The sequence below is a fragment of the Arachis hypogaea genome, chromosome 13 (genome assembly GCF_003086295.3).
Source record: "Arachis hypogaea cultivar Tifrunner chromosome 13, arahy.Tifrunner.gnm2.J5K5, whole genome shotgun sequence".
NCBI classification, from domain to species: Eukaryota; Viridiplantae; Streptophyta; class Magnoliopsida; order Fabales; family Fabaceae; genus Arachis; species Arachis hypogaea.
The window spans coordinates 129,337,195-129,406,703 of NC_092048.1; the positions used below are offsets into that span (position 1 = coordinate 129,337,195).

The 69,509-nt window shown below is 35.6% G+C and overlaps 12 protein-coding genes across 16 annotated transcripts; 2 read left to right on the forward strand and 10 right to left on the reverse strand.

Annotated features, from left to right (window-relative positions):
* Window positions 1-2,055: 2,055 nt before the first annotated feature.
* On the reverse strand, window positions 2,056-2,748 carry LOC140177730 (uncharacterized). Its single transcript, XM_072210882.1, has one exon. It carries the CDS (start codon window positions 2,746-2,748, stop codon window positions 2,056-2,058), a length of 693 nt encoding a protein of 230 aa, XP_072066983.1.
* A 1,292-nt stretch (window positions 2,749-4,040) lies between these two features.
* Window positions 4,041-6,637, reverse strand: LOC112733390 (L-type lectin-domain containing receptor kinase IX.1). The gene is made up of 2 exons (XM_025782330.3): window positions 6,402-6,637; window positions 4,041-6,245 (listed from the first exon to the last, which is right to left on the reverse strand). The coding sequence occupies exons 1-2, from the start codon at window positions 6,470-6,472 to the stop codon at window positions 4,217-4,219; spliced, it is 2,100 nt and encodes a 699-aa protein (XP_025638115.1). The 5' UTR covers window positions 6,473-6,637; the 3' UTR covers window positions 4,041-4,216.
* A 233-nt stretch (window positions 6,638-6,870) lies between these two features.
* Window positions 6,871-9,510, reverse strand: LOC112733391 (probable cinnamyl alcohol dehydrogenase 1). Its single transcript, XM_025782331.3, has 7 exons — window positions 9,328-9,510; window positions 8,912-9,003; window positions 8,316-8,429; window positions 8,003-8,233; window positions 7,602-7,887; window positions 7,319-7,469; window positions 6,871-7,170 (listed from the first exon to the last, which is right to left on the reverse strand). Exons 2-7 carry the CDS (start codon window positions 8,998-9,000, stop codon window positions 6,974-6,976), a joined length of 1,068 nt encoding a protein of 355 aa, XP_025638116.1. The 5' UTR covers window positions 9,001-9,003; window positions 9,328-9,510; the 3' UTR covers window positions 6,871-6,973.
* A 551-nt stretch (window positions 9,511-10,061) lies between these two features.
* Window positions 10,062-13,173, forward strand: LOC112733393 (uncharacterized). Of its 5 annotated transcripts, none has more exons than XR_003168220.2 (5): window positions 10,062-11,049; window positions 11,266-11,350; window positions 11,593-11,711; window positions 11,938-12,109; window positions 12,344-13,173. XR_003168220.2 is itself a non-coding variant. In XM_072212500.1 (5 exons), exons 2-5 carry the CDS (start codon window positions 11,312-11,314, stop codon window positions 12,481-12,483), a joined length of 369 nt encoding a protein of 122 aa, XP_072068601.1. In that variant the 5' UTR covers window positions 10,062-11,049; window positions 11,278-11,311; the 3' UTR covers window positions 12,484-13,173. The 5 variants fall into 5 exon arrangements, 2 of the variants coding, with proteins under 2 accessions (XP_072068601.1, XP_072068602.1); XR_003168219.2 differs by having other exon boundaries at window positions 11,278-11,350; XR_011869964.1 differs by having other exon boundaries at window positions 11,278-11,350; window positions 11,938-12,085.
* A 12,308-nt stretch (window positions 13,174-25,481) lies between these two features.
* On the reverse strand, window positions 25,482-27,446 carry LOC112735408 (L-type lectin-domain containing receptor kinase IX.1-like). Its single transcript, XM_025784946.2, has one exon. The coding sequence runs from the start codon at window positions 27,444-27,446 to the stop codon at window positions 25,482-25,484; it is 1,965 nt and encodes a 654-aa protein (XP_025640731.1).
* Window positions 27,447-28,431: 985 nt separating this feature from the next.
* LOC112733397 (L-type lectin-domain containing receptor kinase IX.1-like) lies at window positions 28,432-30,560 on the reverse strand. Its single transcript, XM_025782340.3, has one exon. It carries the CDS (start codon window positions 30,542-30,544, stop codon window positions 28,667-28,669), a length of 1,878 nt encoding a protein of 625 aa, XP_025638125.2. The 5' UTR covers window positions 30,545-30,560; the 3' UTR covers window positions 28,432-28,666.
* Window positions 30,561-31,780: 1,220 nt separating this feature from the next.
* Window positions 31,781-33,849, reverse strand: LOC112736041 (L-type lectin-domain containing receptor kinase IX.1-like). The gene has a single exon (XM_025785403.3). The coding sequence runs from the start codon at window positions 33,788-33,790 to the stop codon at window positions 31,781-31,783; it is 2,010 nt and encodes a 669-aa protein (XP_025641188.1). The 5' UTR covers window positions 33,791-33,849.
* Window positions 33,850-35,011: 1,162 nt separating this feature from the next.
* LOC112733398 (oligopeptide transporter 4) lies at window positions 35,012-38,591 on the reverse strand. Its single transcript, XM_025782341.3, has 3 exons — window positions 38,009-38,591; window positions 35,799-36,801; window positions 35,012-35,729 (listed from the first exon to the last, which is right to left on the reverse strand). The coding sequence occupies exons 1-3, from the start codon at window positions 38,581-38,583 to the stop codon at window positions 35,115-35,117; spliced, it is 2,193 nt and encodes a 730-aa protein (XP_025638126.2). The 5' UTR covers window positions 38,584-38,591; the 3' UTR covers window positions 35,012-35,114.
* A 581-nt stretch (window positions 38,592-39,172) lies between these two features.
* On the reverse strand, window positions 39,173-40,009 carry LOC112735409 (acetyl-coenzyme A carboxylase carboxyl transferase subunit beta, chloroplastic). The gene has a single exon (XM_025784947.3). It carries the CDS (start codon window positions 39,986-39,988, stop codon window positions 39,173-39,175), a length of 816 nt encoding a protein of 271 aa, XP_025640732.2. The 5' UTR covers window positions 39,989-40,009.
* Window positions 40,010-47,666: 7,657 nt separating this feature from the next.
* LOC112735410 (uncharacterized) lies at window positions 47,667-48,323 on the forward strand. Its single transcript, XM_025784949.1, has one exon. It carries the CDS (start codon window positions 47,667-47,669, stop codon window positions 48,321-48,323), a length of 657 nt encoding a protein of 218 aa, XP_025640734.1.
* A 10,143-nt stretch (window positions 48,324-58,466) lies between these two features.
* LOC114925004 (uncharacterized) lies at window positions 58,467-59,258 on the reverse strand. The gene has a single exon (XM_029291262.1). It carries the CDS (start codon window positions 59,256-59,258, stop codon window positions 58,467-58,469), a length of 792 nt encoding a protein of 263 aa, XP_029147095.1.
* A 6,852-nt stretch (window positions 59,259-66,110) lies between these two features.
* On the reverse strand, window positions 66,111-67,919 carry LOC112733399 (uncharacterized). The gene has a single exon (XM_025782342.3). The coding sequence runs from the start codon at window positions 67,707-67,709 to the stop codon at window positions 66,231-66,233; it is 1,479 nt and encodes a 492-aa protein (XP_025638127.1). The 5' UTR covers window positions 67,710-67,919; the 3' UTR covers window positions 66,111-66,230.
* Between the last annotated feature and the right edge of the window lie 1,590 nt (window positions 67,920-69,509).

Sequence of the window (69,509 nt, forward strand, 5' to 3'; positions counted from 1 at the left end):
TTCTATGGTTTCCTCTGTGATATGACCGAATAGAGAAGAGGGATGAGAGAGAGGAGAGAGTAGAAAGAAAAGTAATTAAATGAGTTTGAACAAAAATAATTAAAAATGAGTTACTTTTGCTTCCCTCTTTGCTGAGTAGCGTGCCTTCATTAAGGCCAACCATCTAATCAATCATAATTTCTCTCTCATGGTTCCAAAGACTGCATTAACCCTACTTAATAAAATTTGAATTCCATCACATGATAAAGAAATGAGATCCGTTGGAAGCATGAAGCAAAGCATTTGTTTTTCTCTTAAGATTGGTTTCGGACCAAGCCTTAGGTTAAAATTTGAATTGGGCTAATACTAGTAATGATTGAATCTGGCCCAATAAAGAATAATAAATCAGCCACACTTTAAATAATTTTTGAACCAATGCTGAATGTAAAATTCATTTTGGGCTTGCAACAATTTTTCTTTTCTTTTTGGCTTTAGAGTACATATATCCTGCATAACAAAATTATCAATTAATACATATGAATTAAGAATCATATTGACAATTTTGTAATTTAATTAAGTTAATAATGTTTGTTCATCGTAAAATCAAATTAGAGTTTTCCAAACTCATCAATTTGTAGTACAAAATATTTGGATGTTGGAGTTGTATAAATTATAAAGTGACATTTTTATTTGGTAGGTTGATTTTTGCATTTGTTTTAGTTGATGGATTTAGTCTTCTTATGTGGCACTCGTCCTCATTTTTCTTTATTAGTTATTGTTAGAATTGTTGCTTTCTTCTTTCTGTCGAGATTCTTGTGAAGGCATGTTCTTCTATTATGTTGTTTGTTCCATCTTTGCATGTATATCTTTCTTCCGAAGATGTGTCTTGAATTTGTATGGTTCTCTTTCTTCTTAATCTCTTGATGTAGTTTTTCAATGACATCTACAATAAAGAGAACAAAAATGTGTAGATTTTTTTTAATAAGTTATTTTTAATAAGAATAATTGAAATAGTATAAAATAAAATTACCTGTTAGTATTTTTTTTTGACCCACTCTGTCAGATAATGTCTCAAGTGATGCAAATTCAAAACAGTATTAAAAAATGTTCAAAATTGGATCTTTAATTTCTTTCACAACAATTGTGAGTAAAAAATTTGCTTTTATTATACCTTTAATTAGCCTATACAAATTATTTGTATTTTTTATTTTTAAATTTTTTATAGTATAGACTTTCCCTTCCCTACTGTGTTAGTAAATCATAGTTCATAATTAGTTATAAAAGAATAATGAATAGCATATTAAAAGAGGTATAATTTTAACATATTAAAATACAATTATATATAAAGTATTATAAAATAATATAAAAAGTATAAAAAGCAAAAATAGTTAAAGTATTTTTTCGTAAATTCAATTTAAAAATATAATAAATATGTTTATTTTGTACATTTTCATCTAATATAATCATTTCTAAGCAAAGAGACTCTTCTTCATTTGTGGGTGTTAATGTTTCCCATAAATGAACCACGCGAGCTTTGATAAACAAATTGTCTTTTTGTTTGGTGATATTGTCCAAAAATAATGCTCCATTGAGTAAGTTTGAGATGTTGTGTAGTTCAGAAATAAATTTTTTGTGCTAAATTTGATGTCATTTGAAGAAATAGTGACAAGAAACTTATATAAGTAGTTCAAATAGTATAAAATTTGAATATTTATAACGTAAGATTTATTATGATTAATAATATTATTATTACATTTGTAATGTGAATATTTATTATATTTAATGAGTTATTTATAGGAATTAATAAATTAATTATTGGAGTTATAAATTTATTGTATTGTTTATAACGGTAAGATATAATAAATATATGGATATGGATTCAATGTCTTTGTAGGTTACAAATTTGATTACAAATTTTTGTATATTTTTTTTTTATTTGGAAATAATAGTTGATTTGACAAAAATTAAGTGGTTGATTCTAATATTTTGCCAAGTAAGCGATGTTGTTGACATAGTATTAATAAAAAAAATATTTTAAAAATAATATGAGTAAACTTATGTATCTACGTTTATATATTAAGAGTGCTTTCCTAACAAATTAGGACTGGTAAGAGCAAGGTTAGCTAAAGTATGTGGCACTCTATTTCTCTCTCTCTTTACATGCAAAAAACTCACTGATCTAAAGCTGCTAATCAAGCTGAAACAATCAGCTATACAAGAACCAAAATAATTGTCCCCCACCCTTGCATTCTTTCGAGCTAGAATCACTTCAGAGTTATCACATTCAAGCACAATATCCAAAAAACAGCAGTCTTTCTCTAATTGCATACCTAAAAAACAAGCTTGAGCTTCGACTTCATGAGGTTCCACACTCGAATCGATTCTCCAAGTTGCTGCAGCAAGAATGATACCATCCGAATCCCTGACCACAGCCCCTGCACCAGCCATCTTGTTTGCCACAAGTGCAGCATCTGTATTAATCTTCAGAGAATTTGGAGGAGCCAACCACGAGGAGTTTCCGCCCTTATTTTCTCTACTTGAGATTGTGGTTCCAAGAGTTGCAGCTGAAATAGCCAGGCCATAATCTACAAAATTCTTTTTTGCTAGCTCTACTAACTCGGCCAAATCAATGTGTTTATACTCAAAAACTAAGGCATTTCTAGCTTTCCAGATAGCATGCAAACACGTGCAAAAAAAACCTCTTGGGTCTCTATCTAGAACCTTTAGCATATCTTCAACCCATGCTTGAAGACTCACCTGGTTCCCCATCTCTGGCCTTAAAGAAAGGGATGTCAAAAACCAAAATCTTTGGGCGAAATCACAATCTCTAAACAAGTGCAAATCAGATTCCTCTCTCTGATAACATCTAGGACAAAGAGCTAGACAATTCATACCTCTCCTTTGAAGATTAAGCTTTGTTGGGAGGGAGTTCCTCATCAATCTCCACACAAAGTTCATGATCCTTGGATGAAGGTTGAGTTTCCAGAGGTAACTTGCCTTCACTGCTAGTTACAGTAACGGTACCAAAGTGTTGCGAATCTATCTGCACTAGTTGACAGATACTTTTCGTGATGACCAATATGTTTCCGCCAGATTCTCAGGTTCCATAGCAAAGTATTTTCCTTTACACACAATTCGCTAAAATATTACTCTAATTCCATCGAAATGAAACCATCTTACTATGATCTCATTAGAATTTCCAATTCTGAATTGGTCTTATATATCGTTATATTCTTAACAATTAGCTATATAAGCCGAGTGCAAAATATGTTCATTTCTGTCAACTTAATACTTTTGCAAGAAGATTCCACCCTCTATTCTTAGACTACATCATCCATGACGCGACTACAATAATGAAGGTTCAAATATTTATGCTTTGGATATATAGTTTTAGTACCTAACACCTAAGTATGATATAGTTTGCTCCGTGATTGTTTCCCTTCTCCAACCATTGTTGTGCCAAGAACTGCCAAAGTCTTAGGGATGAATAGACTCTTGCCGAATGCACTTAGATAGTTAGATTGAACAGTTCTTTCAGTATATATATCCTATCCCAAGAACTTTCTTCTTCATTGTTTATTCTACTAATCTGTTTAGATGAGGATAAAACTTGAAGGTGATGATAATATGTTATGAAGAAACATTTTTTTAAAACGTCCATATTCTATTCTACTGTTAATTTGGACATGATTTATTAACTTTCTGTGTCAATATTTAACTTTCATTTAATTAGTTAATTATGTTGAGTATATAATTTGTATATGACCTTTTGTTCTCATCCGTCTTTAATAAAGTTAGATTTTTTTTTTTTTTTTCGATTATTGTTAGGACTCTCGATCCAAAGGGGAGAATTGTTTAGACAAATTACAAACAACACATAATCTCAAGAAGACTATCCCTTAAACGCCTATTATACTTAATCACCTAAAGGGACATCCTCCTTCAATCAAACCACATAACCACTTAACCACCTATCCTTATCATTTACGTTTCAAGACTTAACAGTTAAGTGTCTCTGTATTATTTGTATTCGTAGAGTTTTAGTTGATTTCCTTAAAATATTCATATAACATTCTTTCATAAATTTCTGTATAGAAATTAAATCACAATTATTTCAAGTTACATGGTTCATAGGGCCTTAATTATTAGATGAGTATCATCACAAACCCAAAAAAAGAAAGCAAGTGAAAAATCCTCTATGCAAAGAAAGAAAGAAAAGACAGAAGAAACATTCACTTTACTTCATTAATGTATGTTGCCGCGAGTGTAGAAGTGACTTAGAGGGAGATACATCATCAGAAGTTGTGGTGACACCGGAGGAGGTTGTGTTTGAGTTTGAGGTGGAGCTCATGGTCTGGTATTGGACATCCCCTGAAGAATTGTCTATGCTGAATGGAGCTAAATTAGAAGACGAGTGAACATAGGTAGGGACAGGCAAACTCAATGGAAGAGTGGGTAATGGAGCTTCAAAGTTAAGCACTTGAATTGCTTGCCTCATTGAAGGCCTGCTTCTATGATCAGGGTGAGCACACCACAGCCCAACAACCATCAAGCATTTCATTTGTTCCTCCACAAAATCTCCATCTAGCCTTTCATCCGCTGCTTCAAGAATTCTTCCACTTCCATAGAGACCCCACACCCATTCTACAATATTGATTTCCCTTTCCGGAGCATTATATTTGATGGGTTTCCTTCCACACGCTATCTCCAATGCCACAACTCCAAAACTGTACACATCTGATTCTTTAGTAGCCCTGAATGTGGTATTGCATTCGGGAGCCATGTAGCCCAGAGTACCGGCTAGAGCCGTGGTTTGCGCGCCTTTTGCATGGTCAACAAGCCTTGCTAGCCCAAAATCCCCAAGTTTGGCATTGAACTCTGAATCCAGCATGATGTTGCTTGATTTGATGTCCCTATGCACAACACATTGTTCCCATTCTTCGTGCAAGTATAGCAGTGCGGCCGCCAAGCCTCGAGCTATGTTGTATCTAACTGTCCATCTCAGCAGATTCTGCTTGTTGAAAAGATGAACATCTAAGCTTCCATTAGGCATGTACTCATATACAAGCAAGAGCTTCTTCCTTTTCGGACACCAACCAATCAGTTGGACAAGATTTCGGTGCCTAAGCCGGCTAATGATCTTTACTTCCGACGCGAATTCCTTTATTCCTTGATGAGAATGTTCTGATATCCTCTTGATAGCAACGTACGAGTTGATATCTTTAAGGTACCCTCTATAGACACCTCCAAATCCACCCTGACCAAGCTCGTTCTCATCTTTGAAATTATCCGCTGCACGTGCTAATTCAGCATATGAATACCTCTTAGGCCCGGTTCCCCTTCCAAAATCGTCCCCCATATGCTCCTCAAAATCTTGATCATCTTCCTCTTCATCATCACTTCCTTTCTTCCACAATTTAAACGAAACCAAGCCCAAACCCAAAACCACAACCACCCCGCCCATAGCCAATCCCACTGCTAGTCCTGTGTTGTTGGCCCCTTTCTTCTTTTCGGTAACTACAGGTGGGTAGCTTGGAGTCATTGCTGGGGGATTTGCAATGACTTGTAGTTCTTGCAAAGTCGAGTTGAAATCCCATGAAAGAATTTGATGTATAGCAAATGAAGTTCCCGTGGCACCTGAGAACCCAAAGGTAACATATTCCGGAAGATAAGTTCTCAAGTCCACTATGGCAGATAGATGTTGCAGCAGTGTGGTGCCATTGCTAGAGCCAGTGAAGGTGACACTCAGATTGAGGGAAGTAGCATCGTAACTGATCCAAGCCTGATTGAGCTTCCCTTGCTTGATGCTATCCGCAGCGAACCATGTGACGTTAGCTGCAGACCTCATTGAGTTGATGTCAATGCCGACATGTTCTGCTGGTGGATCCCATTCAACATTTGAGAAGATATCAAACTCCACAGCCACAAAGGGGTTTTCAGTTGCGTTGAGTGTCTGGTTATTCGGTACGAGACCCAAGGTGCCTCCCCCCGCATTCGGGAGCTTCGAGCCGTTAGGGGCAAGAAAGAATGCGAAGCCATCTGCATAGTTAGTTCGATTCTGGGAATCAATGATGAAGGAGAAATGGGTTGTGAAGTGTGTGAGATTCCTTGAAGCTTTGTCCCACAGGTGCATGGGTTGGTAGTAAGTGGCACGACCAGTGCTGCTACCCTGGGTAGCGTCTTGCCGGTTTCTTGTGAGTTGGATTGATGGTGTCACTGGTGATGCAGATTGCTCATACACTATGTCCTTGTTGTTGGGATCAAAACTGGTGAAGTTGAATGATAAGGAGGATCCATAAGGGATTATCAATATCAACAAGATCGATAACAGCATCGTTAGCAAGTTTATGTAACGAGTTACTTAGATTCTGGAAACTCAACACACACATTACCCTTGGAGATTGCAAGCCACCCATTCTTACCTGTTAATAGCTATACGGCGTTGACGTTGACGAATAACGGTTGTAGTATTATTAATCAACGTGGATCCCATGCCAGCATATTTTTTGTCTTGGTGACCTAACCGGGCCTAGGCCCAAGAGAAAAGAAAATCTAAGGTTGAAGGGGTTACATCTTGGCTAGCTCTATTCTCTAGTGGTGGATTATCTAAGAAGGTGAACCCATACTCTGCTTGGGTAGCCAATCTGCACAAGCACAACTGTATACAGACGTATCAAATGAGACCGCCTTCAAATAATAATAATAATAATAATAAAAGTTGGCAGAAAATAGTTAGAATCTTTTACTTATGAGATATGATAATAAAACCACACGAATTATTTTTCTAGTTCTCAACATGTCCCAGACATTCAAAATTCGCAGTCCTCAACTTCAGTCCTTACTGATTTGAAACCATGTGAGGAGCGGAGAAATAGAAACTCAAAAGCCGACTAGAAAATATGATATGGGCAGTATTTTTATTATTTATCCAAATCTTCCAACATGTATATAAAAAGAGGTCGGTCCACAACCATGTATACTCATTTCTTTGGACCTATTTTAGGGAGTTTTGAATATCTATAACAAACCGATATTTCACATCCCTATTTATCATTCTCTCAAGAGCTTGATTTGCATACTCTATTGGAACCACTTCTATGCTTGGGTGAATTCCATTTGCGGCGCAGAAGTCAATCATCTCTTGTGTCTCTTTTGTGCCACCAGTAACACTCCCTGATATGGTTCTCATACCTGCCAACAAGATTATGCATTTACACCGGTTCCTAACACTGCTGTAAGCTACCAAGATAAGCTTATTTATTTAAGTGAGAGTATGCATAAACAAAATATTGCACCATTCTAACAAAGAATTTTCTATACTCTGAAAAGCTATACATACCAAGAATAAGGTTAGCAGGGCTGAATTTGACTTCACTAGGGAACCCAACCAGGACCATAGCACCAGATATCTTCAACAGTGCCATGTAAGGATCAAACGGATGATCACCGGAAGCCGCATCAATTATAAAGTCAAAAGACTTGGCCAGTGCCTGCATAGGAAATAATAATTCTCATCCGTGTTGATTTTTTACAGAAAAATGAAGCAGCAGAATTGATAACTCAATAGTGTCTTCATGATCTAAGGAAAAGGTTACTTGATACATGTTCGGTGAAATTCTTACCGCCATTTGCTCTTTATCAGTTGAAACAACAAATTTATCTGCACCGAGTAGGCTCAGGGCCTCTTCTTTCTTGGATACACTGGTGCTGATAACTGTTACATTCAACCCGAATGCCTTTCCAAATTTCACTGCCATATGACCAAGACCACCAAGACCAATCACTGCTAGAGACTTGCCAGGTTGATTCATTTTGTGGCGCATCATGGGACTGTAAACAGTAATTCCAGCACATAGCAGGGGAGCAGCTGAAGCCAATGGGTAATTCTTAGGTATCACATAACAGTACCTGTCGACAGAAGACCAAACATGTATACATCATTGAAAGAGATTTCAGGAAGCCAAAGACAAAATTCAATAATTCATAACAGATATAACAAGTAACTAGCATCTTCTAAATTCACCTTTCATGGACTACTATGTAACTTGAATATCCTCCTTTTGTAATTGTTCCATCAACATCAACGCCATTGAAGGTATAAACTGCTCCCTTCACACAATGAACTTCTTGTCTGTCATTACAATACTCACAATCCCTGCATGAGTTGACATAAGTCCCTACTCCAACATGGTCACCAACTTTGAAACGCTGGACACTAGAACCAACTTTTTCCACAACCCCGGCAATCTCATGTCTGACAAACAAAATATTGCAAAAAGATTAGTCTAAATAAATAGGCTATTCATTTCTACATACAGCAAAATCAGCCAACTTACCCAGGTACTACAGGATATTTGGAATCACCATGTTTATTCCTAGTCCAAACAACATCAGCATAACAAACCCCACAGTGGGTAATTTTTATGTGAACATCATCATTCCCAAGATCCCTGAGCAACCATCATTTGCCATGTGATCAAGAAATCAAGCAAATAATTAGTTGGTACTTCTTCAAACCAAAAGCAAACCTGATCAATCATCACCCCTAACCCACAATAAAAATGAAAATAAAGAGCCAAAAAAGAATAGAGTAAACCCTAAATCTCGTTCCTGACCAGAAAACAGAGAGGAAAAAAGAAAAAACTCCCCTCAAGATTTCAAAATAACAAATTTATGCTTATTATTTGAAAAAAATAAATAAAAGGTGAAAGATTAGTCGTTCCATACAAAATGCGTACATATATACGAAAGACTAATATACCCGCTAAAATCAAGAGGGAAGCTCTTGTCTACTGAGGAACAAATTCGTGTCTATCAAATCTTAAGGAACTATTTTGTCCCTCCATTTTTGGTTGAATTGGGGATATTAAATAATAAAGGGGGGAAAGGAGGAAATTGGACTTTGATTGAACAAAATATAAGATGAACATGCCTGCGACTGAATTTGTAAGGTGATAGGACTCCAGATGAATCTCTTGCAGCCCACGCTAGGCAATCTTTATTGGCTCCTTCAGCACTCATTATCTTTCAAATCCATCACATGCAATTAAACATCATCAATCTCAAACTAACATGAGGAAAAACTATACAAAAAATACAGGTCATTACGCTCTTCGAACAGTTGAGAACATAGAGTTCCATCATAGAAACGTGAAATGCTGGTAACGATTAAACAGCTAATTTTAAGTTAAAAAAACTAAACAGATATTCCAGAAGAGAAAAAAAGGAATAAGCTTGTTCTTTTGATTTCCCCTATTATTATCATCACGCATATTTAGATTATCAGGCGTAAGAAAATTAATTTTAATTAGAAGAAAAGAAGTGAGATAAGGGAAGAAGATGAGTGACCTGTGCTACGGGAGGTAGCGCTTGTTCTTGAACTCTCTGCGATGAAGATACCAACCACAATGAACAGTAACTCACGAACTATTTATAATAGAATCCATACAGTGATGCAATGAGATGTCGACTTTATGCATGCTATCATCATTGCCACGTCAGCAATTTTTATCCCTCTTCGTTTTTCTCTCCAACGTACCAACTACGGTAGAATGATAATAAAAATGTGGACAAATAACAAAACACTACATAAATTATATTATCTCCGTCAGCATTTAATTTTTATTTTTTTAAAATATATATCTTAACATTATTTTTATTAAAATACTCTCATAATTTAATAAAAATAAAAAATATTTTTTATATAAATATATGAAAAAGACTTAAATATCCTTTTTTTTATGTTAAATAAAAATTATCATTTTAAATTAATTAAATTTTAACATTCAACTAACTTTAATCTTATATTTTAAAATCTTAAATAATTTGAAGAAATATTGGTGTTTTTTTGGGAAATGGGAGTATTTGGTTTAATTACAGATGGGTGGATTTTGTAGGTGAAAAGTCAACACGTGGGGGCGTGTTGGACACGTGGCAGCGTATTGGCCAACACGTGGGGGGCGTAGTGCAACACGTGGGAGGCGTGTTGAATGAGTTCCACAATATTGTAATACACTTCAAATATCAATATTCAACCAAAACACCATCTCCATTTCTATATTTAAAATAATTTCTGACAAAAACACATGAAAAGAAAACAAAAAAATAAAAAAAGTTGTTCATCTAGCTGCTTCGTGTTCTTCGTCTCCTCCCTCCTCTTCCTTCTCTCTGCTAAAGGAGAAGAAGAAGAAGCCCTCTAACCCTAAACCTTTTTTCTCGAGCTTCAATCAGTACTGTTTCTGTTGGATCCACAGAGACGGCGACACCGGGATCTTCTGCTTCCTCTCTTTTGTCAGAGCTACTCACCATCTCCTCTAGTTGTGCGTGGTTCGAATCTGTTGCAGCTGCGAGAGACGAAGCCCGTCATGTACCACTGCTTACTGCTTGCCTGAAGCTTTTCTTTGCTCTGCTCTGCTCCGCTGCACTGAAGCGCAGCAAGTCCATCGCCGTACCAAGAAGATCCCGCTCTCTCCTCGACCCCGCTATCTCTTCTGACTCCATGATTGCAAATTAGTGGCAGGAAAGCAAATTGGGGCTGGGATTTTGTTAAATATTAGCATGCTTTAGCCTTGCTCATGCCATTATTAATTGGAATTTCTTCGAACGGAACATGATTTTAATCACATGATTGTCTGAATTTTAATAACTTTTTTTTGTCTGAATTTTAATCACTTTTTTTTTCTATTTGATTCAATCTCTTTATTTTGTTTTTTTGTTCTTGTCAATATAATGTATCAATGCCTCTGTTATTGGGATTTCTCTGTTTTGCCAAAAATCTGTAGTATGGTGAACTTTTTGGTTTCATGGATGCTTACCCTTTTTCATATTTTAATAAGTATTTATGTGCTTAGAAGAGCAATTGACTCTGGTTGCAAATTCGGATTGTTGGTGGAATGAATGCAAATTGGGACTGGTTTTCTAGTTGTTGGTGGACTAGCCTAGCTTGCTGAATTGATTAATTCATTAATAGAAGGGAGTGGTGTCATAATCTGCATTGACTCTGAAACAAGAAGTGATGTCTCGGTTCCTTCAGTTTCTCTGTGTCATCATAGCAGCTTCGCATGCTATTAGGTTTGCCACCAACTTCTCTATTCTTGTAGAACACCCTACACAACACCCAATCTTCCTGTATGGACAGAAAAAAGAGTTAATTAGATGCTATCATAGTTAATTTGAACCTATGACTATGCTTTAGAAAATGGCCGAGGTTTGTGAAAGCTTCAATTTTTACCATCATTCAATTGCTTCTTTTTCTTTTCTTTTTTGCTGCTTCATTGAACTTCAAAGTGTTTGGACTAGTTGATGGAGTACTCCCACTTGCTTGATAAAGCAGATGAGTGTGAGGATCTATACATGCGGCTTGTGTATGCATGTGAGTGTTTTCTCTCCTTTTAATCCTTCTATACAATAATTTTATTTTATTTGGAGATAGTGGAGGAATAGTTAAAGATTTAGGCGAATGAAATCAAGAACCTCTATGTAGCATTTTAACTAGTGTTGACATGTGATCAATCAACAATGTAAATCATTTGAGCTTAAACATTTTATTGATATGACTTATGCATGTGTTTTACGACTGTTTCTTTACCTTTTGTAATTCATTAATCATCACAGCATCATGGGCTGTATCTGTTCACTATGCATACCAAAGAACATGGAAGCCTTTTAATCCAATCCTTGGAGAGACCTATGAAATGGTTAACCATGGTGGAATCACTTTTCTTTCAGAACAGGTATCTTTTCTTCTAGTTGAGTAGGTTTTGTAATGCATATTTTACTTTAATTCCATATAGGCATTTGATTTGTTATAGTTGATGCCTTGATGCTATTAAGGTCAATGATTAATTCAGTTCTTAGCTATTGATTTTTCAAAAAGAAATTACCGGCCAAATTTCTTTGCCGAGCTATTGATTCAGTTCTTGGCTATTGATTTTTGTTGTTGGATCTCAACAACAAAAGATTCAATTCTGACATTGGCGTACATGGCCAAGCAAATTTTTCATCATTTGCGACTCATCATGATGTTCATCCACCACCACTACCTATGCATTTGTTTCAAGGTGTTCTTTCCAAGGGCAATATGCTAACTTACAATCAAGTCATGGAAGTAAGTTACAAGAAATTTCAGAAGGTCAATATTCTTAACTCTTTGGTTCCGTTTAGTAATTGTATCAATATTTTTGAGGAATGAAGCAAATAATTAAACAAATGCTCCTCTCATAAGATAAAATTTGTACATTTTTTATCTATCCAAAGATTTAGAACAATGAAGGACAATTTTTCTTAATTATAGTTTGTGTGTCTAACTATACATTTGGTTTTGAAACTTTATCGGATAGTACTGATGACTCAAACTATCGTTCAGGATCAAATGCATCAGACAATAAGCCTTTCTATAACTTCTTAGAAGTTAAGGATCCAGAGTTGGGGAGGGATGCACCTGGATCACATCACGGGCGGCACAAAGCAGGACGCTACGGCCTTGATCTTAGCTTGAAGCTTTGATTCTAGCAGGAAACTGTGAAGCAGTAACAATGGCTATGATGAGTATGCATTTATAATGGTTTGGTTTAATTACTCTGTTGGTCCCTATAGTTTCGTGAAATTTTCAATTAGGTCCCTATACTTTTTTCTTTATAATTGAGTTCCTGCACTAAATTTTTTTTTCAATTAAGTTCTTCTTAGTAGTAATTGGCTGAATTTTATAGGGACCTAACTAAAAAAAAAAGAATTGGTATAGGGACCTAAATAAAAGGAAAAAAAAGTGTATGGACCCAATTAAAAAAAAAAATTTGGTGCAAGGACTCAATTAAAAGGAAAAAAAGTATAGGGACCTAATTGAAAATTTTGCGAAACTATAGGGACTAACATAGTAATTAAACCTAATGGTTTTCTGCTTGAAATCCAACAATGTTAACAAGCTAAGAAAAAGTGAATAGTTTCCTAGTCTTGGTTGAGGCCAAGGTACTCGGAATTAAAAATAGAAGGGACTTGTTACATTGGAGACCATGCCTTTGGATTCAAGGAAACTGGAAATCAAAGATAAGAAGAAATCTTACATGGAGATTTCATTTGACCTATCTTAATTTCGATAGTTATGGTTTTATTTTATTTAAGACTTTTATTTTGGTTACATTACATGTAATTCTATAGTTGCGCTATAGTCTTAGTAATGAAATTTTAAATTCGATGACACTCCACAAGTCTTGGTTCCTACAAGGGGTTTTGTAGCGTGAAAATGCATGACTTTTATTTAAAATTTAAGAAGAATCTTATTTGGGACGAAATCATTTTAGAAATTTTGTTTACTCTTCAAAATTTTCACTAAATTTGTTATTTCCTCAAAATAGGGGGGGTAAGTACTCCTTTATCATTTTTTTCTTTTGCCCTTCTTCACATTTCACAGAGAATAATTAAAGTTACTTAAAATAAAATTAAATATGCCTCGTATTTGGTATAATGTTCTCAAAATATATAATTCCAATATGAAATGAAACTAAACGTATTCAAATTTAACTTTCTTTTCGTAATATAAATTAACTACTAGTGTGGTTTATAAAATTTGATTTGACAGTGTTTTCTTTTGAATATACGTGTAATGTATATGTGCAAAATGATTGAAATACAATCAGACTTTAATGTTGAAAAATATAAAATAATGTATGATGAAGAGTGAAACTTCATCTGAAGGAATCGAGACATCACTTCTTGTTTCAGAGTCAATGCAGATTATGACACCACTCCCTTCTATTAATGAATTAATCAATTCAGCAAGCTAGGCTAGTCCACCAACAACTAGAAAACCAGTCCCAATTTGCATTCATTCCACCAACAATCCGAATTTGTAACCAGAGTCAATTGCTCTTCTAAGCACATAAATACTTATTAAAATATGAAAAAAAGTAAGCATCCATGAAACCAAAAAGTTCACCATACTACAGATTTTTGGCAAAACAGAGAAATCCCAATAACAGAGGCATTGATACATTATATTGACAAGAACAAAGAAACAAAATAAAGAGATTGAATCAAATAGAAAAAAAAAGTGATTAAAATTCAGACAAAAAAGTTATTAAAATTCAGACAATCATGTGATTAAAATCATGTTCCGTTCAAAGAAATTCCAATTAATAATTGCATGAGCAAGGCTAAAGCATGCTAATATTTAACAAAATCCCAGCCCCAATTTGCTTCCCTGCCACCAATTTGCAATCATGGAGTCAGAAGAGATAGCGGGGTCGAGGAGAGAGCGGGATCTTCTTGGTACGGCGATGGACTTGTTGCGCTTCAGTGCAACGGAGCAGAGCAGAGCAGAGAAAAACTTCAGGCAAGCAGTAAGCAGTGGTACATGACGGGCTTCGTCTCTCGCAGCTGCAACAGATTCGAACCACGCACAACTAGAGGAGATGGTGAGCAGCTCTGACAAAAGAGAGGAAGCAGAAGACCCCGGTGTCGCCGTCTCTGTGGATCCAACAGAAACAGTACTAATTGAAGCTCGAGAAAAAATGTTTAGGGTTAGAGGGCTTCTTCTTCTTCTCCTTTAGCAGAGAGAAGGAAGAGGAGGGAGGAGACGAAGAACACGAAGCAGCTAGATGAACAACTTTTTTTTATTTTTTTGTTTTTTTTCATGTGTTTTTGTTTTATTTTTTTAAATTATTTAAGATTTTAAAATATAAGATTAAAGTTAGTTGAATATTAAAATTTAATTAATTTAAAATGATAATTTTTATTTAACATAAAAAAGGACATTTAAGTCTTTTTCATATATTTATATAAAAAATATTTTTTATTTTTATTAAATTATGAGGGCATTTTAGTAAAAATAATGTTAAGATATATATTTTAAACAAATAAAAATTAAATGCTGACGGAGATAATATAATTCACGTGGCATTTTGTTATTTATCCATGTTTTTATTATATCGGTACGTATAAATTTATTATTGTACCGTAACAAACACCTTTCAATATTTTGTGCCTCTTACACTTGGATGCTAAATGCTTCTAATATTTACGTTACAGAATTTTTTTTTTCTTGGACGATCCTTTTTATGTTTTACCTTAGATGCTGGCTAAAGCTAGTGCACTCCAGGTAAAATAGGGAGTGTAGCACTTTTTAAAAATTAATATATTATTAAAAGTTATCAGGTAAATTAAATTTATTTATTATTGTTATTATTTTTTTTGTTATGAGCTAAACAAACAAACATGCACTAACAAAAAAAATTAATTCCCTCATTTAACACATTACGACTTTTACACCACAAAAGTACTCAGGAAATTTTGATTGAATTCCTCAATTATTCTGTTATTGTCGATGTGATGTCTTCAAACATTTTTACTGTTTTTTTGCTGGCAGGTGCTTCCACTATTGTTCTGGCTAACCATAGATTTTAACGCTCTTGAACTCATCACATTCCATTTCTACCATAAATGACCTTTAAAATCCGAAAATTACTGTCATAGAAAAAGAAGACGTATATCTGTAGCCGCTGCTAGTTGTCTAACTCCAAAAGCAATTCTGTAGAAGAATTTCGGTCTCCATGAAGACGCCATGATTCTCAGATGACGACTCAGTCAAAAGCACAAAATATATGGTGGTTACAACAAGTCCATTATCTTTTATTTCAAATTATCCTCAACGTGTACGTAATAGAATAAAAAATTAAAATACAATTATATTTAAACAATTATTTGTATTATTTTTTTATTAATTTATTCAAAAAATAATTAAATTTTGAAACTAATTGGTATAAAATATTACAGATATAAAACTAAGAAAAAAAATTTTGTATAAAAATGAGCCTAATAAATAATTATTCTATTTAATATATAATTAAGAATATTTCTTTCTTTGCCAACGAGTTATAATTCAAATGACATAGTCTCTCTATATTCACCTAAGAGCTAGGAAGCACCATACGACACGCGATACGGACACGACACGACACGGATACGCCAACACGTTCTTTTTATAAAAAATTGGATACGACACGTTTAGGATACGTTGTGAATTAAAATTTAAATAATATATTAAATTAATAAAATATCATATTGTAAATATAAGAGGAAATATAGTTGCATAAAAAAGTCTAAAAATTATGTAATTATTAAAAAAAATAAAAAATTTTAATCTACTATTGCCATCTCGCTAACAGAAAATGTATCAATTTCTTCTCCTCCAAGTCCATCATCCGCAAATACCACAGCTTCTATGTTTGGTTCATCTAAAGATAAATACGAAATTTCACTTAGATCTGGACTGTTGTCATCAACTCTGAAGTCCCACATGTTGGTATCTCATTTTCTATAATCTTCACTCATTCTAGATAAAAGTCGGAGATTAGTATGAACATATACCAAATTTTCAGCTCTAAATTGGATCGGACTCGTTTGGATTCGTGACAGCTTCACCAAAATTCTGCACCACAAGAAGACATGTCACGATACGCTCGTTTGAAGTATCCGTCGAGTGTCAGTGTCGGATTCGTGTCCGACACGGATACGCCGGCACCATAGGGGAGAATCCGTGCTTCATAGCCTAAGAGTTGGTAAAAAAAAATATATTTCTTTCTTTTATTAACTTTTTTAAACATTAATTATTTATTTTACATGCAATATAAAAATAAATGAATATAATATTTATTGAGTAGACGCAGTTACGTAAAATTTTTTTGTTGTCATAGTATTTAAACCAAAGAAAAAAATGTTAATTTAAGAAAAAACTAATAATATATTTTTAATAATATTCTTAATACAAAATAATAAATTTTAAATATTTTTTTAAATAATATATATTAACTAAAATAATATAATTATTCCAAATAATATATTATAAATATAGTAAAATAACATATTTTAATAAAAAAAATTGTTAATAAAAAATTATATAAATATTTTTTATATGGATTTTTGTTTCGCACAAAATAAAATTATTATGTGTTTGTTTGTTCTTTACGTTGTATATATATTTTTCTAATTAAATTTATATAATACAAATCTTTTATCATTCTGTTCATATTTAATGTTTTAATTTTGTTTCATACAAAATAAAATTGTAATATATATATATATATATATATATATATATATATTATCATTGTATTTATATTTAATATTATAATTTTATTTCACATAAAATAAAATTTATTTAAATTTTAATATATATATATATATATATATATAACACAAAATTTTTTATCATTGTGTTTATATATTATATTATAATTTTATTATACACAAAACAAAATTTATTTAAATTTTAATATTATATACATAATATATATTTAATATTATTTTTTAAGATTCTAATATATCTTTTTTTTCTGGATTTTGTACATGAATTTTTAATTTTTTTTATGTATTATTTATTTTAATTTTAAAGTCCAATAACTTTTTTTTGTATAGATATGTTGTTTTTAATATTTATATATTATTTTTTATTTTGAACTTCAGCCCAATATCTAAGACTTATAAAAAAAAATCTAAAACTTGTACAAAAAATGATTAACCTCATTAACAGATTATCTTTTTAAACTCAGACCATTCAAATAAAATATAATAAATAAAAAGTTTAGATTTAATAAATTCACAAGGTGTGCGGCACTCCATACTTAATAAGGAGCATTTAAGAATGAGCCTTAGATGCTTCTAGCATTTAAGAATAATCGCCATTGAGAAATTCTATATCCATTTTGTGTGCATATAAAATAGAAAATATGAATAACCGTTTATTTTCATTCGGGGTTTTTTATGCAAAAGATTTCAGTCTCTAGCTTCACACATAAAAGAAGGGTGCATGTTACGCTACAGAGGAGAAATGGTGAAGAACTAAATTTTTTTTTTATAGATAATTAAATTTCTATTTACAAAAGTGTACTATTTTATTTTATTAATTTTTTGAAGTTGATTATATATATATATTAATCCTCTTCAAAGAATATTTTTTATTGTAGAATTGTCATATGAAAAGACAAGAGAATAAAATAGTATTGGAGATCAGTGCCAATAAAAAAAAAGAGGAATAAGTATTGGCTAGTTAGATTCTTTTCAGTTTTATGGATTATTTGGCTACGCAGAAATGATGCTATATTTCACTGCAAGACAATAGAAATTGATAACTGTGTGAAACAATCATTCTCATGTGGTACGGAATGGTATTATAAATAATTCATATTGTTGATAGTTATATCAAAAATGACATAAAAGTTATCATGTTTTTATCGTTTTTGTATTTGTTTTACAATAATCCACTTAAGTGTTGAGCTCTTACTTTCAAAAAAAAAAATTTTCACAAAATATTTTTTATTGTAGAATTGTCTTATGAAAAGACAAGAGAATAAAACAGTACAAGAAAAACTGAGTTGGGCTCTTGAACTTTCGCTTGGATGGGGAGCTGGGAGGATATACACAATCAGGAAGTATAGGAACCAATAGAGCATATGTATAATGTATACGATAAGAGTTTAGAGATGTTCGATTCACCAATAGAGTATATGTATAATGTATACGATAAGAGTTTAGAGATGTTCGATTCAGTAAGATATCAAATGTTTATTATTCCTGATATTCGGATGGTTATTCTAGATAATATGAGTGTATTGTGTTTGAGAAATTAGTAGTATTTTACTTTGGATGTTCATTTTTTTAATTCATATTGAGCCAAATAAACAGACCATTATACACATTGTACAAATACTCTATTGACTACCTAGCGAGATTTTTTATGAATTAAATCCTGAATGATTCATGATGCAACATCAAATTTAATTAACATGAAACACATTTATCTATATCAATAACTAATTAATTAGCTGAAAATTTGTTCAAAAGGGTTTAATAATAATGTTCTCCATAAAATTTGTTTCTAATTTAAAATAAGTTACAACTACATACTACAAAATACATCAAATTAAACCAGAATCTTTCTATTATCAAACAACATCAAATTTAATCAACACAAAATATATTCATTAATTTCAAGAATAAATTAATTAGTTGAAATTAAAAGAAAAAAAAAGAATTCCTTAAAAAAGGCTAATAGGGAGGAGAGACTTTATGCCAGCCTAATTCCTAAATCAAAGATTCAAAATTTTTCATAAAGAAAGAGGAGAAGAGCAGCAGATCAATGCTGAAAGAAGAGGAGCATATCAACGCAGAAGTCTCTGTTGGGACCTGCCATTTCTAGAGATGTCGCTGCTGCTGAGAGGTTGAGAAAAGTGACGCAACAAACAACGAGCTTGAGAGGCTGAGAGAAGGGATCTGAGAGGCTGGGTGAGAGAGAGAGAAGGGAGGTGACGGTACGAGCTTGAAAGACTGAAAGAAGGGAGGCGACAAACGCGAGCTTGAAAGGCTGATCTCGGCAGCGACTATCATGGATGTCGTTGCTGGCTTGTTACCTTGAGAGCGAGAGAGAAGGATAGCATCGAGAGTGCTGAGCGGGAGAGAGAAAGGGAGACTTGAGGTAGTGATGATGATAGACAGCGAGATTCTGAGAGAAAGGAAAAGGCAGCTGAGTGAGAGAGAGAAACAGAGAGAGATCCAGTCATAGAATCATAGAAAGGCTGGGAGAAGTTTTGAATCCCTGCATCAAAACGTCGTTCCGTTTTAAAAACTCTTCTTCTACGCATGCATCTATAAGACTATAACGGCCACGTTAGCACAACGAAAATCATATCAGACTTTTCTGTCTGACGGACTCACATGAACGAAGGAATATATATGTTCAACTTTTAAAGAGATTAGAAACTTAAAAATATTTTTAAATAATGAGAAATAAAAATGTACGTGGAACAAAAAATCAAAAACCTATTTGTCTTTTTCTCTCTCTATTTGATAAAGTGTATTAAATAAAGTATGAATTATGTACCAAATGTATTTTGACATAACAAAAGTACAGATTTTAGGGTTTAAAAAATCAAGAAAATATATATTGATAACAATATTGTTGGTGGGTCCCCAATCAAGTGGGGCCCACAAGTTTTAAAAAGAAAAAAAAAAGAAATAAAAGGAAAGTGGCATATAAGCCATGGAGGGAGAGAGAAGCTTTCTTCATGTTTTGAAAGAAAGCCGAAGCTTCGTTTTTGAATGAAAGAAAAGAAGCAGTAGGGTTTCGGCGAAGAGGAGAAGAATTTGGGGGGAAAGGGAAAGCCAACTTTGATCACATAACTTGGTAAACTTGCTCCATTTCTTATGAAATTTTAATATGTTATTCCTGGTGTAGAGATGAACATTAGGATATAACTTGCTAGCTATATTGTCTTCTCTTTTGCTTGCTTTGAGATACCTACTTAGTGGAGAATTTATGTTGATTCCATCACTTTTGATGATGTATTTTGTTGATTGTTGAGATGCCCTAGTGTCACTAGGAATACTGTTTGTGTATCCATTATTCTGATAGTGGAAGATTTTACTGGACTAGGTCCCGTGGGTTTTTGTCCCTCTTTTGGGGGTTTTCCCACGTTAAAATTCTGGTGTCTGATTATTTAATTTCTGCCATTATAATTGTTGCTTGGAGTATCTTTGGTATTGCCTATTTAATCGCACATGTTGTGGGAAAATTATTTTTGGTGCTTCCGCTGTTAGACAGGTTCTTGTTTTTTAACCTTTGTTGAGATTTTCCCAACAAAGTGGTATCAGAGCTTTGGTTATTTATTTCTGTGCTGATTAAATGGAGGAAAATACTCATTGACCGAATATGGTCAAATTGAATTCCCAAAATTATTTAATTTGGAAGACCCTCATGGAAGATATGTTGTATAGCAAGGACTTGTATGATCCTGTGGAAGGGGATAAATCCAAAGGTACTAAATCCGATGCTGAATGGAAGAAGCTGAATCGGAAGGCAGTTGCTTTGATTAGGCAATGGCTTGATCTTAGTGTGTATCCACATGTTGACACCGAAACGAATGCTGAGAAGATGTGGAAGAAGTTGAAGGAGTTATATGAGAGGAAGAATGTGCAAAACAAAGCGTTCTTGATCAGGAAGCTTGTCAATATGAAGTATGTTGAAGGTAAATCAATGCCGGAGCACTTAAGCATTTTTCAGGAGACGGTGAACCAACTGACAAATAATGAAATCACTTTGAATGATGAGTTGCAAGCTTTGTTGTTGTTGAGCTCTTTGCCTGATAGTTAGAAAGTTCTGGTTGTGACACTGACTAATTCAGCTCCAAAAGGAAAGTTGACGTTAGCAATGGTTAAAGAGAGCATGTTGAATGAAGAAGCCAGAAGAAGAGAGCGAGGTTTGACTAATGCCTCCTCCCAGTCAGAAGCACTTGTTTCAGAGTCACGGGGGAGAAGTCAAAGTAGAAAACCTCACAGTTCTGACAGGTCAGAGAGTCGAAGCAAGTCAAGAGGAAAGTACAAGCCAAGAAAGGAGTTCATTTGTCACCATTGTGGCAAGCCGGGGCATATCAATAGGTATTGTAGGTTCTTGAAAAGAGAACAATCAAGAGGAAGAAACGAAGACAAAGGTAAAGATAGTGATAAAGAAACTGCTGCTATTGTTTATGAAGATGTTCTTATCACATATGATGAAAATTATGTGAATCTTGTCTGTGATGATTCCACTTGGATTATGGACTCTGGTGCCTCATGTCATGTCACTCCGAGGCGTGAATTTTTCACTTCCTATACTGCTGAAAATTTTGGCAAGATCAAATTGGGAGATAAAGGAGTGTGTGATATCATTGGTATGGGTGATTTGTGACTTGAAACCAACATGGGATGCAAGTTGCAGTTGAAGAATGTTAGGCATGCGCCAGATATGCGGTTCAATCTTATTTCAGTGAAGGAATTGGATCAAGAGGGGTATTGCACTTCTTTTGGTAGTGGAAAATGCAAGATTACCAAAGGAGCTCTCATTGTTGCTAGAGAAGACAATAGTCTCACTACTCTCTACCAGTTGCAAGCAAAGTTGTGCAAAGAAGATGTGAATGTAGCTGATGATTCCTCTTCTGACTTGTGGCATATACGTCTTGGTCACTTAAGCGATAAATGACTAAGCGTCTTGGCCAAGAAGCACTCACTTCCAGTGAAAGGTACAACTTTAAATACTTGCACTCATTGTTTTGTTGGAAAGCATGCTAGAGTATCATTTCATAGTTCTGGACCTCATAGGAGATCACATGTTCTAGATTTAGTTCACACTGATGTTTGCACTATGGATGCTAAGACACTAGGTGGTGCATCATATTTTGTTACTTTTATTGATGATTATTCTCGAAAAGTGTGGGCTTTTGTTTTGAAATCTAAAGACCAGGTGCTCGGAATCTTCAAACACTTTCATGCAAGTGTTGAAAGAGAAACAGGAAGGAAATTGAAATGTGTTCGAGCAGATAATGGTGGTGAATACAGGGGTCCGTTTGAAAAGTATTGTAAAGGACATGGGATCAAGCTTGAGAAGATGGTTCCTAAGACTCCTTAACATAATGGAGTTGCAGAGAGAATGAATCGCACTATCAATGATAGAGTCAGGTGTATGCTCTCTCATGCAAAGTTGCCTAAATCCTTTTGGGGTGAAGCAATGAGGACTGCAGTAGATTTGATCAACCTTTCTCCTTCAGTTCCACTAAATGGTGATGTTCCAGAGAAAGTTTGGAGAGGGAAAGATGTCTCCTATAGTCACTTGAGAGTGTTCGGCTGCAGAGCTTTTGTTCACATTCCAAGATATGAAAGAGATATGAAAGGTCTAAACTTGATGGAAAGTCAAAGCAGTGTATCTTCATGGGTTATGGTCACGAAGACTTTGGTTACAAATTATGGGATCCGGTGAGCAAGAAGATAATTAGAAGTCGAGATGTGATTTTTCTTGAAGACCAAACTATTGAAGATCTTGAGAAGACAGATAAGCCAACAGTAACTGTTAGACGTTCTGTTGATGATGAACCTGGTCCTTCCACTAGACCTCCTGTTGATGGGGGAGATGTACAAGTTGATAATGATGGTGATGATTTGCATGATGAACCTACACCTCAACCTGAGGTGCCAGATGTTGAAGTTCCACTTGAACCACCAGTTGAGCCTGAATTGAGAAGATCCACTAGAGAGCGTCATCCTTCTGAAAAATACTCTCCTCATGAGTATGTGATGAACACTGAGACTGGGGAGCCAGAGAGCTACCATGAAGCTATGTCTGATGAGCATAAGGAAGATTGGTTGAAGGCCATGCAAGAAGAAATAAAATCCTTGCATGAGAATCATACTTTTGAATTGGTGAAGTTATCGAAGGGTAAGAGAGCATTCAAGAATAAATGGGTGTTTAAATTGAAAGCGGATGAAAATGTCTCACGGCCAAGGTACAAAGCTCGATTGGTTGTGAAAGGCTTTGAGCAAAAGAAATGTATTGATTTTGAGGAGATTTTCTCTCCAGTTGTGAAGATGTCCTCTATTCGAGTTGTGCTTGGATTGGCAGCTAGCTTGAATTTAGAGGTTGAGCAGCTTGATGTGAAGACTGCATTCCTTCACGGTGACATAGATAAAGAAATTTACATGGAGCAACCAGAGGGTTTCGAGGTTAAAGGAAAGGAGCACCTTGTATGCAAGTTGAAGAAGAGCTTATATGGGTTGAAGCAAGCGCCAAGGCAGTGGTACACAAAGTTTGATTCCTTCATGGAAGGTCATGGGTACAGTAAGACTTCTTCTGATCATTGTGTATATGTTAAGAAATTCTCTGATGGTGATTTTATAATTCTCTTGCTTTATGTTGATGACATGTTGATTGTTGGTCATGACACTAAGAAGATTGAAAGTCTTAAGAAAGACTTGAACAGATCCTTTGCTATGAAAGATTTGGATCCTGCAAAGAAAATCATTGGCATGAGTATCACTCGTGACAGGAAGAATGAGAAAATGTGGTTGTCACAGTAGAAGTATATTGAGAAGGTTTTAGAGAGGTTTAGCATGAGTAGTTCCAAACCTGTTAGTACTCCACTTGCTAGTCATTTCAAGCTGAGTTCGTAGCAATGTCCTACAAGTGAGAAAGAGAAAGCGGAAATAAAGAAGATTCTATATGCATCTACAGTTGGTAGTTTGATGTATGCTATGGTTTGCACCAGGCCGGATATTGCTCATGCAGTTGGAGTTGTTAGTCGGTTTCTTTCTAATTCTGGCAAGGAACACTGGCAAGCAGTGAAGCGGATTCTCAGATACCTTAATGGTACTTCCAGAGTTTGTTTATGCTTTGGAAGTGGCCAACCTGTGTTGGATGGTTACACAGATGCAGATATGGCTGGGGATCTTGATTCAAGGAAGTCTACTTCTGGTTATATGATGACTTTTGCAGGGGGAGCTGTGTCGTGGCAATCTCGACTTCAGAAATGTGTTGCTTTGTCTACTACAGAGGCAGAATATATTGCTGTTGTTGAAGCTTCTAAGGAACTCTTGTGGATGAAGAAATTTCTACAAGAGTTAGGCATCAATCAAGAGAAGTTTGTGTTATTTTGTGACAGTCAGAGTGCTATTCATCTCAGCAAGAATCCGATGTTTCATTCCAGATCGAAGCACATAGAGGTGAGGTATCATTGGATACGTCAAGCGCTTGAAATGAAGTCATATGCACTTGAAAAGATCCATACTGATGATAATGGTTCAGATATGATGACTAAGAGTTTACCTGCAGTGAAGTTTGATTCCTGCAAAGAGAAGGCGGGCTTGGTAGAGCAGCCTATCCCCACTTGAGTTGGTGAGGGGGAGATTTGTTGGTGGGTCCCCAATCAAGTGGGGCCCACAAGTTTTAAAAAGAAAAAAAATAAAAGGAAAGTGGCGTATAAGCCACGGAGGGAGAGAGAAGCTTTCTTCATGTTTTGAAAGAAAGCAGAAGCTTCGTTTTTGAATGAAAGAAAAGAAGCAGTAGGGTTTTGGCGAAGAGGAGAAGAATTTGGGGAGAAAATGGCAAGCCAACTTTGATCACATTAACTTGGTAAACTTGCTCCATTTTTTATGAAATTTTAGTATGTTATTCCTGGTGTAGAGATGAACATTAGGATATAACTTGCTAGCTATATTGTCTTCTCTTTTGCCTGATTTGAGATACCCACTTAGTGGAGGGTTTATGTTGATTCCATCACTTTTGATGATGTATTTTGTTGATTGTTGAGATGCCCTAGTGTCACTAGGAAGACTGTTTGTGTACCCATTATTCTGATAGTGGAAGATTTTACTGGACTAGGTCCCGTGGATTTTTGTCCCTCTTTTGGGGGTTTTCCCACGTTAAAATTCTGGTGTCTGATTATTTAATTTCTGCCATTATAATTGTTGCTTGGAGTATCTTTGGTATTGCCTATTTAATCGCATAGATTGTGGGAAAATTATTTTTGGTGCTTCTGCTGTTAGACAGGTTCTTGTTTTTTAACGTTTGTTGAGATTTTCCCAACAAATATGAATCATGTACAGAAATTGAAGTCATAAAATACACTAAGGTTAGTTAACTGCATAAGGTGAAGGTTCCAAAACTTGATAAAAATCAAAGTACTGATAACATACTAGTGATTTCCAACTAACATTTAGGTACCAGAAAACGAAGAAACAGCAGTTAAAAAGAGTTCATTTGTGGTTGAGGGGAGATAGGGTAAAAGAGGCATTCTTTCTGGAAGAATGGGTAAAGAAGCATCAAAGTTAAGCACTTTCATCACTTGCCTTACAGAGGGCCTGCATTTGCAATCTGGATGAGCACACCAAAGACCAACAACAAGCATACATTCCATTTGTTGAACATCAAATGCAACACATAGATTTGGATCTGCTGCTGCTGTGATGTTTCTCAACCCATACAGCTCCCAAACCCACTCTACCAATGAAACTTGAGTCACACGACCCTCCAATTCTATGTGGTGCATAACCTTTTTGCCACTTGCTATCTCCAACAAAACCACCCCAAAACTGTATATATCAGATTCCTTTCGAACTTTTCCTGTTTTCATGTATTCTGGTGCCATGTAACCAAGTGTGCCAGCAGTCACTGTGGTCCTTGAACCTTTCTCATGATCCACAAGCCTGGCCAATCCAAAATCCCCAAGTTTAGCATTGAAATCTGAGTCCAACATTATGTTGCTTGATTTAATGTCCCTGTGAAGCACACACTTTTCCCACCCTTCTTGCAGATATAGCAATGCCGATGCCAATCCCAAAGCTATGTTGTACCTTACTTGCCAAGACAAGAAGCCTACTCCGTGGAAAAGAAAAGAATCCAAGCTTCCATTCGGCATGTACTCATATATCAGGACGAAGTCATTCTTCTTGTGACACCAACCAGTAAGTCTCACCAAATTCCTGTGTCTCAATTGGCTAATGATCTTCACTTCAGCTGCATATTCCTTTAATCCCTGCTTTGAATCTGCAGATATCTTCTTTACAGCAGCATAAGAGTCTGTATCTTTGAAATATCCTTTATACACAGCACCAAAGCCGCCTCTTCCAAGCTTCTTCGCCTCTTGGAAGTTATCCGTCGCACACACCAATCTGTCATAGCTGATCCTCTGTGGTCCAGTGCCCGTTTGGAATTCATGATCCATCGGATCAAACGCGGATTCAGGATCTCTTTTCCCTCCCCTCCGTATCAAAATGAGGAGTAGGACTAATACCAAAACAAATAAACACAGAAAGAAACCAATCCCTATTTCTAGTGCTTTCTCCAAATGTGCCTTGTAAGGAAAGGAACCGGCCGCATTACTCGGCACATGTAAGGTTGAACTGAATGACCATGACAACAAGCTATATCCCACCGTATAATTTTTTTCTGCAACTGCAGCTGATATGCCAATAGTAACAGGATCTTGTATGAACTCATCGAGATCCAAAGGAAACGAAAATTGCTTCTTTACAGGTCCATTGAAGGAGCTTGCAGTGAAGAAAGCATCTAGACGCTTGGTTCCAGAGTTGTACTCAATACTACAATTGAACACTTTATTTCTCTCTGAAAAATCTACCAACCATGTCTCAGAGAGGCTGGAAACAACAGAATTGAGATCTAGTCCTACATGCGGGAATGGACCACTTGGATCCCATCCATTTGAGAATGTGTCAAACTCCAGAGCCACAAAAGAGTAACCACTTGGGAGGTGGTGGTAAGACTTGGCAAGGCCGAGGCCTCCGCCGTCTATATGGTCTTGGATCGGGAGTTTCGGGCTTGCTATGTAGAATGCCAAACCATCTCCAGGATAGGTGGGATCCTCTGTGAAAACAAGAAAGGAGAAGTTTGTGGTGAAGTCGTATCTTGAATTATTTACCTTAAGATGTGTTGCCTTTGTTACCACTCTTCCAAATCCTGAAGCATTCTTTTTGCTTCCTGCGAGTTCGATAACGTTAGAAGATTGTGCGTGACTAGCATCACCTTGCAGGGTTAGTTCATCAGCACAATGACCTTGGGTGAAGTTGGTGCAGTTAAAAGATAATAGACTCTCAGCATTTGCAATTACAGGAATTATTATTATAAGCAGCAATGCAACGCACTGGAAATCACAAGCAGCCATTGCTAATTAATAATTGAGAGTCCGTTTTGAAATTTGGAGCCCATGACACACTTTCATGTGTATATACACATTGGGATGGAAACGGCTAAATGTTCGGATTGAACATGATACAAGAATTAGAGATTAGAAACACGCTTAGATTTGCTCGCTAACGGAAATAAACTAGATGAGGGCAATAGCATTGTTTCCTTAATCTTCAGGAACAAAGAAATATATACTACATTCCAAAAAGAGACACACTTGCATGTTGCATCTACTCTACTATTTAATGTGTAACTTTTTTATAGTAATTTCTTGGAACTAATCATTATTGTGTTCGTGCCGCCTTTGTAGATATGGATGATTCTCTTTTTGTCTGAGAGATCGATGGTTTCATTTCAACTTTCAACAAGTATATTGCTAGATGACAGTTGACAGATAGGGGAATTTAAGTCAAAGGTAATGGCTCTAATCTTGAGTTTTTAACACCCATGAACCCTTTTAAGAGCAGAAAACGAATTCAATTAAATATTAAAATCATATTTATTTAGAATATTTTGCTTTTTTAAATATTTCTTAACTCAAAATTATTCACTATGAAAATAAAGAATATTTTAATGTTAAATTGTTTTAATAGCATTATTCATTTATTTGTATGTTAAATGCCAACGAGCTATACCTCAAATGGCATAGTCTTCCTATACTTACTTAGAGGTGGCAGATTCGAGTCTCACTCTTAACTTTGAAAAAAAAAAATAAATAGCAACTGCATCCAACTCTACTAAATATATGAAATATAGTTTTCATGATACTAATAAATATGAAAAATCTATCCATTTCTAATTAGATCAATAATCGAATATTTCATAATGTATTGTTTAACTCATTTTTAATATATATTTTATATTTTAACATATATTTTATATTAGTAGCTGATTTTAGTATATATCTAACATAGTTGATTCATTATATACTCATTATTCTATCACTATAACATGGAGTAAAGTTTTTGTAAAATCCACATTCAATCTTATAGTTACAACAAACAAGTAAATAAACATAAGAAGACGAGTTATCTAAACATTTCTCTTTAATCTATCCTAAAAGGGGGAAAAAAAATAAAAAGACAAAAACTAAAGAGATATATAGATTATAGACAGCTAAGAAGTTGTGAAGCATACACAACTTCCTAAAATTATTGTCTTGGACATCCTTCAGTTATCTATATAGCAATTCTGGATTCATATAGCAGTAAAAAAGACCTCATTTGTTGATAGAGGAAGATAGGGTGGTAGAATAGGCATCCTTTGTGGAAGAATAGGTAAAGGAGCATCAAAGTTAAGAACCTTCAACACTTGCCTTATAGAAGGCCTGCATTTGCAATCTGGATGAGCACACCAAAGACCAACAACAAGCATACATTCCATTTGTTGAACATCAAATGCAACACATAGATTTGGATCTGCTGCTGCTGTGATGCTTCTCAACCCATACAGCTCCCAAACCCACTCTACCAATGAAACTTGAGTCACACAACCCTCCATCTCTATGTGATGAATAGCCTTTTTGCCGCATGCTATCTCCAACAAAACCACCCCAAAACTGTATATATCAGATTCCTTCCCAACTTTTCCTGTTTTCATGTATTCTGGTGCTATGTAACCAAGTGTGCCAGCAGTCACTGTGGTCCTTGAACCTTTCTCATGATCCACAAGCCTGGCCAATCCAAAATCCCCAAGCTTAGCATTGAAATCTGAGTCCAACATTATGTTGCTTGATTTAATGTCCCTGTGAAGCACACATTGTTCCCACCCTTCTTGCAAATACAGCAATGCTGATGCCAATCCCAAAGCTATGCTGTACCTTACTTGCCAAGACAAGAAGCCTACGCCGTCGAAAAGACAAGAATCCAAGCTTCCATTTGGCATGTACTCATATATCAGGATGAAGTCATTCTTCTTGTGACACCAACCAGTAAGTCTAACCAAATTCCTGTGTCTCAATTGGCTGATGATCTTCACTTCAGCTGCATATTCCTTTATCCCTTGCCTTGAATCTGCTGATATCTTCTTTACAGCAGCATAAGAGTCTGTATCTTTGAAATATCCTTTATAAACACCACCAAAGCCACCTTTTCCGAGCTTCTTCGCCTCTTCAAAGTTATTTGTGGCAGACACCAATATGTTGTAACTGATCCTCTGAGGTCCAGTTTGGAATTCATGATCCATAGGATCGAGTTCATGTTTTCTTCTTCCTCTCTTGCGTATGAAATCCAAGACCAGGACCAACACTAACAAACTCAAAAACCAAGCAGTGCCAATTTCTAGTCCTTGCTTCAATTTCTCCCGTTTTCTGTTGTCATCACCAGCATTACTTGGTGTCGATAACTTTGCAATGAATGACCATGAAAGCAGTCTAAATTGAACAGTATAATTCTGTGTTGAAGCTGAAATGCCAAGAGTAACAGGATCATTTAAGTAATCAGTGAGATCCAAGTGGCTTGAAAGGTTTTTTGGTACAGGGCCATTGAAGGATCCTCCGGTGAAGTAAACGTCGAGACGCCTGCTTCCGGCGCTGTATACGACACTGCAGTTGTAAACATTGGTTATGTCTGAGAAATCTGCAGGCCATTTGCTGTGCTTGGTGGAAATCATAGAATTGACATCTATTCCCACATGTGGCTCTGGGCCTATTGGGTCCCAAGGATCTGACTTAGTGTCAAACTCCACAGCCACAAAAGAGTACTCATCTGGGTGAGGGTGACAAGGTTCCACAAGACCAAGCCCTCCACCGTTCATACCATGTTTCTTAATTGGCAGCATATGGCTTGCTATGAAGAATGCCAAACCTTCTCCATGGTAGGTCTTGTTTGAGATAACAACAAAGGTAAAGTTGGTAGTGAAGTCATATCTTTGTTCTGAATTGTTTTTCATAAGATGCATAGGCTTGGTTGTGATTCTTCCTAATCCCTTGGCATTATCTGTTTTTCCTGTGAGTTGGATATGATCAAAAGACTGTGAGTAAGTTGCATCTCCATCTGGGTTTAGTTCAGGAGATTGAGCTGGGTTGAAGTTTTTATTGAAGTTAAAAGATCGTATCTGAGCATTTGCAACATGCATTATTATTACTATTACAAGCAGCACAACAAAATGGAGATTACAATTAACCATTGTAAAGTTGTGTTAGGTAACTGAAACAGGATAAAATAAAAACAATATAAAAAATATAAGGACTTATTGGAGATAGGGAAATAAGGACAGAGACAGTGAAACACTACTTCTGGTAGATTTTTATTCTAAGACATTTTTGTTGGAGTCTGTAGCACAGTTTCCTATTTATATACACACAGCAACTAATTTAACATTGCCATTACATTGTGATGAATGTACCTCTGCTGTAAAAAAGAAATACTGTCCAGCTTCTTTGTTCGGAGACATATATGTTATAATGACAAAAATCATATACAAGCTTAGATTTTCACGGTAATGGAAATATACTAATATAAATAAGAAAACATTAGCTTAGATTTCTACAACAACTGAACTACCCTTAGTTTTTAAATTTCATTCGTAACAAATATATATAATTTTATTTGTAACTAATAGTTAGTCAGCACCTTATTTTTATACTATTAAGATTTATAATCCAGTATTTAAAATTGAAATTTAGTATTTAGGATAGAATGTTAGTCAAGTGTTGGCAAAAAATAATAAATTTTATCAGTCATGTAGTATTACTAAGTGAATTATTAAACTTATTAATAATACAGAATGAAAAAGACAAATTATTTTTTAAAAATAATTATAAACAACATACGTTTTAGCTTTTTATGAAAGTTAAGGAAACCAATTTGTAATTTTTCTCCCATGATATAAAACTGAAAGTGTTACAACATTTTTAAAAAAAGAAATTATGCGGCATCTCTCTTTGCCAAAATAATGAACTCTAACCAAATCAGTAATCAAAGTGCTGAATAGTGAATACTGATAGGGTAGCAGAAGCATCAAAACTATTTAGCATGCAGATTGCTTAGCGTTTGTGAGAGTTGAATTTGAATGTTCCACTTCTGTTAAACATGGGCAATATCCATCACAAACGGCAATATTCGGATCCTTGTCCTGTTATGACAAACTTGGCTAGCAACAATGTGCAAAAGCATTGTTCATTTGTCATTTTAGGAATAAAGAAGTCAATAAACGCTTTGTGAGATACATATATTTATTTGAATGAGCTGACTTTTTTAACTGTATTTTCTTGTTACTTAGTACCACCAGAGATACTGTGCAGTCTCTAGATAAAGACAAATTTGTGTTAGACTTTTGATCATACAAAAGATGTTAGTTAAACAACTCTCACTAGTCACCCATGCAATATTCCGTTGTGTCAATTGCAAAATGAGGTGAAATTGAACGAAAGATTGCTCTTATATCTGGAGGAAGATATGTTGGCACTGGCATCTTTTCTGGGAGAATTGGTAAAGGAGCCTCAAATTGAAGAACTTGGATGACTTGCCTCATGCATGGCCTGAATTTGTAATCTGGATGAACACACCAAAGTCCAACTCCAAGCACGCTCTCCATTTGATTCTCATCAAATTCTCCACATAGCTTTGGGTCCACTGCTTCAAGCAACTTTCCCATTCCATATAGCTCCCAGACCCACTCAACAACAGTTATTATGTCCTCCTTGTTGGAATCTAGCCCAATAATTGGTTTCTTTCCACTTGCAATCTCCAATAGCACAACTCCAAAGCTGTATATATCAGCTTCTTTGGTAGCCTTTCCTGAAGTAGCATATTCTGGTGCAATGTAGCCTCTTGTTCCTGCGATTAGCGTGGTTCTTGAACCTTTCTCATGATCCACTAGCCTTGCCAGACCGAAATCACCAAGCTTTGCATTGAAGCATGAATCCAACATTATGTTGCTTGGTTTGATGTCCCTGTGAATCACACATTGTTCCCATTCTTCTTGTAGGTAAAGCAATGCTGAAGCCAGGCTCAGAGCTATGTTGTACCTTGTTGGCCAAGTCAAGAGGCTTTTTCCGCCATATAAATGTGAATCTAAGCTTCCATTTGGCATGAACTCATATATGAGGAGTAGATCATTCTTCCTGTGGCACCAACCTATGAGTTGTACTAGATTTCTATGTCTCAGTTGGCTAATGATCTTCACTTCAGTTGCATATTCCTTTATCCCTTGGCTAGACTCTCTTGAAATCTTCTTGATGGCAACATTGGTGTTTGAGTTCTTCAGATAACCTTTGTACACGCTGCCAAAACCACCTTGACCAAGCTTATTCGGATCTGAAAATTTGTTAGTTGCACTTCGAAGTTCATTGTAGCCAAACCTCTTTGGTCCAGAGCCTTTTTGGAATTCATCATCCATGGTCAGATCAAAAGTTAAGTCCTCTTTTTTCCCTCTACTTTTCTTCCACAATATTAAAGCGCAAACTAACAAACTAAGAATCAAGGCTGCACCAATTCCAATCCCCACCAACAGTCTTAACTTGTTCCCCTTTTCAGAATCAGGACTAGGAGTTGGTGATGCTGCCGGTGCTGTCATCGGATTTCTGACATTCTCAAGAATATCCAAACTTGAACTGAATGACCAAGACTTGAGAGTATTCACCTCAAACAACCTCCCTGTAGCAGCAGAGAAGCCAACAATAACGTGCTCCGGCAAGTGGTCTCTCAGATCAACCTTGTATGAGACATAATCCTCTGATGAAGAATTATCAGTGTACTGAGTGAACGAAACGCTTAAATTAAGAGTGGTTGAATTGTACTTAATGCTACAATTATATACTCTCCATTTCATAATATCCACCAACCATGTCTTACTTATATTAGATTTCATGGAGTTGAAATTCAAGCCTACATGATTACCTTGAGGGTCCCATGGATTGTGGAAGGTGTCAAACTCCAAGGCGACGAATGAATGCTGAGTTGAATTCAGTACTCTGTTGCCATCTACAAGGCCAAGGCCACCACCTTGTGTAACATGATGCAGAAGTGGGAGATTTGGATCAGCCAAGAAGAAAGCCATTCCATCTCCATAACTAGACTTTTGTGAGTAAATAACAAAGGAAAATGTGGTAATGAAGTCAGTGAGCTGACCAGAATTCTTGTCCCAAAGCTGAATCAGTGATTTGCTGGTGACACGGCCAACGCTGTAGTTGTTGTTTTGGTCCATGCTGTTCAAGGTGATTTGGATAGCTTCTCTTACAACAGCAGCATCTTCTTCTACATTAACATCACCATCCTTAAAGCTTGTGAAGTTAAATGAAAGTGGGTTTGCAAAAGGGGCCATTTGGAGAAAGAAAATTATCGACAGGAGAGATGGTACATGAATATGCCATGAAGCCATCTGAAAGTGAGAAATATCAGTTCAATTTTCGATATATGAAGGGGGAGGACAAGCCAATCTTAAAGCTTGGAAGTGATGTCATTCCATACTCATTATTGCATTGTATATCTTTGTTTTGGATTTTCTGTTTGTCAGGAACGGCCTTCACTAACTAGTAACTACAACAATTTTGTTCTTTAAGATATGGATATTTCTTTTAACTCCAGTTTCAATTTTTTTATCTTTTTCCTGCCGTTTAAAACTATCATACCGGTGTACGTGTGAATACCTAACTTGCTGGAATTTACTCTCCAGCTCTTATTGAAAATAATTTGCAAAACTCAAGTTATAGTTCATGCCGGCAGCATCATTATGATTTTAATTGTCAACCAATCATTAGTTGGGGGCATGAGTAATAAAGGATAAAAAGACAAAGCATGTCATCAAACGGTGTCGTGTAGTAGTGCGAAGCCACAGGAAATTGAATTTGGATCCTCTAAATTTTAAATTTGTATTTTAGAGGATAAATTTATTCTTGGTTCCACCTATAAAATAAATAGTGAGAGATCACACTTTACTCTCTAAAGTAAAATTCAAACTTTAGAGAATTCAAATCCCAGGAAATTAGGGTGACCCTCGTAATTAATTTCAAAGCTTAGAATTTAGAAAGATGGTGGTGGGGGCAATCATTGGCGTTTGATTCTCTATTAGACTTCCATCTTCTATTCCTTTATTTTGTATCCAAATCAAAATAAATTACATACAAAATGTTTAAAAACCAGTTTTGGATGGGAGTCGTGAGAAGCTGGTATTAGTATTAGTTGGGATCTTAATTGGTTATCATACCATGGACGAATTTAAAAGATGCGTGATTATTGCATTTTTGTTGTCTTGTTTTCATTGCCTTTCAATGCACACTCGAGTGCCGAATAGAAGGACGATTGAGATCAAGACAAAGCTTTCAATTTGCAAATAAGGACAAGTTTCTGCTGTTTTTGCAGATGCTATTTATTTTTCTTTCGGAATCACATTTGTTTAGTAGCTTTTCACCATAGGTAGGTGGTCCATTTTTATGTCAAGGTAATAAAACCAGTTTAAACAATCGACACACTGTTAATAATGGCAATAATATTCCGCCTCCTCATATGTTGCCAATTTCCAGCTTTCTAACCATTAACATTCGGCCACTATTTATTTAATATATACATCTTTAGTTGTGTCCGCAATAATATTAGAGCCGCACAATATAACAAGATCAGAGTTAAAAAACATCATCCATAATTTAAATAGAAACTATGCAAACTAAAAATGGAAGCTGAGAGGGTGATTTGTTTGAGTGATGAAATTAAAAGACAGGGCAACCATCAACGATTATGCCCTTAGCAGTGGGACAAGTTGCCAAGTCACAGTGCTCCCCACCAGTTCCCCACCAATCCAATTTCCTATTCTCCATGTTGAGAGCAAAGTAAAGCAGCACAGTCATAAAGGCAACCCCAGCATCAAGCGCTGCTGATAGAACATAGTTGTACCTCTGCCACCACTTCTTCCTGTAACGGAACACAAAGAAGTTGAACACCGTTCCAACAAAAACCCATGCATTGTAGTTCACTGGCGTGGCTGGTGGCATCATCCCCGTTGCCCCAAGGAGAACTGGGAGGTTGATCAAGGGAATCCATGACTGCTTGGGGAATGCCTTGTGCAATAACCAAACTATGACGGGGCCAATTGCACCTCCAAGGAAGAACCAATTCATTGCAAAGTATTCTGCTTTGGAACCGAATATCTTCTTAGGTCCAACTAGACCCCAAATAACTGATGCATCAAAGAAAACCTTGTCACCGGGACATGTCCAGGGACTGTCTTTGGGAAGTAGATCCTTGTGACATATGTTCTCAACAGAAGTTAGCAACCACCATGCCACACCAATGTTGATGGTTCCAGCAAGAACTGTTCCAATGAACTGTACAGAGTTTTCACAAGTCAATGAATATACAACAAAAAAGAAAAGAAATAGTGTATGCATACATACCTGAACTAAGAACATTGATCTCGGAGGGATTTTCATGTAGTGGCCAAGCTTGAAATCACTAAGGAAGGAGACTGCTTGAGACATGCTTATGTAACCGTATGTTTTGAAGCACACATTTGCTATTGGTCTTCCGGGGTAAATGAGTCCAAAGATATACTCAGTAATGATATTCAACCCGGGTGTCTGGTTTGTGGTGGCAGTAATGATGCTGATTGGGAGAGTAAAAGCAAAGGCTAAGGCACATGCAAACACAAGTCCCCACCAGGGCATCTGAACCTGTTCTTTCCCTAAGATGCATAGTAAAAGAGAAGCCACAAGCGTTACCAACAGCATCACATAAAACCACCAAGATGGTATGTCTTTGTATTTCTTCATCAGTTTCGTGTGGATATCTTCTTTGCCTTTGCTTGAAGCACGATACCGCTCCATAATCTCCGTTCCGTAGAAGCAAATGACATGGGTAATGGTGGCGGCAATGGTGGCAAATCCAAAACCGTAAGTAAGAGAAAAGAAGACGCTAAGATGAATTGGACCCGTCTTGAGATACTTTTCAACATCCAATTCAAATTTGTTATTTACAATGGAGCGTATATCGTATTCTTGGCCCTGTGCTGTGAACAAGGAGGAGGAGAAAATGGGGAACTTATTTGCACCATACACGTTGAAGCCCCAATAAGCAATAGGGATGACGGCATAGACGATTAATGCATAGCCCACAAAGACGTTGACAATGGCGAAGAATGGTGAAACAAGAGGGCTGAACAAGAAGGAGGCAACGGCGGACCAGTCGAGAGTGAGGGCTCCCAAACCCAAACCGTTCATGCCTGAGCCAATCTGTTGAGCGGTGACTGACTTGGAGAACACCCAGCAGAGCCATGAAATGCTTGTGAGGGTCTGGAACAAGTATCCAGGGAGCACGGCCCATGAGAAGCTGCAGAGTAGAGCAATGAAGAAGAACTTTGCCCTTGAAATTCTGCGCCCATCTTCTTTCTCATGCAGAGCTCTGCGTTAGTTTAATCATGTGTCAGTAACCACAACATCACAATATCACGTTGGGCAAACTCCTTTTATTGCATTCAAATATAATAATATCATAATATATGATTAAATATTTGTATAAATTCTGTTTATAATGTTAAGTGTATAGAAATTAAATTTATCTATAAAAAATTATATACTAACTCATAGTTTGAGTACTTTTCTATATACACACTAATTCATATAAAAAATGTGTACTTTTATGAATTAGTAGTAGATGACTATCCAAATATATGATCCTAAAATATCTTTTTTTTTTTCCAAATAAATGTAGCATATGTTTATATATATGTGACTATTATTATTATTATCTATAAAAGAAAATTTATAATTGAGAAATATTACACACATAAATTAAACCAAATTTAACTAAGTTGAATAATAAAATTTAGGTGAGTGAGAGTGAAAAAAATCATTTTTGTTAATTAAAACCAAGTTAATTAAACTTAATTGACAAAAAAAATTATTGTAGCATTATTTTTATAATTTTAATTTCATATTATTTTAAAATATATCATGTTAATTTTTAAAACTTATATTTGTTATTATTTTATTCTTTTCTTGTTTATATATATAGGAATCACTTAAATAAATTCTTAAAAAATTATTGAAAGTTCCAGCTTATCCGCCTAATTACCCTCTTACTTTTAAAATTTTCAATCATATCCATTCTCGCAATAAATACCAAAAGATAATTATATTTGATGAATTTATTTTCTATAATACAGGAACAGATATTTTTATTTCAATTAATTTAATTAATTTATTTATATTTTATAAGAGCAATGCTAGGGAACCAGCAACATTTGTGATTGGTAGCCATCAACTAGCCATCAATGATGATTTGATGGTATGAGATTGGTGTGAGATTTCATCCGATAGCTCACCTTTCTCTGCTGGTTACGTGCTGGCCAAAATGCAATAAAATTGCTGCCCCCTAGACTTTTCCATTTTATAATATTATGAGTTGAAACCAATATTATTTCATTAAAAACCAGTCAAAGCTATCACATAATAAAAATTGCTATATTATTTGAATAAATTCAAATTTCAGTGTTAATGAAAATGTACCAGTACAGTGAAGAGTAGAGGAGTTTAGGGTTTTGGATTGGAAAGAAAGTATAATCCATTAATGCTAGTTAAGAGAAATTGTGAATGAAAGAGATAGGTACCGGAAAAGAGAGACTTGGACAAGGTTGCCGGGCCACCACATATGGGCTGGCTCCACCACGTACCTCCTCAGCAACCCTGCCCAACCGTATCCTAACACCTGAGTAGTGATGATCAGCAGCCATGCAACCATGAACGAGATCGACCTTCCGTAGAAGGCCTTGATGATGTTCACGATCCCCACCGCATATGGCGACCCCGACCCGAAGGCGGTGCCGGCGTTCGCAAATATGGTAATCAGCACGTGCTCCTTCATGTTGAAAGGTCCCGGATTCAAGGAGAATTTCTTTGACCCTATCCCGAACTTCGTGGTGGGGAGGACTCTGGCCATGAATCGCCCTATCGGCAGTGTGGCCACCTGCACCGTGATCTGCGTAATGACGAGGGGCTCCGCCCTGTAGGCGAAGAACTGGTTCAGGAAGGAGAGGAGGCAGCAAGAGATAATCCCCAGGAACCACATACGGAAGGTCCAAACGGGTTGGGTTGGATCGTCCGTGTTGGCCACAGTGAGTCTCACTTCCTCAATCGGAGAAACTTCTTCTTCATCTTGTTTCAGTTCCTTGTCTGATTTCGCCATCTCTGGATCTGTGTTGACGTTCTTCATGGTCTCTGAAGCCATAATGTGTGTCACTCCTTCTGATTTGAACTGCGCTGAAGGAGTGTATAAGATGTATACTTAGGTACAGTTTGTTTGAGGTAAGGAGACAGACATTGGGAGACTAAGACATAGTATCATATTTGTTGGCTCAAAGATTAGTACTAAAATTTAAAATTTTTGTCTTTGTCCCTAAAATTTTAATATTTCAGTACCTCCAAAAAGTAGGGACACAGGGACTGAAATTTGTAAAGACGAAGATTTAAATTTTAATAACATTTTATACCTAAAATACCCATATTTCAATTAATTAATTCTAATTTTATCTTTTGTGCAAATTAAATTAGAGTTTTATTCTTGTTTTAATTTCTTTCTCTCACTTTGCACTAAATATAATATTAAAATTTATTTCGGTCTCTGTCTTACTCTCTATCTCTCAGTCTCAGTCTTTTGATATCTATCTGTCTACCAAACGCTACCTTACATATATACGAGAGATATGCTAACAAAGTCAATAATGGATCGTATTTCAGCCTTTCAGGTACACTAACAAAAATTATATCTAATTAATTTAAATTTTAAATTTTAAAATTAAAAAACTGCTCATTTTCAAATGATATCCACAGTGTTCACAAATATTCATTTTTGATTTAAAAAATTTCCTATAATTTAATCCATAACAATTTTCGCATTCAATCCATAAATGCTTGTATTTTTGAGTTTCATCGAGATCTTTAGAATCCTCTCTTTTAGTTAAATTCTCATTCGTGATAGTTGTTTTTATGGAAGAACCCTCGCTTTCACTACTATTTCCGCCCTTACCACAAATAGAAGTATAAAAGTAACTGTCATTGTATTTATCACTTTCACCTAAAATGTGACTAACAATACAGATTTGAGAACGAAGATAACTTTCAATGCAATTATGAATGCCATTTTTCCAACTCGATTTAGTATCATACATGTAATGATTCTCATGTCTCTTAGAGACATTATTCAGATAGCTAGAATTCTTATTATAACTATCAAAAAGACTTTCTGGTTCACTTAGAAAAGAAGGATCATTAGAAATCTCCAAAAATTGATTTTCAATATCAAAATATATGGAATAACGGTTCCTTTGGCTATTGTTATCCCTAACTAAAAGAATTTTATCAGATAGGAAATTTCTAATGTTCCTGACACCGACTAAATAATCAACATTACTGTAACTAGAATTGTCACTATCATTCCAGCTAGGAAAGTCTTTTTCCATATCAATCAAAATTGGGTCTTCACTTGCACTGGTATTTTCAACAGGACCAAAACTATCCATTGAGTTACTTAGCCCACACCTGTATTCTAACTGCCTATAAAACAGCATAGAATTGAACCACCCTTTTTTCATAGAGTTTTTCCTCTATTACCATTAAAATACAATAGATGAATAGTCATTCGAAGAAAAATCATTAAACATAAATATAGAATATTCAAAATATTCTATCACATTTTTAATTTTTTTATTTTAAATTATTGTTTAAGTTAGTTAAAAAAAACGTTATTCTTTATACTTTCTCTTATTAAAATTTATTTGACTTTGATCTCGTTGAGATAAAAACAGATTAGATTAAGTTGTTATCATTCTTTTATCAACAAAAGAAAAGATAACCATCCACTTAGACATTTTACTAATTTGGATCATAATTATCTATATATATCATTCAATTATGTTATGTATATATAAATAATTAATTATATATTTAAATATAAAATATATATTAAAAATAAATTAAATAATATATATTTATAATTAAATAATAATTAATTTTTTGTACGTATATAATATTTTAGTATAACTAATATTATTCTCACAACAACTATGTTTCGATTAAACTATTTCTAAAACCAATTAATAAAAGGAAGTTAGCTTTTTTAAATAGTATAAAAAATAAAAGATATGAAAATAATTTTATATCATTAAATTAAGGGAATGGATACCACTAGCTAAGAATTCGACCATTTTCAAAATAAATTCTAGACGATATACTTGCGTGGATCAATACCTCGTATGAGAGTGAAGTATTAATTAAACAGAAAAGTTCTGCATTTATGTATTTTTTACATAATTGTTAATTAAGTAATTTTTTTCACACACGCGTCCCCTATCCTTCACTCATTTGTCATACACGCGTTACATATAACGTGCTGCAACCTAAAGTTTTGCTCAACGTAAACCTTCTGCTGCAACGTAAACCTCCTTCTCTGCTCGTGTTCTTCCTTATTAATCTGCATTGCCTTCGTCGTTCTTTTCTGATCGCGTTCATCTTCTCGTTTTCTTATTTCAATCTGGTTGCATTTATCTTCTTCCTATTCTTCTTCGTTTTCTTCTTCGATCTGCACTTCTGAATCGAAACAATAAATGACACAACTTCAAATTAGGAGAGCAATTTGGATTACTCTTCTGAAACGAATCAAACTGACAAAGTTTGGATTATTCAATTTTGAATCGAATTGAATGGAATGCAATTGCTAATTTGAATTGAATTAAATGGACGGAGGTGTACTGAATTGAATTGAATTGAATTGATAATATGTAAATTGTAGGCAGAGTTATTTGAATTTGATTTTATATAATAGATTCTGTTTCGTTCACTCAGTACGATACAATTGTTTCACCATGAGTACTGTGTTCGGTTCACCATGAGTACTGTGTTCAGTTCACCATGAGTACTGTGTTCGGTTCATTCTGCAGAAAGCTATTTGAATTTGATTTTATATAACAGATTATGTTTCGTTTACTCAGTACTATACAATTGTATTGTGTTCGGTTCACCATGAGTACTGTTTTCGGTTCATTCTGCACTATTTAAAACTCTTCTTCCTCACCTTCTACTGCTTCTTCACCAGAGAGAGAAGGAGGAAAAGACAAAAAAATACAACAGCAACAACAACAAAAGAATGACGATAGGGTTTCAGGGTTTAGGATTTTAGGATTTAGGGTTTATGGGTTCAGGGTTCAGTGTACAGGGGTTCAGTGTGTTTCAAACTTTCGGTTCACCCCGTGTATTAATTTCGGTTCACCGTGTACATGGTTGAGGGTTTAGGGTTTAGGGGTCTAGGGTTTTCAGGGTTTTAGGGGTTTAGGGTTTACAGTAGGGTTCAGGATTTAGGGTTTAGGGTTTAAGGTTTAGGGTTTAGCATTCAGAGTTCAGAGTTCAGTGTTCAAGGTTCGGGTTTAGGGTTTAGGGTTTAAGGTTTAGCGTTCAGGGTTCAGAGTTCAGAGTTCATGGTTTGGATTCAGGGTTTAGGAGTTAGGGTTTAGATTTTAGGGTGTAGGGTTTAGGGTTTAGATTTTAGGGTTTTAGGGTTTATGAGTTCAGGGTTCAGTGTTCAGGGTTTTGGTTTTAGTGTTTAGGGTTTAGGGTTTAGGGTTCAGTGTGCAGGGGTTCATAATTTTTTGGTAAACAGGAGAGCGATTTGGATTACTCTTCTGAAATGAATCAAACTGACAAAGTTTTTGGATTATTCAATTTTGAATCGAATTGAATGGAATGCAATTGCTAATTTAAATTGAATTAAATGGATGGAGGTGTATGTACTGAATTGAATTGAATTGAATTAATAATATGTAAATTGTAGGCAGCGTTATTTGAATTTTATTTTATATAATGGATTATGTTTCGTTCACTCAGTACTATACAATTATTTCACCATGAGTATTGTGTTCGGTTCATTCTGCAGAAAGCTGTTTGAATTTGATTTTATATAATGGATTATGTTTCGTTCACTCAGTACTATACAATTGTAGTGTGTTCGGTTCACAATGAGTACTATGTTCGGTTCACCATGAGTACTGTGTTCGATTCATCATGAGTACTGTGTTCGGTTCATTCTGCACTATTCGAAACTCTTCTTCCTCACCTTCTACTGCTTCTTCACCAGAGAGAGAAGGAGAAAAAGATAAAAAAAAAAATACAGCAGCAACAACAACAAAAGAATGACTATAAGGAGAAAACACGTGAAGAAGAAGGAATGCGAAAAATGAGGAGAAGGAGGAGAAAGAGGAGAAGGAGCTAGGAACGCGAAGAAGAAGAAGACGCTCCGTGCGTAAACGAGCGTGAGAAGAAGAAGAAGAAGCGCGGTAGAAGAAAAAGAAGCGTGGGAGAGAAGAAGCGTTGGGCAAGAGCGATTTCGTGTGTATTGGGCGCGTGTATTTCACATTTCATTTAACGATATTAGATTTTTTTGGTGTTAAGCCAACTTGGTTACATGGTTACATGGATGTGTAGCATCCCTGTTAATTAAAATCATTCATAAGTGATGAATTTGAAGAGTTATTATGTCTAGGTTTGAAAATATTATTCATGTGACATAAAAAATTATCAGAAACAAATTATACTCACAATTTTAAAAAACATGAAAAATTAGACAGATTTTTTATATGATAAAAAGATAAATAAAAATAAGAATTGAAAATAATTTAGAAAAAAGATATGAAAGTTTAATTAAGAAAAATTTTAAGTTATTTGTTTAAGTGTCGTCACTAGAAATTTTTAAAATTTTATTTATAAATTATATATATTTTTTAATTAAAGATAGAGAGATTCGAATTCGCGACCTCTTAGGTGAGTATGGAGAGACTATATGCCATTTGAGCTATAACTCATTGGCTATAAATTATAAATTATTATTTGCTTAGGTTGTTACTTTTTAAATTTAAGTTATTTGCTTAGATTGTTTTGCTTAGGTTATTATTTTTTAAATGTTAAGTTGTTTTGCTTAGGTGGTTATTTTTTAAATTTTAAATTATTTGTTTAGGTTGTTATTTTTTAAATTTTAAATAATTTATAAATTACTCTTTTAAATCATAAATTATTATTTGCTTAAGTTGTTACTTTTTAATTTTAAGTTATTCGCTCATAAATTAAAATTTTCGAAAAAGTTAATTTAAATTTATTTTAATAACTAGTGTTAAACCCATGCGACATTGACGATTGATAAGGTTATAAATACTAATAAATTATAAAAATTCTCCATTGCTATACTCAATTGAGATGGTTTAACTTAATGAAGACGTGAGTTTCCTATCACTTTTTTAAATAATATTAAATTTATATTATTGATATTTTAAATGTGTTTATTTATCTCATTTTAAATTTTTTTTTTTGAATTTTGTTTATCAATTCTAGGACGAAAAAATACATATTTTAGTATTGATCACAATGTGAGTAATTTTAAGATTACACATCATGAATATGTATAACAATTTAAGTTTTGAAAATTAAATAATGAGTTATTCATGATTTATTATTTTATTTAAAAAAATTATTTTTCTAAAATTAATTAAATTAAATTTTATGATATTTTAAATTTAAAATTTATTAAAATTTTTAAATAATTTTTATTATAATAAAATATTTAAAAAATTATAATTATTAGTATTATTATTTAAGTTCCTTATTCATTGGGTCACTTTTATTAGCAATAACATTAAATCATCACTATCTAATACCATTTTTTTAGTTTTTTTTTTTTTTTTGCCGAAGCCATTAAGATATATATATATATATATATATATATATATATATATATATATATATATATATATATATATATATATATATATATATATATATATATATATATATATATATATATATATAAAAGCATAAGCATGACACATATCTTTATTGTTTTGTTCATGACCGAATCGAACTTGAGAAAGAAAAGAAAGAAAGAGAGACCGTGGGTGAGGGAAGGAAACCGTGATTTCTTTGAGCTTTTGACTTCGATTTTTTGCCATTTGTAATCGTAATAAAAAATAATTTTTTTAAGCTTTTGATTTCGATTTTTTGTGATTTGTAATCGTAGTAAAAAATCTAATTCAATTAAAATATTTGTATCTTTCTTTTTTATATATTGGTGTCATTTTTGTTCGATAGAAGTTGACGATGACATAGTTTTCCTTTTCCTTGAGTTTCGTCAATTAGAGTTCTAGGAGGCACAAACGATTTCTGACGTTTTTTTCTTTAGCAATTCGATCAAAAAGCTTCTCCAAAATTTCCGTTGTTTTAATTTCGTATGGAGGTAAGGTTTGGTAATATTATAGTAATTAAATGTGAATTTGATAAGTGAATGTTACTTTAATTGATTATTGTTTGAGTTTGATCAAGTTTAGGTTGAGTTATTGTTAAATTATTGTTGTTTGCTTGAGATTTTAATTCGGTTATGTATGAACAGCCAATTCGGGTGTTTTGATTATTTTGGGAATCAAAATAGAATTTTCAAAAATTTAAAGAATTATATTAGCTAATTTTGAATTATTAAAAAACATGATTATGTTTTGAATTTTGTTAAGAAAATATTATTATATTTGAATTTGATTAAGAGTTGAGATTGCGGGTAAGAGGCAGTGGTATTGCCCACTTGCTCCAAGGAAGATATGAGGAAGAAGAATGATGAAAACTAAGTTTGATTATGAAATTGAATGAATATGATAAATGAGATATGGTTGAGGTTGATTGATGACAAGTATGTCTGTGTTTTATCTCTGGTTATAAGGGTGACAGGGGACCTATTCCCTCTAATGGTGACAGGGCACATAATCCCTCTAATGGTAACAGGAATGTATTCCCTTTAATGGTATTAATGCGCAACAGAGAGACAGTATCCGGGTTAGCTACTAGACGTATCGGGTTTGGCAATATAACCTTCAAATGAGCTTATTAGCCATAGGACAGATATGCATCATACTTGTTTGTGCATACTTCTCTATGATATGTGTTTCTGTGATTGTGTGTGTGTGCTTCTTGACTTATGATTTTTTCTGTATCTCTGGTTTGTTAAAGTTGTCTGTATTATGAGATTTATTGCTATTGACCAACGGAAGATTGTAAGTATGCTGTTGTGGAATTTTTGTGTAGCTAATAATAAAATGAATATAACTATGCACCCCAATCCTACTAAGAACTCTCCAGTTCTTATCTCCTATTTGTACCCCTTTCAGCTATAGGTGTGAAGGTTTAGTGCGGAGGTACAGTAGCATAAAAGATTATGTTTACTAGTTGAGTTGTTAAATTTTATTTTTCCCTCGTCGTTTATTGTTTTGGTTTTTAGAGGGGTAAGACTTGTATTTGAGGATCTTTGAATAAGTCTATGTATATAATGCTATATATATATATATATATATATATATATATATATATATATATATATATATATATATATATATTTCTGATTAAATGGTTTAAAGAACAGACCCTTCGTTTTCTTGACTAAAATTTCGGTTCATATTCACGAAAGCTCAATATTAAATAAAGATAGTATAAAATAAAAAAGGTTTAGAGGTAAGTAACGTCTGAGCTTTTAGTTATTTTTTTTATTTTTAACATATTATTGATTTTTTATTATCACCCTTAATTTACCAAAGCACATATATAAAATAGATTATTTATTTATAATATATATTTTTTGTCTTTTTATTATAAAGGATCTACGTGGTGGAATTCCAAAAGGAGGTCTGCCACATGTTCACATTCTGTAAATACTATTTTATGGTTATAGATATTTGTCTACATATGAGGTTGTGTGGAGAACTTTGCCTTATGATATTCATTAGAGGTGGTCTTCAGGGATGAGATTAACCTTTTATTTGTTTGAAGAGCAAAATATCATCTTTAAAGATGATGACGATATTGAGGAGATTGTGAAAGAAGAGGAACGAAAATGTAAGATTTTCTTAGCATGGATGGAGGCCAATAAAAAATTTGAAATAGGTCAAACTTTGATGTATGCCGAGTTTTTAAATCAATTTGTTTACGATAGAGAAGCAAGAAAATGACATCCCGTAAAAGAGGATATTCTATCAGGGAGGTTAAACTATGTTCCACCAGGTACAGGTGATATCTACTATATGAGAAGTTTGTTAACTGTTTAGAGAGATTGCACAACATATGAGTCTATTAGGACAGTTGATGGGATTACATATTCTAGCTTTCAAAATACTTGCTATTCCATGAGACTACTGTGTGACGGTAAAAAATTCATTGCAGCTATTAATGAGGTAGCTGAACTTGCATCTGGTCATCAATTGAGAAAACTATTTGTGATGCTACTGATGATATCTAATTGCGTTCGCAAATCAGATCGTGTTTGAAATGCAACTTCGACATTATTAGCTGACAGGATACTATACGAAAGGAGAAAAGCATTAAAAAACTAAGGTATTTCACTATGTCTTTTTTTATATAAAGATTATATTCTCTTATTATATTTATTTTTATTCAAAATATTAATAATTTTTATTTTGGAATTACTTATTAAATATTTCATAAAATCATCATGTGCTTTTACTAGGACTAAACATGACTGATGACGAATTAAAAAATTTCTGCCTTATTGAGATTAAGAATATACTCAACAACAATGTGAGATCTTTAAGAGACTATATATCAATGACATATCCTGAGTTGTCTGATATTCTCCTTTTCCATAATAAGCTAATAGAGGAGGAGTTAGCATATGACTCATGAGCAAAGGTTTGTATTTGATGAAATACTCAATGCTGTTATTGCAGACTCTGGTGATTTTTACTTCATTTATGGGCATGGTGGGTGTGGTAAGACATTTATTTAGAATGGACTTTCTTCTGTTATTCAGTCTAGAGAAAACATTGTTTTAAATGTCGCATCCAGTGAAATTGCGTCTTTACTCCTATCTGGTGGCAGAACGGCTCATTCTAGGTTTTCAATACCCATTATAATACTGATGAATCTACTTGCAACATCAAGTATGGCAGTTTGAAGGCTGAGCTGCTCATCCAAAGTAGCTTAATAATTTGGGATGAAACTCCAATGCTCAATAAAATGTGCTTTAAAGTACTTGATCGGACGCTCAAGGATCATATGTCAATTACTGATCAACATAAGATACATCAACCATTTGGTGGTAAGGTTGTAGTTCTAGGAGGTGATTTCAGATAAATACTTATGGTGATTCCGAAAAGGAATAGACACGATATATTGTCATCAGCTATTAACACATCCCATCTGTGATCGTTCTGTAAGGTTCTGAAGCTGCATACAAACATGAAGCTTCTAATGTCTTCTTCGGATCAACATGATGGTGAAATGAAGAGATTTGCTAATTGTATACTTGATGTTGAAAATAAAAATATTAGTTCTGCTGTTGGTGACAAGTCAGAAGTTGAAATTTCAGATGATCTGCTGATTACAACTGCTGATGACCATCTTTTTCATTTGGTAGACTTTTCTTATCCAGATTTGTTACAAGCCATTCCAGATTACATGTATTTACAGAGTAGGGCAATTTTCACCCCGCTTGAGAGTGTCGAGAAGGTAAACAATTTCATTTTGACAATCTTCTCAGGGATCGAAAAGGAGTGTCTAAGTTCTAACACAACATGTCAAGTTGATAAGAATGAAGATGTGCAACAAGAGTGGTTCACACCAAAGTTCCTAAATGAAATCAAATGTTCGGAACTACCCAACCACAAGTTGACTTTGAAGCCTGGAATCTCTATAATGCTACTGCGAAACATGGACCAGACTTTAGGTTTATGCAACGAGACAAAGTTAATAGTTAATGAACTTGGCAATAACGTAATTGGAGCGACGGTAGTGACCGGTAGAAATATTGACGACAAAGTGTACATTTCGAGAATGAACTTGGTTCCTTCAGATTCAGGATTGCCATTTAAGTTTCAACGGAGACAATTTCTATAAACAGTGTGCTTTGCAATGACCATCAACAAAAGTCAAGGTCAATCATTATCGCATGTAAGGTTTTACTTGCCAAATCAATGTTTACCCATGGACAACTTTACGTTACTTTGTCAAGAGTTAAGAGTCACAGTGGCCTCAAGGTTCTAAAAAAAATAAATTAAAAAAATTAAATATATATAACAAGTCTCAACATCAAATTTTAAATAATCAACAATGACATAACAAGTCTCATCAATATTTTAAAAAACTAACAATAACATAATAATAAAAATAAAATTATAGGTTAGATAAAATAAATAAATAAATAATATTTTAAACATAAAATATTTATTAAATAATAATAATACATGAATAATATAAAAATGTATAAAAAATTGAACATGTTAAAAGTATAATTGTAAATATAATAATAAAATAATAATATTATAGCACATTGTGCCGTTTGGATTGGATTGGATCGGTTATAAAAAGTAAATCTGAAATTCAATCTGATCTAGTGGTTTGCAAAAAATAGAATCCAATCAAATCCAAATTAGTGCGGTTTTAATTGGTTTTCAATTTGGATTGGATTGGATGAGCAGTTTAATTTGGATCGGTTTGGATTTGAACACCCCTATGTATAACAGGGAGCACAATATTATATGCCAATTGCTTTTCTAATGAGGTTAGTAATAAGGTATTAGGTTGTCGATAAATTTTCATTAGCCTTTTGATATAAACTTTGGTATAAAATTGACATGCTATTATTATAGTTATATATTTTTTATTTTTTCAAGTCTCCTTCTGTATGATGTTCAAGAATATTATAGACTTCAAACTGTTTCATTTGCATTTTACTTTAAATAAAGATAAAATAGCATATTCAGTACGTTTGTTATATAATGACGATGATAGTGTTATATTAAACTCGAAAAATTTATGAATATAAATTGTTATTTTACTAACTGTTCTGAGGGTTACCTGAAACAGGGAGATCGATCTCGGATGAGATCTTTAGATCTGGACTGGGCTGCCACGTCCGACTTGTTGGCGTAGGAGATGCTGCTGGTCTGTGTTCACCGGAGGGGGTGGTACCTGTAGGAGACTCCGATACTTAAGTCAGTACGGGCTTTAGGCAGGTTTTTTTGTAGAATTGGAGTATGAGTTATACCTGGGTGCTCCAGTGTATTTATAGCAGTATTGAGTGACCTTCCTTGAGATAAGTTTGTTATCTTATCTTATCTTTTGAGGGTGAGATCACCTATCTTTTGGCCAGCCGCCTTCTAATAGGCGGTGACTCTTCTTTCTTGGGCCTTCTTGGGCTTTTGTGCCAATTCGTCCGAGCTCTTTGTGAAGAGGTCGGCAGTAGATCAAGCTTTAAAGAGATCGGTCGTTTTGTCTTCGTCCAACCGAACCTTATAGCTCAGTCCAGGGTATGAACAGTGCCCTTGCTTGAGCTTGAACCTTTCCGTGAGATCATGCTTTCTGAGCCTCGATCTCTTTGGGGAAGTCGTGCTCAAGCATCTTGTCCGATCTGCTCCTCCATTCGCGAGTTTTGCATTGTTTTTAAATGCGAAGCATTTTTGCTTTCGCTCTTTTATTGCTGCGTTTGTTCCTCGAGGGGTTTACCTCCTTGGAAATATGCACGTGCTTTTAATGCCTATTGATTGGGCTTTTATTTTATTTTTCCGTTTCTTTTCCCTCTTTAAACTTTGTTTGAAATCAAAGAAGAGGTTTTGCTTTTTCAGTTTCCTTCTCTCTTCTGCTTCCCTATTTTTTTGCTTCTTTGCAAAAAACTTCGTTCGTCTGACGCTTTCAATTTTGCCCAAGCTCATTTCTTTTCTGGAATTTTGCTCATGGATCGTTTGTGTCTTTTGTCATGCGTTTCATTTGCTTAGCGAAAGAAGCTTCCTTTCATTCGTCCTCTGGTAGCCCCAGCACTCCAAGATTGTTTCTTTCTTGGATTTTCGGAGTTTCCATCTCTTAGTGGGGGTTATTCGTGACTTGCTGTTTGCTCATTTGTCCTCCTGCCTTCTTCTCTTCTCCAGGTTGGTGCCTTTTATGTATTTCTTATTTTTCTGGTTTTGATAGTTGCGATTCTTCCTTGAATTAGCTTCTGGTGATGTTGCATGTTGTTTATTCCTTGCAAAGCTTTGACCATTTTATTTCGCGCTCATTATTTGAAGAAATGTTGGGAGGTCTAGGGCTTTGGTTTTTTGCCACAATTCTTTCCTTCTGTATTCTGTGCTGTTGCCTCCAAAGGGTGCCCCTGAATTTTTTATGATGATTTTTTTTGTTGCTTTTGTGAATCCTGGGTTATCCCTTTTACTACTATCTCTGTTGTTTGCTGGTTTTTTTCTTTGTTCTATTTCTGGCCGAGTTGTTTGGTAGTGACCCCTTTTCATTTTTCTTACTGTAGGTGTAGTTGTTTTATGTCTTCACATAAAAATATTGTCGAGATGTCTACAAAGGTTCCCTCTGGTATGGCTGACTGGTTAGACTCGATAGTGTTGATATGTGTCGCTGTGGCCGACCCGGAGTATTGTGAGAAACTTAGGAGATTTCATAGGATCTGTGAGTGTAGGGAGGATGAGAAGAACTATGAACTGGTGTCGCTTGACCCTGAGGAGAGAGTTAGCTTCCCCCCTAGATCGGACAGAGCGTCATTTCTTTTATGCCTATGACTATTTCTTTAGTCAACTAGGTATTACCCTTTCTTTTACTGCTTTCGAAACCAAACTCTTGTGGAACTGTATTGTGGCCCCTTCACAGCTTCATCCAAATTCTTGGACTTTTATTAAGATTTTCCAGTTGCTATGTCAAAAACTAGGTGTTCGTCCTTCCCAGTCCCTTTTCCTTTACTTGTTTGTGCTGACCAAATCTGGAGTGGCCAAGAAGAAGGCTTCTTAGATTTTCTTTCGGGCTACCCAAGGAAGGAAGGTTTTTTCCATGTACGATGACTCTTTTCGTGACTTTAAAAATTTCTATTTTAAAGTCCGAGCTGTTGAGGCTGCTCACCCTTTCTTTCTGGATGAAAATGATGAGCCGACCTTTCCTTTTTTGTGGCAAAAAGATACAGTAGTTCTTAAGTACCCCTGGGAGAGTTTGGATGAGGTAGAACATGCCTTTGTGAGTGTTTTATAGGAGCATTGGGGGAAGCCTCCTCATCTGGACACAAAGAGATTTCTAGGAGACCCTTCCCTCCTCCGTTCCGAACTAGGTAGTATCCGACCTCTTTGTTTATAGAAAAGCTTTTATTGTTTGTGGTCTTGTCCTTTTTTGATGTGTGATTGTTTTCCTGGCTTCTTTTCAGAGATGGTGTCCTCGTCAGATTCGATGAAGATGTTTTGCAAAGCGAAGAAGGCAGTGGCTACCCAGAACTTCTCAAAGAAGACTTCAGGGGAGGGTTCTTCGGAACAGTTGCCTCTGAAGAAACCGGCAACTGATTCTCAGGGTCCGAGGAAGATTATCTCGACCCCGTAAGTTTGGACGGCTTCCTCTGACCCGCCTCAGACGACCTCTGGTGCTGCCTCCTCCCCTATTCCTACTGGTCCCCCTCCTAAGAAGCAAAAGATTATTGGGACTTATAATCTGAAAGATAAAGAGTTTGATGGTGTAACTTTTGCCACGAAATTGATTGCTCCTCATGGAAAGGTTCCTCTGGACGACGTGTCAATCCTCCACCATCTTGATTTTATATTAAGCAACAGTATTCGGATGGCCAATCTTAGCGTGGCCTTATCTCGGGTTGTCTAGGAGTCCCCGGTCCATGCTACGAAGGCCTTTATAGAAGAGGCCAAGGCTGAGTACGATAGGTTGAAAGGTCTGAAGGACAAGCTGGATGCCAAGGTCGCCAAGTTGGAGATTGATGTAGAAAGGGAGCAGGCTCGAGCTACTGCTGCAGAAGCGACTGCTAACCTGGCTGAGAAGATGGCCAAGAAGTCCAAGGAGAGTTATACCCGCACATATGGCGAGCTCTTGGAGACTAAGGAGTGGCTTCAATCTGCCCAGGATGATTACGCCGAGCTCCAAGGCCATATGGTGAGTAGTATGACCGACATGTACGAGAATCTGAAGGCCCAAGTTCGGGTTCTTGCTCCTGACGTTGACCTCTCTTTATTCAGTATGGACAACGTGGTGGAGGATGGCAAGATCGTGCCTGCCCGAGATGATGATGATGAGGGTCCTCCTCTTGCGCTGCCAGCTAAGGTTTCCTCAGCTTCTACTACTGCAGCACCTTCTACCGAGGTGGTCCCTCCTGGGCCCGAGCCTGACCTGGAGATTTTAAATGGGCCAGATGGAGTTGTCAATGCCACCCCGATCTCAACCATGCCTCCTTCTCCTAAGGATGTAGCTTCTGGAGCGAACTTGGATCCTTCATAATATTCTCTTTATATTTTGCTTTAATATTTTGCTGGTCCGACCTGTGGACCTTATGATTATGTAGCTTTTTGTGAATGACTTTGCTTGACACTTAGTTGCTTCTTGGAAACTTTTGCTTTTTAATCAAAAACACCTTTTGGCTCTTGGGTTGCTATTAAGCAACCCTTGAGCCTTGAATGTTTTTAAGCGTGTGTTGCTTGATATGTCGATTTAGCTTTTGAGAGATGCTTTTGGTTCCTAGGTTGTTCTTTCAACCTTTATGTGTCTTGGCGGCATGATCTTTTTGTTGGCTCTTTTTTGCTTATGTCGCCCCAAGGTTTGCCGTCCGGACTTTCTAGTCAAGTTTCAAATAACTTTTTAGGTAGTGTTCTCATGTGGAACTTTTTCTTTTTAGTTTATTTGGACGACTTCCTAGTCTTCTTCTGACTTGAGGTTGTGCTTTCACTTTTTAAGTAGTGTCTCTGTTTAGGACTTGTACCCTTTAGCTAAGCACTTTGAGCCTAGTTTTTTTTTTCAACCTTTTTTGGCCTTTACTTGTTCCCTTTTTAGTGATCCTTTTATTGGTCCGACTTCTCTATCGGGGTTTCTCAAGTTATTTTTAGTAATCCCATTTCTAGTCTGACCTCGTCAGGTCGCTTTATATGGGTTACTTTTTATAACTTCTTGCATTAACTCGAGCTTTGTCGCTTCACCTTGCCGACCTCTTTTTTCTTGGTCGAGCGATGAATTTTGCGTTTTTTTAGCGTAAATTAATGCGTCTTGATAGGAAATTTTTTAGGGAATTGATAACTTTTAATCAAGTAATAAGATAAAAATATAAATAAGAGCGTATACATGTGAGCATAGTTGTCAGAACCGAACCGGTGATCGAACCGGTGAGGTTACTGGGTCACTGAGTCACTGGTTCAACCGGTGGGTCACTGGTCGAACCGGTTAACTCGGTATAATTAAATAATTATATAAAATTTAATTATTTTTTATCATTTGTATTTTTTTTGTTTTTATAAAAATAATTATAATTTTTAAATTTTAATGCTTTATTAATTAGTTTATATTCATTTTTTTATTATATTATTATAGGTGAAAAGTCACGTAAAATTATTTTTTTGTGAAGTTGATATTTAAGAATCGTTAGATGATTTGACTAGTTTAACTAAATATCATCTAACGATTTTTAACTATCAACTTCATATGAAGACAAAAAATAAAATAATATATTAAAATAATAATATTAATAGATATCATATAATCATGAAAAGAAAAAATAAATTGTAATTAATTAAATTTTTTTGTTTATCTTTTTAATTTGTATATATTTAATAAAATTTATAGTTAAATAAAATGTAATTGATTTAAAAATGAGAGACTTTGAAATTAAAATAAATTGAATATAAGTGAAAAGCAAGAATGCTATATGTATTATAATTTGTATACTAATTAATGAGAATCACTCCACCTTGGTGGTAGAAGCATGCTAGCTTTATGCTGGAGGAAGGGGTTCGAACCAAAAATCATCACAAGCTGACACTTGGCAGCGCTGGAGGGTATAGAGCATGGTGGAGTTGCAGATTGCTGGTTTATTGTACATTCACCTTCAATATTGACCGATTGGCTCGGACCGATCCGGTTTTTGCCGGTTTTCACCGGTTCACACCAGTTCGTACCGGTTCTCTGCCTGAAACGGTCGCAAGCTTGGACCGGACCGGTATTAGGTCTGGTTTACCGGATTTCCGGTCAAACCAGCCGGTCCGGTCCGGTTCTGACAACTATGCATGTGAGTGCTTACCCTTCTAGTTCGGGCAGCTTTTAGATCTTAGCCTGGTGCCTCATTAAAAAACCTTTTAGGAAAAAGAGTGCGCCTTGGCCTAAGATCTTTTTTCTAGCTATAGTACCTTCTTAGGTTACAAGCATGCCATGACCTTGGTAGCTCCTGACCTTAGAGGTTGGCCACTCTATAGTAACCATTTCCTAGTACTTCTATAACTCGGTATGGCCCTTTCCAGTTGGCTGCTAGCTTCCCTTCTCCTGACCGACCTGCCCCGATATCATTTCAGATTAAGATAAGATCATTGGTGGTGAAGCTTCACTGGATTACCTTCCGATTATGTCTTAAATCCATTCCACGCTTTAGCGCTTCCTCTCTAATCCGGACTCTTTCCCGGACTTCTGGAAGTAGGTCGAGCTCTTCCCTTTGTGTTTGGGAGTTGGTATCTTCGTTGTAAAGGATCACCCTGGGGATCTTTCCTCTATCTCTACGGAAATCATTGCCTCTATTCCGTAAGCAAGTCGGAAAGGTGACTCCCCGGTGGTGGAATGTGGCGTTGTCCTATATGCCCATAGGACTTGTGGGAGCTCTTCAACCCAAGCTCCTTTTGCGCTTTGTAGCCTCCATTTTAACCCGGCTAATATAACTTTGTTGGCGGTCTCCACCAGTCCATTGGCTTATGGGTGTTCTACAGAGGTGAATTGGTGTTTGATTTTTAGGTCGGCTACCAAGTTCCTGAAGCCCGTGTCTGTGAACTGAGTACCATTGTTTGTGGTGATGGAGCATGAAATTCCAAACCTTGTGACAATGTTTCTATATAGGAACTTCCGACTTCTTTAGGCGGTGGCAGTAGCTAGTGGCGCTGCTTCAATCCACTTTGTGAAGTAGTCTATTCCTATAATAAGGAACTTGACTTGTCCTAATCCCTGGGGGAATGGTCCAAGAAGGTCGAGCCCCCATTTTGCAAATGGCCAGGGTGAAGTAACGCAGATGAGTTCTTCAGGCGGAGCTATATAGAAGTTGGCGTGCTTCTAACATGGGGGGCACGTCTTGACGAACTCTGTTGCTTCTTTTTGTAAGGTCGGCCAGTAGAAACCAGCTCAGAGTACCTTCTTAGAGAGAGCTCGTGCACCAAGGTGGTTGCCGCACATGCCATTGTGGACTTCCTCCAGGACCTCTTTTGTGGCAGAGGTCGGTATACACTTGAGGAGGGGTGTTGATATCCCTCTTCTGTATAGGATGTCGCCTACCAAGGTGTAGTGTTGTGCCGCCTTTATGAACCTTTTTGCTTCCTTTTTTTCTGCAGGAAGTATTTCAGATTTGAGGTAGTTGATTATGGGTTTTATCCATCCTTGGTCTTAGTTCGATATGATTAGGACCCTCTCTTCTTCTGAGGTTGACGGATTTTGCAGTGTTTCTTGGATGAGGCTTCTATTATTGCCCTCTGGTTTGGTGCTGGCTAGTTTCAAAAGTGCATCAACTCGGGCATTTTGTTCCCGAGGTATATGTCGAATCTCGTATTCCATGAATTTCCTGAGCTGTTCTTTGGTTTTGTCTAGGTATTTCTTCATGGTGGGATCCTTGGCCTGATATCTCCCTTCTATTTGTGAGGTGACTACTTGTGAGTCGCTGAATATGGTAAGGTTTTGAGCTTCAATTTCCCTAGCCAGTTTCAAACCAGCCAGTACGGCCTCATACTCGGCTTGGTTGTTTAAGGCATGAAACTTGAACCTTAAAGAGAGTTCGAGTTGGGTTCCATGGTCACTTTCCAGGATGACACCTGCTCCACTTCCGGATTTGTTTGATGAGCCGTCAACATAGAGGTTCCAGTTAGCGGGGGGTGCCTGGGGTGTTAGTGTACTCTGCGACGAAGTTGGCCATGTATTGCACTTGATAGCTGTCCGAGCTTCGTACTTAAGGTCAAATTTGGACAACTCCACTGCCCATTGTAGGATTCTTTCAACTAAGTCAGTTTTTTGTAGGATACCTCTTATGGGTTGGTTGGTCCGTATTATGATGGTGTGTGCTTGAAAGTATGGTTGGAGTCGTCGGGAGGTGAGTATGAGGGCGTAGGCGAACTTCTCTATCTTTTGGTAGTTTAGTTCAACCCTTTGTAAAGTCTTACTGATAAAGTAGATGGGCTGTTGTCCGTTCTCATCCTCCCTGACTAGGGCTGAGGCTATCGCCCGGTTTCCCATGACGAGGTAAAGGATTAATTCCTCTCCTTGCCGGGGTCGAGTTAGGATGGGTCGCTGTCCCAGAAATATCTTGAAGTCTTGGAAGGCTTGTTCACATTCTAGGGTCCATTCAAACCTCTTTCCTTTCCTTAATGTTGCGTAGAAAGGAAGAGATCTTAAGACCGATCCAGCTAGAAATCTAGACAGAGCTGCCAGTCTTCCGTTGAGCTGTTGTACCTCCTTGACACAGGTCGGGCTTTTCATGTTGAGTATGGCCTGACATTTATCTGGGTTTGCTTCAATTCCTCTCTGGGCGAGCATGAAGCCCAAGAATTTGCCGGCCTCTACCGCGAAAGTGCACTTTGTGGGATGTAGCCTCATCCCGTGCTTTCTTATAGTGTCAAACACTTCGGCAAGGTCGAGTAGTAGCACTTCTTCCTTTTGTGTCTTTATCAACATGTCATCGACATAGACCTCAATCAGTTTTATAATGTGGTTGGAAAAATTTTTGTTCATCAACCTCTGGTATGTAGCCCCTGCGTTCTTGAGTCCGAACGGCATAACTACGTAGCAGTAGTTTGCCTTTGGGGTTAGGAACGAGATTTTCTCTTGGTCAGGTTGATACATCGGTATTTGGTTGTACCCTGAGTAGGCGTCCATGAAAGAAAGGTACTTGTATCCCGATGAGGCGTCGACTAGGGTGTCTATATTCGAGAGTGGATAGAGATCTTTTGGGCAGGCTTTGTTGAGGTCGGTGTAATCAGTGCACATCCGTCACTTCCCATTTGACTTTCTGACCAGTACAACATTGGCAAGCCATAATGGGTACTTGACCTCCCTTATGAACCCTGCTTCTAATAAGGCCTGTACCTGTTCCTCCACGGGTTGCGATCTCTCTGGACTGAGCTTTCTGCGTTTCTGTTGTACTGGCCAAGATCCAGGGTATACTGCCAATTTATGGCACATTAGTCCGGGATCAATATCGGGCAGGTCCGCAGCCTTCCAGGCGAATATATCAGAATTTGCCTTTAAGAACTTTGTAAGTAGCTCCAAGTCTCCTCTTAGGTTCGCCCCTATGTTTGTTGTTTTGTCTTGGGTATCTCCAATCTGGACTTCTTTGGTCTCGCCCTCTGGTTGGGGCCGAAGTTCTTCGTGAGCTCGGGTTCCCCCGAGTTCAATAGTGTTAGCTTCTTTTCCTTTGGGGTCACCCTTGAGGTTCAGACTTTCGTTGTAGCAGCGTCGCGCGAGTTTTTGGTCTCCCTTTACGGTGGCGATCCCTTCTGGCATTGGGAACTTCATGCATAGGTGCGGAGTGGAGACTACCGCGACGAGCTTATTTAACGTTGTCCGACCTATGAGGGCGTTGTATGCTGAGCTCACATCGACTACGATGTAGTCTATACTTAGTGTTCTAGATCGTGTTCCTTCTCCGAAGGTTGTGTGCAACGGGATGTACCCAAGTGGTTGGATTGGGGTGTCTCCGAGCCCGAATAGGCTATTAGGATATGCTCTGAGCTCTTTTTCTTGTAGGCCGAGCTTGTCGAAGGCGGATTTGAATAGGATATCTGCAGAGCTTCCTTGGTCTACCAGTGTTCGGTAGAGATTGGCATTGGCGAGTATGATGGTAACGACCACGAGGTCATCATGCCCTGGGATGATGCCTGTGGCGTCTTCTTGAGTAAAGGTAATAGTGGGGAGGTCAACCGACCTGTCCCCTCCTCCGACATGGTACACCTCTTTAAGGTGTCTTTTGCGGGATGACTTAGAGATCTCACCTCCTGCGAACCCTCCATTTATCATGTAAATATGTCTCTCAGGGGTGTGAGGCGGACGTTCAGCTCATTCGCCCTCTTCATCCCTTCTTCTCTTTTTTTGTTCATCCGCTCTATTGGCTAAGAACTGATCTAGTCTCCCTTCTCGTGCCAATTTTTCTATGACATTCTTCAGGTCGTAGCACTCGTTGGTAGAATGCCCATAGATTTGGTAGTATTCACAATATTCTGTCCGACTTCCTCCTCTCTTGTGTTTAATCGGGTGAGGAGGTGGGATCTTCTCAGTGTTGCATATCTCTCGGTAAACATCTACAAGGGACACCCGAAGAGGGGTGTAGTTGTGGTACTTCCTGGGTTTCTCAGTAGGTTGGTCTTCTTTTTTCCTGGACTCTTTATCCTTGTCCCGAGGTGGGTTGGAGAGTCCGGTCTTTGAGGCTTCTCCTAATCGGGAGTTCTCCTCCATATTGATGTACTTTTCTGCCCGTTCTTGTACCTCATTCAGATATGTTGGGTGTTTCTTGGATATGGAGTGGCTAAAGGGTCCTTCCCGCAGTCCGTTGATGAGTCCCATAATTGCTTCTTCTGTAGGGAGATTCTGTATGTCGAGGCATGCTTTATTGAATCTCTCCATATAACTGCGGAGGCTTTTCCGATCTCCTTGTTTAATCCCTAGCAGGCTTGGAGCGTGTTTGGTTTTGTCTTTCTGGATAGAGAACCTGGCTAAGAACTTCTTGGTGAGGTCATCAGAGCTTGTGATCGACCTTGGTGGCAGGCTGTCAAACCACTTTATCGCCGTTTTGGTCAAGGTGGTCGGGAAGACTTTGCAACGGGTTGCGTCTGAGGCATCCGTGAGGTACATCTGACTTCTGAAGTTGCTGAGGTGATGACTTGGGTCGGACGTGCCATCGTATGGGATCATGTCAGGGGCTTTGAAGTCCTTTGGGACTTTAGCCTTCATGATTTCTTTTCTGAACGGGTCTTGGTCCTTGTGGGTGCTATCTTCACAGTTGGACCGGGTGGTTTTAGTTTTGAGGTCGGCTTCGAGCTTCAAGAGTTTGTCTTCCAGTTCTCGACACCGTCTTGTTTCTCTCCGAAGATCTTGTTCGACTTCTTGTTCGAGTTGTTTGAGGCGATCCTGCTGTTCACGAATGGCATCTAATATTTCCGTGGTCTGAGTCTGCTTGTCTCCCTCGGTTTGATGTGTGTCCTTTGGGGAGTTCGGTGTGGCATTCGTGTTCTTAAGTGGCGTTCCTTCTTCTAATCCCGAGTTGAGGTCGTTGGCAGGGTTGCTTGCCATAGTGATGGGATGACTTCCAGATTCCTCGGCAACGGCGTCAATGTTCCGAGGGTTACCTGAAACAGGGAGGTCGATCTCGGATGAGATCTTTAGATCTGGACTGGGCTGCCGCGTCCGACTTGTTGGCATAGGAGATGCTGCTGGTCCGTGTTCACCGGAGGGGGGTGGTACCTGCAAGAGACTCCGATGCTTAAGTCAGTACGAGCTTTAGGCAGGTTTTTTGTAGAATTGGAGTATGAGTTATACCTGGGTGCTCCAGTGTATTTATAGCAGTGTTGAGTGACCTTCCTTGAGATAAGTTTGTTATCTTATCTTATCTTTTGAGGGTGAGATCACCTATATTTTGGCCAGCCACCTTCTAATAGGCGGTGACTCTTATTTCTTGGGTCTTATTGGGCTTTTGTGGCGATTCGTCCGAGTTCTTTGTGAAGAGGTCGACAGTAGATCAAGCTTTAAAGAGATCGGTCGTTTTGTCTTCGTCCAACCTGGACCTTATAACTCGGTCCAGAGTATGAACACTAACCATGTCAAATTTAAATGTAAGTCCGTACATCGCACGAGTTTGACATTAGTTATTAATCTAAAACACAAACATTTTTATTTGTTTATCTTGAAATTGAACAAATCAATTTTGTATTTAAATATTGTTTAAGATAAAATAATTTTTGTTTTCTTAGCTTGAACCTATTTATTTTTGTTGGTTTTGGTTTGTGGTTCGGTTATTATTACTCTATATATATTGGATTTTGATAATTTATTTTCGAGAAATGTTATATGGTGTACCTTTATATACATTTTTTGTTTTACTTTTGATATTGAAATTGTTGATAAGAAATGAGAAAAAAATATTATAAAAAGAGATGTATATACCTATAGTTGTATACCAAAAATCTGTGCGAATTTAATTTCTTTGCTTTTATGGTTTATAGAATTTTTTTTTTATTGTTCACAAATAGAACACCTTTTATTTAACCTTTGAAAGTAGAAGTTTGGATTTCATTTGTATTATACAAGTAGTGTTATTAGGAGATAGTTACATTTTTTTTCTTTATAGTCGTTAGAGTCAATTTATATTAGTTAGTCTTGTTTTTGAATTTTAAAATAAAAAATAAAAAGAAATTAATTTACTTAGTTTTATATTATAGTTGATTTCTTATTTTTTTTTTTTATTTTCTGACTTTGAGCTAAAAAGTAGTAGAAGCTCTTTTTTTTTCTTTTGAATTATGAAGACTCATGATACGCGTGTTTGACACCATTTTCGATAAGTCATTCTATTATTTTTGTAAAAAATATTTTTTATTTTGTTAAAAATACTGGCCTTCCACCATCATTTTCATGCAAGGATTCATCTGCTAGAAGTACTGGCCTTCCACCACTATTTTCGAGTAACAATTCATCTGCTGGAAGTATTGACCCTCCATCACCATTTTCAGATAATGTTCCATCCACATATATTCCTTTCAGGTTTTTTTTATTATTATTTTACCATTCTAATTTTATTATTAAATTTATATTTAACATTGTGTAGTATGAAATCTCAGTTTTAATTTTATTTTTTCACATGTGATTTTATTTTTATATAACTTGCTATTATTTTTATAATTAGTTATAGCAAGTTCTTGACCCAATAAAGGAGGAGGAGTTCGGCACTGGATTCGATGGTCCCAAAACAAAACATGTTTTTGAAGTTTTTTAATAACTACTAAATAGTCTTTATCTAATTTTAATTATAAATTAGTCCCTTATATATTATTTAATTATAAAATCTATTTTTTTATTTTATAAATTATTATTTTATCATTCATCTATCATGTTTATTAATAATAAAAAAACTAAAACAATAACAAATTAGATCTTCTATTAATCGTAATAAATATTTTACAATCTTAATCAATCATAATTTTATCATTGATCCGTTACATACGTATTAGATTGGAAAAATCGTGTTTGCTAGAAATTCAATCGATTGGAATTGATACACAATCGATTGAATTTTGTAAGGTATGTGGGGTTTTTCTTATTCAATCGATTGGTCATATTACCCAATCTATTAAAATCATCACAGTAATCTGGGTTTAGTTAATTTAATCGATTGGTTCTGTTACTCAATCGATTGACTTACGCTATTAGAATGATATATGAAAGTTTAATCAATTGGTATGATAATATAATCGATTGAAGTTTGTAGGCGACTAATGGTATTTTCCAGTTCAATCGATTGGTATGACCATTCAATCGATTTAAATGTGACGTGAATAAAGTTTTTTCCTGCATTCAATCGATTGGTATGATGATACAATCGATTGAATTTTGATATGCGCTATATATAAAATCATCCTTTTGTCCATAAACAATATTTTTTTGGACACTTTTATCCTTAAACAAAAAAATATTAAAAAAATAAACCACCCCACCCCACTCTTTACCCCTACCCCTCCCACCTAAAAGAGAAAAACAAAAAAAAAAGAAACCAAAAGACGCAGAACAAAAGAAAAGAGAAACAGAGAGGAAGAAGAAAGAAAAGGAAATAAAGAAGAAGAAAACAAAGTAGAGCAACAGCTGGTGTTGAGTCATCGACGCCAATCACCGCTGTGTGGAGCTCTTGTGGAGCCTCAACTCGAAGCGGAGACCCGACCCGGAGAAGTTATAACAGTTCGGATCTGTCCGCAAGAACTGAACCGGAGTGGAACTGGAAACGGAAGGGAAGGGAGGAAGCTTTCTGTCGTCACGAGTGGAGGTTCTAGCGAGGACGATTTAGGTAGTCACGAGTCGCTGCAGCTGTCTATCGTCTTCGTCGTTGCTTTGGTCGCGAGTCATGAGTCACGGTGGAGGTTTCGGCGAGGACTAGCAAATGCTTTCCTTCATGATCGCCGTTCAGCGAAAGAGATCGAGGGTTGTGTTCATGTTCTTTGCTTGAAGAGGGTTTCTCGGGATAGAGAGGGTTTGGGGTTCATGTGGCATGTGGATCTGGAACCTCTGGGAAGAAAGAGATGAAAAAGAGAAGACTTGTTCTTCATATCTAGAACCTCTGGGGTTCATGTTCTCTCTTTTTTCTCTGTTCTCTCTTAAGTTTGAAGGATTGAATTTTTAAATTTTTTGTCTTGAATTTGAATGTAGTGTTGTTGTTGATGAATTTTTTAATCTGAATATATTGTTGTTGTTGATTCTGTGTTAGTTTTGTTTGATTTTTTTGAAATTAAAAAAATAGTTAGTGGTGTTGTTGTGATGGATTTTTGAATCTGGATATATTGTTATTGTTGATTCTGTTTGATTTTTTTGAAATTAAAAAAAAAATAGTTGGTATTGTTGTTGTTTAAGATTTGCGTGAAGAATGGAGAAGAAGATGAAGAAGAAAGAAGATATGAGAAGAAGGGTTGTTATGAGAAGAAGAAGATGAAGGGTGGTTGTTGTGAATGAGAAAGGAAGATAAGAGGGATCTGTGTTTGGTTACAATTTTTTTAATTTTTGTTTAAAAGTAAAATTGTCCAAAAAATATTGTTTATGGACAAAAGGATGATGTTATAATGTTTTGTAACATTGAGGATGGTTTTAATAACAAAAAAAGGTCGTGGACGATTTTGATTGTGAGTCAAGACCTTAGGGACGAAAAAAGTACTTAACCCTTTAATTAATCATGTTGTCTTGTCTTAAACTAAGTACATTAGGTAGCCTTTTAATCGGACAGAGATGGCGCATACAAAACCCATGCCCACACCTATGGCCATCAACCTAAAACTATCAAATCGAGGTGGTGATCTCTTCAAAGACCCAATTCTATATCGTTTCATCGTTGGAGATCTTCAATATGCTATAGTTGGTTACTCGATCCGAAGATGCATATTCCGAAAACAAAATAAGTCAATATATGCATCGCCCTCTTCAATCACATTGGTCTGTAATGAAAAGGTCTTTCGATATTTTGGGGGTTCATTATTTCATAGTTTAGAATTCTTTAATACTAATGATCTGCGATTGATTGCCTATAATGATTCTGATTGAACTAATAATTTGGATGAAAAAAATTTTACATCTGAATTATGTGTCTATTTGGGAGCAACTTAATTTTTTAGAGCATCAGAAAATAGGTAATTAAAGAATATTTTTAAAAAATTTTAAAAATAATTACCTTTTTCAAAAATGAATCCAATCAAACTTATTCTTAATTTTCTTTCACAAAATACATTAGATTAGAGAAAAAAAATATTAAAAGACTAACAGAATTTATTATTTTTTATTAGTAATTAGTTATTAATATTTAAAAATATGGACTAAAAATATATTATTAAATTACTATACTAAAAAAAATAAATTAATAATTAAAAATAATGACAAAAAATAATAAATTCTGATAACCATTAAAAATTAGTAAAATATGCTTGCTAAAATATTACTAAAATATTTCGATGTCCCCCTACTCCCATTTTTTTGTATTCATTTCTTGTATTCTTCTTTTGTCTTGTAAATCACTAAAATCTGCTTGCATGCCTTATGGTAACTTACCATTCATTACCAATGAAAAATGATTATCATCATCTAAGGATAATGCGATAACGAAAAGTGAAATTTTGTTAAAGAATAAAAATTACTTTTTAATAAAAAAATCTAAAAAATTTATCATGTGTCATTCACATATTTTTTTATAAATTAAAATTAAGAGTAAAATTTTTTTAGTTCCTATTATTTTATAATTTAAATAATTTGTATCTTAACGATTGAAAAATGATAATATATCTCTTGCTTTTTTTTATTAGACGCATGAGTCTTTCTGTAAAAATTTTAACAAAGAATAACGAAAAATATTTACGTATAATATAATTTATATGACCTAATTTTCATAAATTTTATATGAATAATAATTATTTAATTGAGACTGTTTAGTGTCTCAATTAAATAATTATTATTCCTTTACAATATCATTTTGATGATTGTATAAGCGAAAACAATATGAATCAAATGGTTATTATCCATAATCATATAAACTAACGTCATATGTAAATATTTTTTATTATTTTTTATTAAAAATTTTTATAAAATGACTCAGGAAATTGATTGTTATTTTTTAATTGCTAGAGTGTCAATTGTATAAATTGACAAAGAATGTAGGTGTTCTATAAGATATCTTTTTGATCGGTTACAATTAATAGGACTCAAATCTAAGATCTTTAAATAAAAAAAAAAAAACTCAAATCTAAGATCTTCAAAAAAAAAATTATACTATTTGAATTATAGTTCGTTGGTCCTATAAATTTTTTAACATCCAATTTTTTACATTAACTCGTACATAAGTGGCTATAGGATGAGATGTTTAAGTATGCTGCGTGTCCAATGACCACTGTGACCATCAACAAGGCCCAATCCAATGCATAGCGCCTATTCAGGTCCCTAAAAGGACCCTAAAGACCAACACATTGTAATTCCTATAAGTGTTAGCTAATTTTCTCAATTACGTGAAGACCAACGGGCATAATATCACCGGACTACACGAAATAAAGCAATTCGTGTGAAAATTACATTATAACCAATCTTTAATATATATATTTTTTTAACAAAATGAAGGAGGTTGTGCATTGTGATTGCAACTTGCCATTGAAATATTGTTATTTTTACCCATGAACTTATGATTAGTTAATTAGGCATATAAATACGTGGTCCACTGATACGATGAGCAAGTCAAAATATGACAACTCTGTACGCTCGTTGGAAATGTATGTCAAAGCATGTCATCAAACGGTGTCGTGTACTAGTGCGAAGCCACAGGAAATTAGGGTGACCCTCGTAATTAATTTCAAAGCTTAGAATTTAGAAAGATGGTGGTGGACTGGTGGGGGCAATCATGGGCGTTTGATTCTCTATTAGACTTCCATCTTCTATTCCTTTATTTTGTATCCAAATCAAAATAAAATACATACAAAATGTTTAAAAACCAGTTTTGGATAGGAGCATGAAATTAGTATTAGTTGGGATCTTGGGTATCCAAAATGATCTTAATTGGTTATCATACCATGGAGGAATTTAAAAGATGCATGATTGTTGCATTTTTGTTCTCTTGTTTTCACTGCCTTCCGATGCACACTCGAGTGCCGAATAGAAGGATGATTGAGATCAAGACAAAGCTTTCAATTTGCAAATAAGGACAAGTTTCTGCTGTTTTTGCAGATGCTATTTTATTTTGCTTTCGGAATCACATTTGTTTAGTAGCTTTTCACCATAGGTAGGTGGTGCATTTTTATGTCAAGGTAAAACCAGCTTAAAAAATCTACACACTTTTAATGGTAATTAATAAGAAGATGGATTCGAAATTTACAAATTGTGTTTAAACATCATCCTCAGGATCTTATTACAGATCGCTTCACTTTGAAAGAGGGAAACAGACACATAAGTATGACATAGCTTAGCAGAAAGAAAGAAATATGATTATTATAGAAGCTAACCATACTAGTATTATATAAAGCAAAAGCCGATGAAAATCACATATTAAGCGTATTATTTCAAAATTAATATAATCACAATCTTAAACTTAAAAGACAACAATAATCACACAGAACCTTGGGAAGCCTTGTTTACCACTTTACTAACATCCTGGCCCAACGAACCGCCAGCAGCAGTAACCGGTGGAGGAATTCCTTGATATTGCGGCGCGTGCATGACGCCAGCCGGCGCAGTATAATAAACCTGTCTCCCACTCCCACTATCGTAGGCAACTTGCGCGTACGCAGCAGACCCCACATTATCCGGCACTCCAGCTGGCCGAACCACGCCGTATCCTTCTGGATAACCAGGGGCCTTAACCGGTGGAGCCTGTGCCATATTTGTGGCTCCCGCAGACGAAAAAGCTGCTTTAGCTGGCTGCGCGCCGCCGTACACTGGCTGCTCACGGTATCCATCAGAACTCATACGTTGCACAGCGTAGTAACCTTGAGTGACCGGCGCCGCCGACGGACGCACAACTGGAGCATGATAGAACGTGCCCGGCGCCGGAACAACGTAAAACTGTTGGTCTCCACCTCCGGGAGCCGTCGAAATCGCCGTGGGGAAACCTTCGCCAGAAAATTGCTTCTCCGGCCAGTAATTCCCGGGGTGCGGCACAGTAGCAGGTGAATTCGACATCGGAACCTTCTCTGGCATTTTCTGCATGTAATAATCGCCGCCCCCAGCAACGCCATAACCTCCAGCGAAGCCATCCTCACTTCTCCTCCGGTACATAGACTGATCAGCCTCCGCGATCTGCAACCGCTGCAGCTCTTGCTGCAACTGCCTTTGAACGTCGATCGGGTTCACGGTGGGATCCGATCCAATAACCCGATCGTTCACAGCTGCGCGCGTCTGGTACTCCGGTGGCGGCGCCACAGGCTCCGGAACAGGATCGTGGAACTTGACGGTGGCGAGAGGCGGTGCCGGCTGAGGGGGAGGAGGCGCGGCCTTCTCAAGCCCGAATAGAAAATCAACGTTGGCAGGAGCAACAGGAGGGGGTTTGACCGGATCGGGTTGGACCGGAACGGGACCCGAGTTGAGAGCCTCAACGAAGCGATCGCGATCAGTGGAGAAACTAGGTGGAGCGGAGGTAGTTGAGGCGGTGAAGAGGAAGAGCCTCATCCTGGCGGGTTTTGCGGAGGCACGGAAGAGGCGATCGTACTCATGCATCATGTGATCGAGGTCGTCGTCGGTGGTGACGGAGATGAGGGCGTCGAGGTCCTCTCCGGGGAGCTGGTACTTGAGAGTGAGGTTCTCAGGCGAGGCGCAGTCGCAGAGGGCAGCGAGCTTCGAGAGGAAGGCGGGGAACTTGATGTTGCGGTCGACGGCGAGGATCTTGGTGTCGCCGCCAACGTAGGAGAGCTGGTTGTCGTGGCTGCGCGGCTGGATCTTGCCGCCGTAGCTGCACATGAACTTGGCCTTGAAATTTGTCGGCGGCGGCTGCTGCTCGTCCCACGGCGGCGGATTCTCGAAGTCGACCTCCCTCGACCGCGGCGACGACTCGCTGGATTCAGGATACGGTGGATATGTATAATTCTCCATCGAAGACTATCTTGTGCCAGGAAGTTAAGCTTTCTACTTCTTCAATGGAGGAGAGTGACTCACTTAAGAGAGAGAGAGAGAGTGAGAGAGAGAGAGTCTCTCTTCTGCGTGTGAGTGTGGGATTTTTGTTTATTTTTAAATTTATAGTTTAGACTTTTTCGAATTTATTTGAGTTTATTTATGACTTCAATTAAAGAATAAATTTTAGATGAAAACTTGCATTTTTTTTTATAGTTAAAAATTTTTAAATGATAATTTAGTTAAATTTATTAAATCATTACAATATTAATTTCATGTAAAAATAAATTATATATAAATTTTTTTAGTATATTAATTAATTTTTTTAATTTTTATTTTAAATTTTAATTTTAAAATTTTAAAAGATAAATATTAAAATAATAATTTTATAATTAAAAATAGTTAATTAAAATTTTTATATTTAATTTTTATTTATTAATTAATATACTTATTTTTATTTTAATTTTTTTATAAAAATAACAAAAATATTATTTATATATTAAAATTAATTTTTAAAATTAATTATTTATATATAATTTAATTTATTTTTAATATATATTTATATTATAACATATATTTTATACTAATAACTAATTTTAATATATGTGTAACATACAATTTTGTTTTGGCCACATTTTAATCAACTTATATACATCTTTATTAAGACTTAAGAATAATAGCCTTCATTTTTAAAAGGTAAGGAATTCCAGAACACACGCACAAGAAAAACGGTTCAACATAAACCTACAAGCATAGTACAATAACCAAATAAGAAATAACAGTTACAACCAGCCACAACACCACCCCTGATACCGAATACAAAATATTCACATGTACTTCGGAGTTTCTAAATAAAAAAAAATATTATGGTATATTTTTATTCTAAAGATATAATACAGAATTTCTAAATCACTTCAAATACAATAAAGATATTACTGTATATTTTTATTCTAAAGATTAAAATAAGGGTGTTCAAAATTTAAAATAATTTAAATTAAATCACATATCTAATTTAATTTAAATCGACAATCAATTAAAATAACATTAATTTAGATTGTTTGAATTTTTGGCAAAGCATATAAATAAAATCAGATTCTAGATATATTTTTCAAAAATGATCCAATTCAATTTAAATTTAAATTGCACGATATAATATACTAATATTATTATTTTTTATTATATTTAAAAATTTACCTATAATATATTCAATTTGTTATATATTTTTATCTTATTCATATATTATTATTATTTAATAAATATTTTATAAATTCAAAATTTATTTATTTATTTAATCAATTTTTAAATTTATTTTTACTGTGATGTTATTATTGATTTTTAAAATACTATTAAAATTTGTTATCTCATTATTAGTTATTTAAGATTTAATGTTAAAATTTATTTTTTTTTTGTGGCTAAACAAAATAAAAAAACAAAGCAAACTAACTCAATTGAGTCCGAGTAAATAATTTGTTCAAGGTCTTCACTAGGAAAATTTCAAATGACATGATTTGGATTAACTAAAGCTCCGTAACGCACTAACCAATCTGCAATTTTGTTCGTTTCACGACCAATTTATTCAAAATGAACGATTTATGGTCTGACCAGGAGCTCTTTAATCTTAGCAACTAGATTAGAAATATCAAACATGTTACCATAAGCACTATATTTAGTGCAGAAGATGCAAGATATTCAAACAGCTAGTTTCACGGACAATATATTTGATGCCACACTTTTAAATTAGAATAATTTCTTTTCAAATAGCAAATAACTCACATCTAAAAT

Excerpts from the sequence above, each read along its gene's own strand:
- LOC140177730 (XM_072210882.1), bottom strand. The coding sequence starts at position 2,748 with ATGGGGAACCAGGTGAGTCTTCAAGCATGGGTTGAAGATATGCTAAAG.
- LOC112733390 (XM_025782330.3), bottom strand. The coding sequence starts at position 6,472 with ATGGGATCCACGTTGATTAATAATACTACAACCGTTATTCGTCAACGT. Across the intron at positions 6,246-6,401 it reads CGCCGTATAGCTATTAACAG|TTTTGATCCCAACAACAAGG; the intron begins GTAAGAATGGGT and ends CAACTTCACCAG.
- LOC112733391 (XM_025782331.3), bottom strand. The coding sequence starts at position 9,000 with ATGAGTGCTGAAGGAGCCAATAAAGATTGCCTAGCGTGGGCTGCAAGA. Across the intron at positions 8,234-8,315 it reads AAATATCCTGTAGTACCTGG|ACATGAGATTGCCGGGGTTG; the intron begins GTAAGTTGGCTG and ends TTTGTTTGTCAG. Across the intron at positions 7,888-8,002 it reads TACATAGTAGTCCATGAAAG|GTACTGTTATGTGATACCTA; the intron begins GTGAATTTAGAA and ends TTCTGTCGACAG.
- LOC112733393 (XM_072212500.1), top strand. The coding sequence starts at position 11,312 with ATGAGTGTGAGGATCTATACATGCGGCTTGTGTATGCAT. Across the intron at positions 11,351-11,592 it reads CATGCGGCTTGTGTATGCAT|CATCATGGGCTGTATCTGTT; the intron begins GTGAGTGTTTTC and ends TAATCATCACAG. Across the intron at positions 12,110-12,343 it reads GTTACAAGAAATTTCAGAAG|GATCAAATGCATCAGACAAT; the intron begins GTCAATATTCTT and ends ACTATCGTTCAG.
- LOC112735408 (XM_025784946.2), bottom strand. The coding sequence starts at position 27,446 with ATGGCTGCTTGTGATTTCCAGTGCGTTGCATTGCTGCTTATAATAATA.
- LOC112733397 (XM_025782340.3), bottom strand. The coding sequence starts at position 30,544 with ATGCATGTTGCAAATGCTCAGATACGATCTTTTAACTTCAATAAAAAC.
- LOC112736041 (XM_025785403.3), bottom strand. The coding sequence starts at position 33,790 with ATGGCTTCATGGCATATTCATGTACCATCTCTCCTGTCGATAATTTTC.
- LOC112733398 (XM_025782341.3), bottom strand. The coding sequence starts at position 38,583 with ATGGCGAAATCAGACAAGGAACTGAAACAAGATGAAGAAGAAGTTTCT. Across the intron at positions 36,802-38,008 it reads GTCCAAGTCTCTCTTTTCCG|AGCTCTGCATGAGAAAGAAG; the intron begins GTACCTATCTCT and ends AAACTAACGCAG. Across the intron at positions 35,730-35,798 it reads GATCAATGTTCTTAGTTCAG|TTCATTGGAACAGTTCTTGC; the intron begins GTATGTATGCAT and ends AACTCTGTACAG.
- LOC112735409 (XM_025784947.3), bottom strand. The coding sequence starts at position 39,988 with ATGAAAAAAGGGTGGTTCAATTCTATGCTGTTTTATAGGCAGTTAGAA.
- LOC112735410 (XM_025784949.1), top strand. The coding sequence starts at position 47,667 with ATGAAGCTTCTAATGTCTTCTTCGGATCAACATGATGGTGAAATGAAG.
- LOC114925004 (XM_029291262.1), bottom strand. The coding sequence starts at position 59,258 with ATGTACCTCACGGATGCCTCAGACGCAACCCGTTGCAAAGTCTTCCCG.
- LOC112733399 (XM_025782342.3), bottom strand. The coding sequence starts at position 67,709 with ATGGAGAATTATACATATCCACCGTATCCTGAATCCAGCGAGTCGTCG.